Source organism: Gymnoscopelus braueri, assembly GCF_963280865.1.
Source record: "Gymnoscopelus braueri genome assembly, chromosome: 18".
In the NCBI taxonomy this organism is placed as follows: Eukaryota; Metazoa; Chordata; class Actinopteri; order Myctophiformes; family Myctophidae; genus Gymnoscopelus; species Gymnoscopelus braueri.
In genome coordinates this window covers 9,831,044-9,903,132 of record NC_137618.1, presented here as the reverse complement: position 1 = coordinate 9,903,132, position 72,089 = coordinate 9,831,044, and the positions used below count along the sequence as shown (strand labels likewise).

The 72,089-nt window shown below is 40.8% G+C and overlaps 2 protein-coding genes across 5 annotated transcripts in view; both read right to left on the bottom strand.

The window, feature by feature from the left end:
- lrch1 (leucine-rich repeats and calponin homology (CH) domain containing 1) overlaps positions 1-17,208 on the bottom strand; it is a gene marked incomplete at its 3' end in the record, with an annotated part of 120,665 nt that extends 103,457 nt beyond the window's left edge. The window contains exon 1 of the mRNA XM_080456964.1: positions 16,737-17,208. Within this exon, the coding sequence (XP_080313090.1) occupies positions 16,737-16,998 (262 nt within the window). The 5' untranslated portion in view covers positions 16,999-17,208. The remainder of the gene's footprint in view (positions 1-16,736) is intronic.
- A 13,970-nt stretch (positions 17,209-31,178) lies between these two features.
- LOC308073709 (NACHT, LRR and PYD domains-containing protein 3-like) lies at positions 31,179-52,968 on the bottom strand. 4 transcript variants are annotated; one of them, XM_080412780.1, is made up of 15 exons: positions 52,891-52,968; positions 50,149-50,192; positions 48,556-48,644; positions 46,408-46,570; positions 45,640-45,753; positions 44,636-44,749; positions 43,832-43,945; positions 40,527-40,747; positions 38,516-40,298; positions 36,114-36,287; positions 35,683-35,856; positions 34,501-34,674; positions 34,268-34,420; positions 33,224-33,270; positions 31,179-32,815 (listed from the first exon to the last, which is right to left on the bottom strand). In XM_080412780.1, the coding sequence occupies exons 4-15, from the start codon at positions 46,560-46,562 to the stop codon at positions 32,274-32,276; spliced, it is 3,765 nt and encodes a 1,254-aa protein (XP_080268906.1). In that variant the 5' UTR covers positions 46,563-46,570; positions 48,556-48,644; positions 50,149-50,192; positions 52,891-52,968; the 3' UTR covers positions 31,179-32,273. The 4 variants fall into 4 exon arrangements, with proteins under 4 accessions (XP_080268906.1, XP_080268907.1, XP_080268908.1 ...); XM_080412781.1 differs by having other exon boundaries at positions 38,516-40,295; XM_080412782.1 differs by lacking the exons at positions 43,832-43,945; positions 44,636-44,749.
- Between the last annotated feature and the right edge of the window lie 19,121 nt (positions 52,969-72,089).

Below are 72,089 nucleotides of genomic sequence, written 5' to 3'. Positions count from 1 at the left end.
GTTCGATTTATAACTAGTTGCCTTGTTTTTTTTGTGCGTGCATGCGCGTGCGTGCGCCTACATGCATCTGTGCACGTCACGTGTGTGTGTGTGCTGATGAGGAGAGGGAGGAGAGTGTCCTTTGGTTTCCCCGGCAGGAAATGACCGTGGCTGCTGACCTCGCACACAATGAGGCGAGGAGCGGCAGTTTCCTGCCTCTGTCTTTAAACCAGTGGACCAGCCCCTCTCCCAGAATGCAGTGCTTTCAACACAGCACGGTATATGTTACTATGTGTACCCAGCTGGAAGAATGCTACTTCACTCTAATCTGTGTACCCACTCAGTGGCTTGATTCTGGGACGGCTGTCTGCACAGAAGGTTGTTCTTCAGAAACATTATTTTAAATCAAACACCAGATTATTTTTGCAAACAGTTATTAAAATCAACCAACGCACATAATTATTACACCAGGAATGCCAGCTGTGGCCATTTAACACTTCCTGCTCCAAGAACTAATCTCCTCAAACACACAGTTATTTATAGATGTTCATTCTGGAACTTGTTACCATCTCACATTCATCTCACACAAAATAAATTATCATTCAAGATAGCTTTAAAGATACACGTGTTGCAGCAGACCACGTGACCGTAATCTTAATCTTATGCTGTATTGAATTTTTGTATAATGTATTTGTAATTATGTAATCTTTCATGTTTTGAAATGTGTATGCATCTTATATGGACCCCAGGAAGACTAGCTGTCACCCCGCTGTCGATCCATTCAATAAACAATAAACAGAAAATGTTGAAGCAAACAGTCCACGTCATAAGCACATTTCTGAAAAGGTTAAACTATTATAAACTTTTAAAAGCACTCTGCCCAGCACCTTCTAAAAGCATGCAGCCATTATGCGGTCGCCTTTTGTTCATTTCTCATAGGGTTTAATTTGAATAGTTTTATATCACACGGTCACAACCTCTGTTAGTGCCAGTCATGTGTGAGGTTTGCTGTCAGGACTGGTATGTGGACTTCAGGTCTGCTTTACAATTACAATAATATATGAAATACTGTATGTATGATTGAATTTGCCATTAAGGAATCAGACAGTTAAAAGCCTCGGTAATCGTTAAGGAACTGGAATTGTTAAAATCCTAAAAAGGATCCCAACCCATATTTAGATCATATTTTTCAATTCAGTGTAAATTTAGTTGGCAAGAACACTATATCATAATTAGTGTTCATTTAACTCTGAGGGTGTACAAATGGTTCCATTTGTACATGCATGACTGTACATAATATTATACTACTGTTATTATCTAGCTGTTATTATCTATTCTAGGGCCATCTAAAAGCACAACATGCATCATGATGCGACATATTGTGAGCTTATAGATCGGCTATTGTCAATATCTTGTATTTAAAAAAAATAATCAATGTAAATGTTGCACCTGTCCCCTATTCTATTCTATTGCAGTGTGCACAGATATATTCCTTGAAGCTTAAACCAACCCTCATCATGGAAGGTGATTTCAGACTCTCTGGGGTCATAACTAGTTCTTGTCTGACATATTAAGTGGTCAGATGGGTGGGCCACGAACGCTGACCTGAGGTGATTCTTAATTTTTTTTCTAATTCCAAATTTATTTTTGAAAACAAACAACAACAAAAATGCTACTTTTTTCAAAAATAGCCAAAGAAATATAAAGTGACACAGATGCGTTCCAGGTCTTAATGGGTTAAGATTTTCAATTGGGCTATGATGATCCAGAAAAGGTCTGTTCTATTCTATTCTGTTCTGTCCCCTTACTGCTCTTAGCTGTCTAGGGTCTCTACTCTCTAAAGTAATTGACAGCTGGTCAGAAGGAGACCATTAACTGGTGCATTAACTATTCATTAGACCCTGAGCTTCAGTCCTCGTCTATCCTTCACTACCACCATGCTTCTCTCAGCATTAACGTCAACATAATGCTGATGCCTGAGGATGAGGGTTACTAGGTTATATGGCTGGGCAATACGCCTTCAAATCAGTATCTCCGTTATTTCAAACGTTTGCCTTAATTGTAGTGGTGCACGATAAGTATCGGCCCGATAATTATCGGTCCGATATCAGGAATTATGACGTCATCCCGATAGACCCGATAAAATTATTTATCCCGATAATTTACCCCGATAATATATAATATTTGTCAGCTGTGATATGCATGGACTCTCTCGGTTAGACACCGTTGTGTGGAGAAGTATAACTCTCGGTTAGACACCGTTGTACTGGAGAAGTATAACTCGGTTAGACACCGTTGTGTGGAGACTCTCTCACACAGCAGCAGCAGCACAGCCCCTCCCCTCCCCACATACACACAGCGACGCTACACACACAGAGAGAGAGAGGAGAGCTGGTTGAGACCTGGTCTCAAACGTGTTACGTCTTGGATAGACCACTGTCTGGAATAATAACTGATCATCATACATACAGGTCTACTACTAACCTTTGATGCTGTTGTCATCTTAAATTGACCAGCTAAAGTAACATTTTAGACTAAGTGTTCTCCAACTTGCTTGGAGATCAGAGTGGTGTGGTGGATGCGTTTAAGGCATGTTGCCAATCAGCTGTGTAACATTAGCAGGTTAACGATGGCTCGTTGAGGCTGTGCATTTGACCCTGATTTGACCACACAAAAGCACTAATTAATGGCAGCTGTAAGTAACCGGTTGTCTGTCGTCTGTGTCTTGTGTATGTTTAATAGCCAATTGAATGTTTTCTGTACCCTAGAGCAGTGGTTCTCAAACTTTTTCATGTCAAGGACCCCCAAATTGACACTTATTAGCCTGCGGACCCCCATTTGAAAATATATGCCAGGGACCCCCATAAGAGAAGATTTTTTACAGCTCTAGCAGTGATTCTCAACCATTTTAATTTAGAGGACCCCCAGTTTGACATGCATTAGGGCTACAGACCCCCATTTAATGGCATTTCTATCACTTGGACCCCAATTTCTATGGTAAAATCTATGTTAATTTAACTCTGAGTGTACAAATGGAACCAAATGGACCGGTCAGAGTTACAGACCCATAAGGGTCCATTTGGTGCCTAATCTATCATTTAGCTGGGGACCCCCTGGAACTCCCTCAAGGACCCCTGGGGGTCCCCAGACCCCACTTTGAGAACCAAAGCCCTAGAGATATCAAGTAATTCCCTCTCCCTTATGCTAAACTTAAAGTGACTTCTAAGGTTACTTCTCCTCAAAAAGACAACTTTATTTTCCTTTCTCAATGACAAGCATATTATTATTGCATTTTGGCTATGTGCAATAACTGCAAGCCAATGTTCATAGGCATTGTCTGTATTTGTCTTCATTATTTCTTGAATTCCTATTTCTTTAGTTGCCAATAATTCAACTGTAAGCTACTGTTTTCAGTCTTTTATTGCTACACAATAAATAGTAAAAAGAAGTTCTACATTCATAAATAATACAAAATAAAATAATAATAATGATTAAAATGTTCTATGATTAAATGTATTCTATTGTTCAAAGCTATGTTAAATCCACCTTTGCCCACTACTAGTATTTCTTACCATAAGGTGTGCTAATACTACAGATTCATATACATTTGAAAACATTTTTTTTAGATTTTTTAATATATGTATATATATTTGTATTATCGGTTATCGGTATCGGTATCGGTCTTGAGAAGCAGGAAGTTATCGATATCGGTATCGGTTTCAAAAAACCAATATCGTGCATCCCTACTTAATTGCGATGAATTCATTATTGTAATTCTTTAAGTAGTGAAAATAGCAAATCTACAAGCTCACAATGCGTCACATTTTTTAACGGCAAAATTGTGCAACAAAGTATAATACAAGGTTAATCAGACAAATCAATTTAGTCGATTGAATTTATTTGTGTCGATTTGTAGATACATAAGATAATGTAGAAAATTCATAAAAATTACCTGTTTCTAAATTATTCGATTAACCTATAAGTTATTGGTACTATATCGATTTTAATATATTTTTGGTTAATTGCCCAGGGTTAATGAATAAATGTAAGGGTAAAAGTGAACATGGATGTAAAGTTTAAGCTAATAATTCAGAATAATGTTATTGTTAAGAGTTAAAGGTGAACAATGAACTATCCAAAAAAAAACATGGCTTTGTTTACATTCATAATTTCATGATGCACAGTGAATGTTGTTGGATCTCAAAAATACATCGAAAGGATGTCTTATATCGTTCTTAAAGCACATTCATTTGATCTATATATCAATGTTAACATCGTCAGTGTGTCTGTGTGTGTGGCCGTGAGCTGTCAATATGATCAGGTGTGGTTGGTAGAGCGGACAGACCCTCCCATCTCCCCCCACCCTTACTAGCTACACACACACACACACACACACACACACACACACACACACACACACACACACACACACACACACACACACACACACACACACACACACACACACACACACACACACACACACACACACACACACACACACACACACACACACACACACACACACACACACACACACACACACACGAAAAGAGGAAGCTGTGGATTCCCAGGAATGTGGTGTGTGTGTGTGTTAATGGAAGTGGCGGGGCAGTGATGCGAGGGAAGTGAAGGTCATAAACTCCGGGAGGTTCATGATGTCACACCCCAACATCACACTGCGACCGTATGCAATACACACCTCTCCAACGGGAAACGCACATCCCATACACACACAACTACACAGTATGCAATTACACACCTCTTCACCTGGAAACGCACATCCAATCGACACAACATGTGTGTGAAGCCATAGCGTTCTTTTTTATTGTCCCAACTGGCATCCGATTTCAGGATATTCAAATATTTCCCATGGTCCACTGCAGTTGTAGCCAGTGTTGCCAGATTCTGTGAGAGAAACAAGCAACCAGGTCTAGGAAAACCAGCCGAAAAGAAGCGACTATGGGCCACATGAGCACTTTAAACATATACATCAGCTATTTGAAAATAGCAGATCTACAAGCTCACAACGCGTCGCGATGCGACGCGTTGTGAGCTTGTAGATCGGCTATTTTCAATTAAAATATTGCAGGGAAATTATAATAAGCAGATCTGGCAACCCTGGTTGCAGCCCACAGGATTAAAGGACGACTTCGCCCATTTTCAACCTATCTTCATACAATTGGTCCTCACTAATGCTCATTATTATATCGTATACTTTTTGTCTACTCGGTCTGTGTCTCAGAGGAGGGCTGTGGACAGTTCAGAAACCTGCCTATTGGCGCCTACCAGTGACATCATCGATGGGGAAATCCAAGCAATAGCAACTGCAGGCTTTCACTTCCTGGAAAGTCAGCATGCTATAATAAAAGCCATTGTTCTCGCATTAATACAAAATTACTTGTTTGAAATGAACAAACCTGCCTACCGATGATGTCACTGGTAGGAGAGTTTCTGAACTGTCCACACAGCCCTCCTCCGAGACACTGACCGAGTCGAAAAACAACTGTGCCAATTATATGAAGATAGGTTGAAAATGGGTGAAGTTGTCCTTTAAGGCAGTGGTTCTCAACCAGTGGTCCTTGAGGGGGTTCCAGGGGGTCCCCAGCCAATTTAATAGTTAGGAACCAAATTGACCCTTATGTGTCTGTAACTCTGAGGGTGTACAAATGGAACCAAATGGACCCTAACGGGTCCATTTGTTTCCATTTGCACACTCTCAGAGTTAAATGAACACTAATGATGATGATACGGTGTAGATTGGGACCCCCAACAAATCAAAATGGTTGAGTCCCTGGCATATCTTTTCAAATGGGGGTCCGTGGGCTAATGTGTGTCAATTTGGGGGTCCTTGGCGCGAAAAAGGTTGAAAACCACTGCTTTAAGGATAATTTATATGCCCTCTGTCCGTCGCATGGTGTTGCTTGCCGACAAGAATTGATCCTAAGATCAAACAATTCTTGTCGGAATTCTTGCCGGAAAGTCATCAGTTATCAGATGGTTTCTCAGGCTCCTAGCCACCAGCCCTGATGCACAAGGAGACCAACCTTCATTGTAGATAAAGGTAGATCTGTGTGCCTTGGAAACTTGGAAAGTGAACAAACAAACAAACAAAGATCCCTGTAAAACCACATTCCTATCGCAGACCAGTCTAAGCTCTCTAACCTCATGGTCAGAGATCAGAGATGTCAGCTGGACGAAAAACAAAAGCAAATAGAGACACTCTTTGCTTTGTAGTCCTCATGGTGGACATGCACATCTTCACAGTGTGTACACATACGTACACTACACACACACACACACACACACACACACACGGCGCACGCACACACTATGGACAGGAATGTTGTGTGTGTGTTTGGGATTTCTAATCTGTATTATGTGTACATGTTTTTATACCCACACCCAGCAGAGGAGCAGGTGCTTTGTAATCACCGGCGTCTGTCTGTCTGTCTGTCTGTCTGTCTGTCTGTCTGTCTCAAACTTGGCAGGTGACTTGGGGCAGCAGGGGTCAGGATCTACACCATTGATTAATTAATTTGGTCAAAAGGTCAAGGTCACAGCGGACGGTCACAGTTTAGCTCTATGCATATGCATGCCTAGCATGTAGTAGCATACGTATCCCAGAGTGCATTTCTACTTCTGCTGATGTGGGCAGAAATAAATGAAGAATTGTGTTTGTGCACGTGTAGTGTGTGTGTGTGTGTGTGTGTGTGTGTGTGTGTGTGTGTGTGTGTGTGTGTGTGTGTGTGTGTGTGTGTGTGTGTGTGTGTGTGTGTGTGTGTGTGTGTGTGTGTGTGTGTGTGTGTGTGTGTGTGTGTGTGTGTGTTGGACCATTTGAAACACTGCCAGTAATGCAGAAATGCCTCTTGTCTGCTGATGAGAACATGGTGGGAGGCCTGCTGCAAGCTGCTACTGTAAGCAAATCGTCTCTCAGTTTCACAAAACTGACACGCATAAACACACACACACACACACACACACACACACACACACACACACACACAAGAGTGATTTTACCTATTTTACTGAAACCGTTCATGAAAGGCAATCGTGCTGATGCAGGCAGCTCAGAATCAGATACAGTGATTTTATCAGACACTGTTAAACCAGATTCATGTGTAGCTGCTGGTGTCACGCGGCAAAAATAGCCGATCTACAAGCTCACAGGACATTTCCCTGCGATGACCCCGAGCGCAACCGTTATCATGACTTCAGCTCGACTTCCTTACAAGCTAGAGGTGCGACAGTTAATCCAACTAGTCAATGTAATCGATTATAAAGCATCATCGATGATTTAATAAAATAATCGGTTCATAATCCATCCCTATTTTGGGCATGTCATTGTAGGCGAAAAGTGTCAAAAGAATTCAAAAAATGTCAAAATATTGCCAGTTGAATCAAGTGACACAAATGGCACGATTGAGGCAAAGTGATTAACTTGTATCTCCTCCATCGTTAACGCACCTTAACCCTTTAAGACCTGAAACCGATTCTACATGTCTATAAATCCCAACAGTATTCTGAAAAAACTTATGTTTCTATATCAGTGGTGCTCAAACTTTTTCATGTCAAGGACCCCCAAAATGATATGTATTTGGCCGCGGACCCTTATCTCAAAATATGTTGTTCCAGGGACCCCCCAGAAGCAAAGATTTTAGTTAAAAATGTTCGCTTTAAAAATATATATATTCCAAGATTTGCACACATTTTCACGATTTTTCAAAAATAGCAGATACAAGCTCATAGCGCGGCACTCGGTGCCGCGCTATGAGCTTGTATATCTGCTATTTTTGAATAGCCAAAGTGTAAAATTATACTTTTTTAGCTCAAATTAAAAATTCCAGGTCTTAATGGGTTAAGATCAGAAGCAGGCTGGCTTGTGATCCTACAAGATCAAATTGAGCGTAAGTGCATACATAAATAAGCTATTAAGAAGACTTTTCAATTTAAGGGAAGGGCAAACAAGAGGCAGGGGAAGATGAAGTGTAGAGGACGGGAGGAGAGCAACAGAGGGTTGGTAACTTTTATGAATTAATCACTTGCGGGTCACGTTTGCGTGGTTATCTTTTGGCCGTTTCTCACACCGATGAGGTTAGGTGAGACAGATACTCACCGCCACTGTTTGCATCCAAATTCATTCCCGGGCTCACTCAGTCAACATTATAGCACCAACAACAGAGACCAGAATACAAGTGGGTATAAGACATATGGCTCTATTTTTGCCGGTGCCATTATCCCTATACTTCTTTGCCATTTTTTACTATTTTTAAAAACATTTTCAAATAGTTCAACTAGCCGATCTACCTCGACATCGACATGTAGATTGGCTATTTGGAATATTTGAAAATGTTTTTAAAAATAGTAAAAAATGGCAAAGACGTTTGCAAGTTTAGGGATAATGGGCACTGGTGAAAATAGGGCCCATAGACCCAATCCCTCCCTGTATTGCTATAAGGAGAGGTCTAGTTATCAGGCTACCACTATGTAGGATGGAAGCATCAAAAGATAGGCCATAGAGACATTCCTTATATTGTCTGCCTGTTAATTTACTTTCAGAAGAAGAAGGTTTTAGTCACTCATACAGGCAGAAGACAAGTAGAGAAATGTTAGTGGCGGTGCATTTTATTTGTGTCGACTCATTATAGAAAGCTCAATCTTGTCACAGTGAAAACTGAACAGCCGGTCTATTTTGGAAAACTTCCATAAAGGAAGAGAACAGACAAGACTATACTGGAAAATAGACTAGATCAGACAAGAATAGAATTGAACAGAAAAAGATGGAGGAAAAAAGGTTCTAGTTTATTTGTAGTATTCATGTCAGGGGCCATGCAAGAAGATTGGGAGGAAGTTTCCTTTATACTCCAATCTTATTATCAGATTGGACTTGGAGAAACCTTTTAAGGCAAAACACACTTAGGTCTCTGTTACGACAAAGAGTGGCATTGATCTCTATCTGTGTGGGAAGAAGGCACAAAAAAACACACACACAGGGACACAGAGAAAACAAACACAGCACAAACAAACGGGCGTGTGACATGCAGAGACATGAGCTCGCCACAGCACTTAAAACACAAAACACATTCAAACTTGTGTGATTGTACACCTTAAAGCATGAATTAAACTTCAATGCGCGGCAGTGTCGTGCGCCGAAAATAGACGACCTAAAAGCTCACGGCGCGTCGCATCGCGCCGCTTTGTGAGCTTATAGATCGGCGGCTATTTCCGTGCCGTGAAGCATTAAAGTGTGGATACATTTAATATGATTTGATGGCCTCGGGGGACGATCACAGACAAGCATTCTTCAGCTATCAGCAGGTCCATCAACACCCGGCGGGGCAGAGCCCTGATGCAACCGACCACCACCATGATGTGTTCACCTGCATCCTCGTCTGATGCCACAGAGTCAACAAACCTTGCACTGAAACCAGACCCAACAAACTGGTTAGGCCTTTCTATTCCCTGTTCTATTCCATTCCCAGAAACCTTGTACTGGGCTTAATGGGCTGTCCACTACTTCCGTGTTTATGTCTTTATTGAGACAGTCAGACAGTAGGGAAGTGGAGAGGCAGAGAGGTTAAAGGAGGCATGAAGGGCTCTGTATTAATAATCGCAAAATGATTGATAATCGTGACACTTGGCAATTAATTAACACATCGTACAACCATCTCCATCAGGCTCACAGAGGATTTAGTCAATTCATTACTATTTGACAAAATGATATGACACAGAGAAGCACTATTAGCAACAAACGGCATTAGAACATATTATAATATAATATCTTCTTTCCCCAAAACAATAATCATCATCATTAATCGTGATTACAATAGTCAGCAAAATAATCTGAAAAGTGAGCACCAGTAAAAATTTCCTCACTTTCTATAACGTTCCATAACGTTTCACAAAGAATAGCAGTACAAGTACACACACACACACACACACACACACACACACACGTTTTCTCACAAAATACAAACATACACACTAGAGCCTGACCAATATAATGACTATTATTTGACTTTTTGGATGAGGTATCGGCAATTATGCAGCCAATGTTTAACCATGCATGCATGTCCCTATTTTGGGCAAAAATGTTGTGGTCAAATAAAATAAAATGACTATTTATTTTCTGCCTCTAAACTAATGCACGCACGCACGCACACGCACACACACACACACACACACACACGTTTCTTCACAAAATACAAACTAGAGCCTGACCAAAATAACGACTATTATTTGACTTTTTGGACGAGGTATCAGCAATTATCAGCAATTATGCAGCCAATGTTTAACCATGCATGTCCCTATTTTGGGCATGTCATTATGGGCAAGAATGTTGTGGTCAAATAAAATAAAATTACACAAAATAATTGCCTCTGAACTAATACGCGTGCGTGCACGCACGCACGCACACACGCTGTGCATGGAAGGACAGTATGAGTAAGCTGGTGGACTGGTAATGTTGCAACAGGAGGATGTGAGGGGGCGAAAAAAACGTTTTCTGTTTCATTACAAGCTGGGACCCGTGTGGGCGATGTGATGATGATGTCATACCAACCACTCTGATGAAGACACGTGAAACCATCAGAATAACAGAGTGTGTGTGTGTGTGTGTGTGTGTGTGTGTGTGTGTGTGTGTGTGTGTGTGTGTGTGTGTGTGTGTGTGTGTGTGTGTCTCTAATACCATTGCCCGTACCTGTCTCATTTTGCAGGCATATGCCTGTGTTTCTTCATGCCTTCATGTGAACACACACAATAGTGATCTGTGCACATGAGGCCCGTCCATCATTGTGATGATGTCACACGGAAAAGGAACACCTCCCCATCAGCTCCTCTAATTTAGAGCGCAACTGATGCCAGATTTGTAGGTCGGACGCTGGTCGCGATGTTGAAAAGAGTCCTAGACCAGTGGTTCTCAAACTTTTATGTCAAGGACACCCAGGTTAACATGTATTTGGTCGCGGACCCCCATCTGAAAATATTTTGGGCCAGTGGCCCTTATACAGGATTTGTGTTTTCAAATCCAAGTTTTTCACAATTTGTTTTTTAAATTGCAGATCTACAAGCTCGTTTTCAAATATCCGATGTATATGGGATTAAACTGGTTAAAGTGATTTTGATGCTGTATAAACAATTTTCCATGTGGAACACCCTCACAAGGACCCCTGGCTGAGGGTCCACGGAACCCACTTTGAGAACCACTGTCCTAGACCACAGATTGCTGATGTTTTGTCAAGAAATCGAAAATCTTTAAATCAGTTTGAAAAAAACCTAGATTTGCTTAAAGGTTCTATTTGAGCACATTCAACTTAACCCATTAAGACCTGGAACGAATCTGTGTCACTTTTTGATTTGAGCTAAAAAGCATCATTTTACACTTTGGCTATTCAAAAATAGCAGATCTGCAAGCTCATAGCGCGGCACCGAGTGCCGCGCTACAAGCTTGTAGATCTGCTATTTTCTTTTTATCGTGAAAATGTGTGCAAATCTTTGAATATATATTGTTTAAAGCGAACATTTTTAACTCTATTCTTTGCTTCTTGGGGTCCCTGGAACTAAACATTTTGAGATGGGGGGTCGGCGGTCAAATACATGTCACTTTGGGGGTCCTTGACATGAAAAAGTTTGAGCACCACTGATATAGAAACATATGTTTTTTCAGAAAACTGTTGGGATTAAGGGATTTAGAAGACATTTGTAGAATCGGCTTCAGGTCTTAAGCAAACAAATAAATGAAAATAAACACTAATAACTTCATTTTACTGTGGAGCCAACATGCTAGTAGCCTACTGCTACAGGCAATATAAGCCTCAGTGTGAATCGGCTTTGACAAATGAGGAGCAAACTGATCACACGAGAGATTATGCTAAAAGCTAAAATATTGTTTTTTGGTAAGCATCTGTCATCCATACAGCCTCAGAATGTTATTGGGACTATGCCCAGATGTGGTGTGGTGGTGGTTGGGAGCAGCTATTTCTGGAGCCAAATAGCCTATGAACCCGTAGTGTACTGGGCTGAGCTGGGCTGGGCTGGGCTGGGCAACGGGAAAAAAAAGAAGAAATCCCACCAGAGCCTTGTCTACTCCAAGTCTACAGGACTTCAATGGTTGAGTGACTTTATCGTGATATCCTGATAGATTAGCTACTATATGCGCATAATATATGGGTATCATATTGTAAATGAATCAAATGAAGTCAATGAATCACTCAGGCCAGTTCCTGATGTCTAACAAGGACCAAAAACAAAGCCATGGGACATCGGACCGTCCACCCTCCTTTTAAAATACATTGTTTTCTTGGTGTTTTGATATAGCCTAATGCACCTCTTGCCAACATGTAAAAAAAAAGATTACATGGTTCTCTAACCTTTTCAAGACCCCCAAATAAATGTGTATTTGGCCGGGGACCCCCATCTGAAAAGATGTTGTGCCAAGGACCCCCCATACAAGATTTATGGTGATAAAAAATGTCCTAACCCTAACCCCCTGCATTAGACCATGGACCACCACGACTTTGAGAGTTTGGTTCCATTTGCACACTCTCAGAGTTACAGCCACATAAGGGTCCATTTGGATCCTAACTATCCATTATTTATCTGGGGACTCCCTGGAACCCCTCAAGGACCCTTGGGGGACCCCGGACCCCACTTCGAGAAGCACCAGCCTACATGACAAGACATTCACAAAACAGAGGGAGCTAGTTTGACCAAGGCCAGGCGTGTTGTATTAATTTGATTATACTGTCTCAAAATCAGCTGTGCCTTTCCTCCAGAACACAAGACACACTTGCCAAGCATGAGGTTCGTAAGTGGAAATGTGTTTCACCATTGGCGCTGTGAGACTCCACATAAAACAGCGACCATGGAGCGCTAAAAACAGCATACATGGGCTAACAGAGGTCTCACATGTGAGTGACAGACAGAGTGTCATCTTGGTTTTGCTGTGGTTATTGTCTACTGTGGTTATTATAGTTGTATTATTACCTTCTATTTGGTCTAAGGCCAGATGTTTTTGAAAGCCCATATTGTGTTCTTCTACCTCACCTCCATAGATCATCTTTCATCGTTCCGATGTTTGTATACTTCTCGCCGTTTATTCTTTACGCTGTGGTTCTGCAGGAGTCTATAAGAGGGTCAGTCTATGCACGTGTGTGTGACTGTGTGTGCGTCCAGAGTCAATCTCACAAACTGCTGGACTGGACCAATCAGCACCAAATTTCTCATGCTACCGTTTCATTTTTTTTTTACGTTTTGTTCTTGGATTTGATTGTGAATCACATTGCCCCAATGTCTAAGCATTGTGTGAAAGAACAAGACTAAAACCCAAGGATGTATCTGATTATTTAATTCAGTCCCATTCTGCACACGCCACGCTCTGTGACTAATGGCTTGTTGATGAATGATCAATGCTGTGCTACAGGCACCATCTATCATGATGGAATGACAGAGAGGCAAAGCATGATCTCTGTGCATGTGCGTGTGCGTGTGTGTGTGTGTGTGTGTGTGTGTGTGTGTGTGTGTCCTAATATGACGCTGTTGTAAGTTATTCATGAGGATCAGCATATTAAAGACGGGTTGCAGACAGACGTCTGCTGCGGCGTGTGCTCTCAGTCAACCTACAATCACACACACTCCACAACAACATACCTCATTATCATAGAGACCTAATGCTGTGCTGAAGCCCTACTTAACATGGCTGTAATGTCCACACTATGATGTCATTATGGCTGCAACTATCAATCATTTTATTAAAGATTATTTCGAAGATCAATAATATTTTATTAAAATTGATTAGCGATTATTCTTCCTAGTCGATTAAATCAATTTGTTTGATTAACTGTTGCACTAGATGTCAAGAAGCCCTACATGGCGTTGGCATGTCCATGGTATAAATGGTAAATTTTGCATTTATATAGCGTCTTTATCCAAAGAGCTTTGTGCATTACATTCCCCCATTAACACACCCATTCATCAACACACCAACAGCGAAGGAAACCATGCATCGAGCAGTTGAGTGGTTCAATGTCTTGCTCTAGGACACTTCGACAGTAACCCAGGAGGAGCCGGGAATCGAACCGGGAACCTTCCGTTTCCCCAAGCGGCCACTCATACTGTATGTACAATGCCTCCTGAGCCACTGGAGTGATGTTGAAGCCCTACTTAACATGGCATTGGAATGTCCATTGTGTGATGTCATATGAGACTCACATCACAGCGGATGACAGTTGTTGACGTTGCGATGGTAGCGTGCCAAACAGCATGTGGTTGCGCTTTTCTGAGTGACAGTTTGCCTTACTGTATATTAGCCTACATTATGACACAAGCTTTATAGTCAAAACAGCATACTTTAGCCTGTTGTTAAGAAATGAAAATTAAAAAGGGTGGAAGTGAGTAATTTTCTTCTAATGCCTGATATATACTTGGTTGTATGAATCGGAAAATAAAGGGGCTTCCAACCAATTCTTCTAGACTAGAGTCCAGAGACTCATTTACATGAAAGCTGATGAATCTATCATGGTTAAAATTGACATTGAAGTTACAATGGGTTTGTATAGGAAGGGGGCGTGTCTGATAAAATAAATCAAATATCTAAATACTGAATCAAGCAACGTAAAAACTGTCTGGGGTGTTCACAAAAGCCTGAGTTAGACTATTAAATTACCCAATTTTCTTTTTTAAAGTGAAATATCCCTATAATCTAACTTCTCTTAAGTCTGGTCCCTGGCACAATATCTTTTCAAATGGGGGTCTGCGGCCAAATATTATCATGGGGGTCCTTGACATGAAAATATTTCAGAACCACTGATCAAAGGGGCTTCCAAACCAACTCAATATTTACATGAAAGCAAAACCATCTATGTATCAATCCCCCCCCCTGCCCCTCCCCCTCCCCCCCCGAACGTTGGTTGGCCTGGTTGGTAGCTATAGCTATACAGCTGCACATGGATCCAGGCAGGGAAGTAGTGGGGAATTCCATAACGGGCCAAATCAGGCGCAGCTGGCACTACATCCTCTTTCTGTAGTATTCCTCTTTCCTTTATAATAAACAACACATACTGTACACCCAGAGGACGTTATTAAGGCCCCCATATTTCACTCTGTACTGGCATATAAAATATGCTACATATGTCTTCGAAATAGCTCCTCCCGCAATGACAGAATAGAGTCCAGTAGTTATATTATATCAATAATAAAATAATAACAATAATAATAATAATAATAATAAACCCAAACTCATATGGTCTAGTCCACTTTAAGGCAAAAATTCCAATCCCAGAACTTCAATATTATCCTATGTTAAAATTGCCTCGAGGGTCAACCGATGGTGTTTGGGTGGGTGGACGTCACAAACGTAACATGCAGACCTGCGAGGCGCACTGTTGCTCCGATCCGCACCAAACTTGACAACAACACTGGTCAGGGGTCTGCCATCAGAATAGCCACACCAGGTGCCACATTGCTCCGCCCCCCCCCCCCTGTTCCTATTAGCTGGGGTTTAAACAGCCATAACTCCAGTTCCCAGCATGCTAAACGCCCCCAAACTTGGTAGGTGCTCTTATACGACAAAGATATAGAAACCTAAGTGTAGATACCTCATTGGCCGCTGCAGTTAATTGGAGCGACCTGTATCGCGGCCGCCATATTTGGGAAGACACGCTTCCTGACTACTGGCCAATCACAGCGTGCCAATCACAGAATCTAGTTGTATAAAAATGTCAAATATGGCGGCCGCGATACAGACGCCCCAGAGTCGGAGGAGGCTATGTTAGTCTATGTTATACGACCCATAGGGACTGGCTGTAATTGCTTAAGCCCTGCCCCCTCTGTGTTCCTATTGGCTGGGCTTTAAACAGCCATAACTCCAGTTCCCAGCATGCTAATGAGTGCTCTTTGACGGCCAATAGGGACAGGCTGTAATTTGCTGATGCCCCGCCCCCCTCTGTATCCCTATTGGCTGGGTTTTAAACAGCCAATAGGAACACAGTGTGTGAAGTTCCCAGCATGCTACAGGCTCCAAACTTGGTGGGTGGTCCCACAGACTTCCAATTAATTAATCAAAAATTACAACTTCCGGCAGCAGTGTTATAGCAATGTTTAACACTTTAAAATGGCCATACTTTGGTGACCATTGCTCTTATCAGCGCAACAACATATAGGACTAGGTTTGAAGAAAATCTAGTGAATGAGATAACCTTTTAAACAGCGACTCTCTCACTAGGTCAGTGCCAGGCAGGGCCGGATACAGCAATTTTTAATTGGGGGGGCAATAGGAAATAGTGAGGATATAGTGAGAAAGCATTATTTTACACCTTGGCTATACAAAAATAGCAGATATACAAGCTCATAGCGCGGCACCGAGTGCCGCGCTACGAGCTTGTAGATCTACTATTTTTGAAATGTTTTGAAAATATATGCAAATCCTTGAATATATATTGTTTTAAAGCAAACAAATTCAAATCTTTGGGGGGCAGTCAGGGCATTTGGGGGGGCATTGCCCCCCCTTGCCTATGCCTAGATCCGGCCCTGGTGCCAGGGGGGTCAGTGCCAGGGGGGTGTCCCTGTCCCAGCAGAGAAGTTACCCGGCTGTACCAGCAAACCAAAGCCACGCAGACACACAGCTGGCCCAGGCAGGCAGGGTCTGGAATGGAATGAATGATGGAGGCAGGTCTCCACTCACACACACACACACACACACACACACACACACACACACACTGAGGGAGGGAGGTCACTCAGTAAATAAGGGCTCTGTTTACCTGCGTCCACCGTGTCGGACAGGTCGTGGCTGGCCGCCGTCCGGGGGAATTCTTTGAGTTTCCTGGCGCTCAGGTTGAGCTGGCCGCTGGCGGCCGCCTCCTCCAGAGCCCGCTCCAAGCCGCGGTTGGTGGGAGGCAGGTTATTGTTGTTGTTGCCCATTATTCCACCGCCGGCGGTACTTTGAAGCGAGGAGGGAGACGACGAAGAAGAACCGAGCTGGGACGTGCGTGACGAGGAGGACTCGGGTCCTAACGTCGCCATGTTCTCTCTCTCCTCTCCTCCTCACTGCTGCTTTAATAAAGCTTTTGCTTTCTGTTTATAAAAAAAATGTAACAGTAAACGCTCTCCGTGTGTCGGTGGTGTTATATCCAGCAGCGGTGCGTGAAGTAGCTACGACAGAGAGAGAGAGAGAGAGAGAGAGAGATACAGAGATAGAGGGGGAGAGAGAGAGAGCCGTTACAGCGCGGTGTGATTTCCTTCCAGACTGCCGTGTGTCTCCTCTCCACTGCGGCTGCGCTCTGTACTGTACGACACTGAGCCAAAGCAACTGCTGCTGAATTAGTCTCTGACGCCATCTGCTGGATGAAGTTCGGAACGGCAGTCTTTATGTGTGAAGTGGTGACTGTGACTTTGGCAATGTAAACGTATGTTTTCTCATGCCAATAAAGCCCTTTGAATTGAATTGAATTGAATTGACTGTCAGAGAGGTCACAGTACGTCTGGGGGAGGAGGGCACACACAGTGATGGAAAAAGTACTCAAACAATAGGCAAACAATATTTAAAATCCAGTGGTGGTGTGTGAGATGGCACACCTGGCCTGAGTTAAACTATAATTGGGACTCAGACCTGTTGTGAATCGAGAACACAGGAGCTCCGCATTACATTTCTTATCTTGATTGATTGATTTTGTCACTAAAAGTGACCTGGGGGCTCCCTGACCTAGCGGTCCAGGCGCATACCAGATAGGCTGGTTATCCAGCCTGGCAGCATGTCGCGGGTTTGACTCCCGATCCCGACGACTTTCAACGGTGAAAACCTTTTTCAAAAAGGCTTTACTTTTTTTAGCAAATAGATCCTTCTGAACAGATCTGTTTTTGATATTTTCCTGATAAAAATAAAAATGGACCACGGACATAGACAAGTCTTGCCACAGACTAATTTGTCCGTGTACGGACATGTTGATGACCCCTGGTCACCCCCCAACTTTCTCCCCATTTCCTGTCAGCCTACTTTCCTATCAATAAAAAACTACAGGTGACCTTTAGGGTCTTTTCTGTTGTTGCAACCCAGACTCTGGAACAATCTCCCATCACACATTAAAGTCCAGTCCCACCATTGAAATGTTTAAATCCAACCTAAAAACTCACCTCTTCTCTATTTCTCTTAGCTCAGTCTGAGGGCAACTAACTCATTGTCTGTTTTGACCACTGAATGACATTAATGTTTGTGTTTTGATTATTGTATTGCTTTCACCTATGATGTTATTTTGAATGGAAAGCGCTTTGGGTCAACTGCTGTTGTTTTTAATACATGCAAATAAAGGTGACTGGACTTGACTTCACAGGATAAATCAGTCATCTCCACAAACATTCAGGAGAGCAGATCCAAACATTTAATATTTAACTTGTGTACAGGAAGTGTTATGTCCACATAACAGTTGTAAGAATGCCATTGAATGTGTTGTGAATTAACGCAGCGACAGTGAAAGGGAGAGAAAGATAATTACTTTCCCTGTTACAATTGTTAGAGGTAAGGGGAGGAGAGGAGAGGAGATTGTTTGGGGAGAGGAGGGTAGGGGGGGAGAGGAGGAGACGATATGAGACAAGAGGAGATTGTCTGTAATGACATTTACACAGCTGAAACACTACAGTGTCTTCTTCTCCTCCATGTGGGGCCGTCTGGGTAGTGGTGACTTCATCACGTAGGAGGCAGGAGTGCAGCCCCTCTACAGCTCTTTTTTGACCCCTGAAAACCCAACGCAAAGAGAAACAAACACCTTTTAGTTCACTCTAACGTCGTGTCTCAGATGTCAGAATTTAAAATCCTTGTATTTCACATTGTTAAAATAGATACAGTACTCACAGAAGCCATCTCTCCGCTGTGGGCAAACCTGTGGATGGCGTAAGCACACAGGAGAACAGGAATCACTACAGACCTTCAAAACATCTATATTCACAGTACTTCACTGTGTTGCCAGTTTGTGTAACTTACAGGAGAACAGATGGAGGCTGTCGGGTCACACAGGCCGATTTGGAAGACCTGAACTACTTCTGCCGGGAACAGGTCTGCTCTCCACAGGATAGAGAAACGAGCTCGGCGGGAAGAGCCGTTCTCCAGCATTGTCACCTCAGGGAAGGCAGGACACCTGGAGAAAAGAAGGCCCAACCTCACTATTTCATCCTTCAGTCTTTCACTCTTACTTAACACTGTGTGATGGCATAAAGTCCACCTACCACACAGACATACTTTTCGGTCAAATTGACCTGCGATTTCATTGACCACTGTCTCTGAGACAAAATGATTTCGGTCAATGAAATCACAGGCTCCACACATTCTCTGTCAGCGACGGGCCAGACCTGAAAAGACTGCTGGACTGAACATGAAACCTTCCTTTGGGAACATAGATGTTTGGGAAGCACATACATATAGGGCACACAATTGACAGGTGCGTTGCGATTGGTGTGGGGTAATTAATCACACCACCTGCCAATTGTGCAGCCCATACATTTGTGCTTCCCAAAGGAAGTCTTGATATGTTCAGTCCTGCACTCATTCCGGGCCCCACGCCCGGAGAGAATGTTGTCCGTGTGAAGCTCAAGCTCAAGCTTGTGGAAAAGTAGAGATATTTTACTAAACTAAATTTCTGCCTGAACTTTCAAATGGAAAGGAAAATAATTTGACTTGAAATGTAGCGGAGTTAAAGTTATGTGCTAGCAACAAAAAAAAAAAAAAAAAAAAACTCTCGCCCCAAAACACGCTCGGCCCCATTTTTTCCGCGGACCGCTCGCCCCCAGCGGTGATTGTGTTTTGGGGCGAGCGTTTTGGTATATTCAAATGTACTTAGTTTACTGTCATCTCTTTCAATTATTGTGGACAGACTGGACACACACAACACAAGCCATCTGCTCTGCAGACATATAGACCTACTTGTCTCGAATGAAGTAGAAAAGTGCGTCCGTGGGGTCGTAGGAGCCGTAGAGGTGAGCTGCCCAGCAGTCGATCAGCACGAGCACGGACCCAGCTGGAATCACTTCCTCTGCATTCAATTGGAGTTGGACGTACAAGACAGAGCCATATGGGACCGCCATTGATGGGTCAATAGGTTCAGTGAAGCCAGGGTCTCGGAAGTAGGTCACCTTGGTACGTGGTGGATGTGTAATGTAGACTTCATTCCCAAAAATATACAAGATATATTTGGAAAATGAATTAGTAATATGATAATGATGATAATAATAATAATAATAATAATTATCATTATTATTATTATTATTATTATTATTATTATGGCACTTGACTACATTTTACCAAAATGTGTAATTACTGTATTTATTGAAATAGGCTACTGCATCACACAGCAACACAACAGACAGTGTGGTGTCTCCATTATGTTTCGATAGCGTGACTTGCCCACAGGGTGGAGCTGTGGGCCAGCCAATAACACAAGACACCATGTATAAGCTGTTGTTCACCAAATGCAATGTTTCTTTTCACATAATATGCTGTATTCTTTGTACAGTAAGGTAGTCATGCTGTTCAGAACTCTGTACTGAACAGATATGTGGTATCATGAAAAATATTAGAGAAAAGTAAGGTTGTCTAATATGAACTATGCCAGCATTTAAAGTTTGATGCAAGTCTTATGGTCACTGAATAAACAAACAGATGTTCATATGAGGACATGAGAGACAGTTTACCTGTGCTGCTGTTAGGATCAACAGTTGGTATGAACGCCATGAAGAGAACAGCTGAAACAAGTACCATGGGCTGCATCCTCACTAACCTGTTGAAAATGTAAAAGTATAAAAAATAAAGTGTTTAGTCTGACTGCAGCATTGTAACACAGAAACACACAGAACCCAACATCACAGGTTCATTGCAAATGTAACAGATTGCACTTTCAAGATGTTATAGCACACAAATGACCACTTCAAACTTTTAAGGCCAGAAAATACTCTTACCTGGCTTGCAATCTTCAAGTTGGGGTTCTTTCCTCTGCTTAAAACGTTAAGGCCAGATACTGCAGGATTTCCGCAATTTGTGAGATTTTATAAGACTGTGTTTCAGTGACGAATGGGAGGTGTGGTGAGAGTGTGAGAGCATGTGAGAGGGTTAACGTCATCTCCTACACCTTGCAAGCATGTAGTGTAGCCTTTTACCGGGCAGGGCTGGCACAGGAATTTCACCATCAAGGCCATATCGCCACCGTGGGCCGCGTTTGGCCTCATGCCCTTCAAAAACGGATCTGTACTGATGAACTTTGTCACAGGGACACATTAAGACTCAAGCAGGCCCCTCGTTCCAGGAGTCTTCAACGTTTTTCAGGCCAAGGACCCCTTTGCTGAGAGAGAGATGAAGCAGGGACCCCCCCCCCCCCCACTCACCACATATTGCATAACATTGTGTTGCAGATTAAGATTAAACTTTTTCATAGATTTCATAGATGGCTTCATAGACTTAATTTGACAGCACTATCATCAGTGTTGTGTAAATTCTCTAAATCCGTGTTGATTTAAGTCTGCGAGTGTGTACACATTGGTTCCATTTGTACACTCTTTGAGAGTTACAGACCTGGTACGTACGGGTCCATTTGGTTCCTAACCATCAATCAACCCCCTCAAGGATCCTTGGGGGGTCCCCGGACGAACAAGTGCCTTAAAAGAACAGCTAGAACATAGAAGAAGGTGAAAAGTGCAGTGTTGTGGTTTCACCCTGTGACTCTTTCTAGACAGATGGCATACACAAACTGCCCCCCCCCCCCTCATACCTGAATGTTGCAAATAGAAGACATTTAGTTTAGCAAAAGGAGACATACTCCCTAATTTCAAATAGAGATAACCATTGTTCATTGTCCGTGAACTGGTTCAAGGTCTCTCCCTGCTCAAACCATGACTCAGCAATTTTTTGCACACTGTATGTGAACTGCCAAACACAAGTACAGCACATCGAGGATAACTTTATGTAAATTGTGATTTACGTTGTTTGGATACGTAGTGTATATATATAGCTTACTCGTTATGTACTAAAAAGCCAATAGTGTCCATTGTAGCTTTCCTGATGAGGTCGTGCTGAAAGAAGACACGGTTTCAGATGTTAGTTTTCAGTGACATAATCTTTATTGAGCTTCAGAGATGCAGTGTTGTCTTTAGTCTAAAATCACACTTTTACCTGCGTCATCTGAACATGTCCGCTCTGTCAGATGGATATTTATCATGTTGTATTCAATTCCTTTCGTTTTTTTCCTCCTACATACAAAGGTCAGAAAAGGATTGTATCAATGACATGGACAATATCTGACTCTGGCGTCATCTCACACACTGGTCCAATACGTTCACCAGGGAGGGCCTGTATGTCAGAGCCTTGTTACAAGACCAGTGGTTCTCAAAGAGGGGTCCAGGGACCTTGAGGGGGTTCCAAATGGACCCTTGCAGGTCTGTAACTCTGAGAGTGTACAAATGGAACCAAATGGACCCGTAAGGGTCCATTTGGTTCCATTTGTACTCTCACAGAGTCCTTGAAATAAATAAAAAACAGTTTGAGAACGACTGGATAAGACAGATGAGACAGTGCTCTGTCTGACAAAGGACACGGCTATCTGCTCAATATATGACTCTCTCAAATAAAACGGTTCAGAAAACAAGATTTTAAAAGGTCCTCTCTCCAGATTTCCTTTAAAAAGCATTAATATAGATGTATAACACAACTCACTCTCTCTCTCTCTCTCTCTCTCTCTCTCTCTCTCTCTCTCTCTCTCTCTCCAATTAAATGACAGTTTCTTTACAAAACACCAGACCATACATTCTACGGGACTGTTGAAATGTGTAGCTGGATGGAGATCCGTTGTGATTGCTATGACTAGAGGCTAAACTCCTAAAATCCTCTCTTTCTCTTTGGAGACAAATAAGAGGACCCTAGAGAGAACAGGAAATTTACATAGTGCAGCTTTAACTGAGGTTCAAATGGAGAGACAATAGCTAGATCCTAACATTCAAATGAAATATGTGACCATGTGGACTTCACATAATGTACATTGAGGATGCACAATATGTGGGCTAAATTCCACTAGGTTTAACTCTGTTCATAAACAAACAGCTGACACTGACGCGAAGTCCACAAGATGGTCACACATTTCGTCAGGTCACCAATTTTACCGTAACACCTCCACGCTGGAGGACAGAGGCAGAAATGCGAGTGTTGGAATTTTGGCTATAACGTGACGAGCATTAAAAAGTGACCAACTTATACATATCCTTTTGATCAATAAACTCCATCCATTCTAACGGCATCATTTGGAGTCTCAGGGAATGGAAATTGCCACCCCCTCGTGTTTACATTTAACCTCAAATTCAATTATGTTCCCCCAACTATATATATTTCCCCCAACTCAAGGCTGAGTGCATCTCAATCCATGTGACACATGTTATAGATACCATATGCTTTTTCTTTTTACTAGCCACTTTCAACCTGGCATCCCAATTTTGGACAGAATAGGCAAATAATTATAATCAAACAGCCCCCCCCCCCCCCCCCCCCCAATAGTTCAATAGTGGATCAATACAACACAATGCGACACACTGTGATCTTGAGATAGAATAGGTGGCTTAGGTGGTAAATGATTGTTGCCATCCCCTATTTTATTTTTCTTCTGAAAAGACGCCTCTGCATTCTAACACTCTACCAGCACTGATAAGAATAACCTTTAATAAAAGTCAGCACTCAGCAGGTTAAAACGGTGAGCTCTGTAGAATTGTACGAACAACATGCGTGTCTAAACTGTATGTTCAGCGACATGGTGGCAGCAGTATCCAGGTCTGTTGTGACTATACAGTAAAGCAGTGGTTCTCAACCTTTTTTAGGCCAAGACCCCCCAAAAGAATCATATTTGAACTGGGACCCCCCCCCCCCCAACTTGGAACTGTAGGAGTTGAGGCATTACATTTAGTTTGACTCGGTTCCACAGATAGATAATGTGAAAATAGCAGATCTACAAGCCTACTGGGGAGCCTTGCGTTGCGAGGCGTTGTGAGCTTGTAGATCGGATTTTTTCACAAATTTTGCCTCTTTCTTATATTCTTCGTCAATTTGGCAAATGTTTGACCAGTTCTTATTAGTTTGTTGATTACTTTTGATGCTGTATAATCTTGGTCTACTTGGTCTACAAGCTTGCAGATCTGCAATTTTTTTTGAAAAAGTTACTCTCATCAAAGTATATTTTTTTGCATGTTTACTAAGTACAAATCTCTGAGTAAGAGGAGGGGCTTGTTCCCATGGTTACCACTGTTCCTCCATACCACTATAATGCAGATGGTGTGTAGATAGATTGTGACAGTATATTATGGTTCATATATTTAAAGGGATAGTTCACCACTTTCCGATCTCACAGTAGACTGTATGGCATTATTCACACTATACATTCTTAGAGCGGGTCTAGCCCTAATAGTCCCATGATGAGTTAGCCACTCCATCACCCTTTTAACCCTCCTAGAGTCTTAAGGCCACCCGAAGACCCTAGGGAGGTCAAATCTGTGGTTCCCTAACCTTTTATCCTTGGAGGCCCCCCTCACACACACACACACACACACACACACACACACACACACACACACACACACACACACACACACACACACACACACACACACACACACACACACACACACACACACAAACACACACACACACACACACACACACACACACACACACACACACACACACACACACACACACACACACGTGCACGCACGCACACACAAATACACAATATACTTCTTATTCGACGCACAACGGAAATAGCTGATCTACATCATGTTGTGAGCTTGTAGATCAGCTATTTTCTGTATTTTTTTTTCTTTTTTTTTTTAATGACAATTTCCCCCTCCCCAAACCTAAATGTATTAGTTAATGAGTCCATGTGGACATTAATGGCAGGCCAGGCCTGGCTTCTAGAATGAGTCCATGTTTAGCCCAGGCAGGCCAGGCCTGGCTTCTAGAATGAGTCCATGTTTATCCCAGGCAGGCCAGGCCTGGCTTCTAGAATGAGTCCATGTTTAGCCCAGGCAAGCTTAAGTAAAAGTATCAATACTGCAATGTAGAAATGCTCCATTACAAGTAAAAGTTCGGAATTAAATGTTTTACTTGAGTAAAAGTATTGGCATAAGAATGCACTTAAAGTACCAAAAGTAAAAGTACTCATTATGCAGAATGTCCCATTTCACAAGTTTTCACAAAGAAATCTTTTGAAATAGCAGATCTACAAGCTCACAATGCGTCACATCGAGACACATTGTGAGCTACATCTTCTATTTTCAAATGGCCAAACTATATATAGGGCTGAAGTGGTTAGTGTATGTTTTGTAATAATAATCAAAATCTTCAAAGTAACTAGTAACTCAAGGTTTCAAATAATTGTAGTGGAGTAAAAGTACAATATTTGGGTGTCGACACAGGTGGAGCAGGGATTAACACGGTTCATTGGTGGAAGATCTACTCAGACCACTGGTGGATGTAGAAGATATAATCTGTTAGAAGTAAAAAAAATAATGTATTCAACATTTTACTAGTGTAAAAGTACACACATATTGAACTTTGACTTGTAAGCTACTGTACAACACTGAACCACAGCCCCCAAAGCAATGCTTATAAATGAGTCTCTGTCGCCATCTGCTGGATAAAGCAGTGTTTCTCAACCTTTTTTTAATTTCAAGGACCCAGTGTGATTTGCATTAGACCACACAGACCTCCATTTGATACAATTTATTCATCTCTGGGACCCCAATGCCCTATAAAAATCCTCAGTATTGTACAAATGGAACAAATGGACGGGTCCATTCCCCATTTGTCCAACTCCTCCCGTACGGCTCAGGGCCAAACCAATGCTGCTAAATGAGTTTCTGCCCCCATCTGCTGGATAGAGTCTGGAATAGCAGTCAAACAAATATGCTCAATCAATTCATGAAGAGACTTTAACTAAAGTACAAATTTGACGGAGCAACTGTCACTTATAGTTATTTGACCAGAAGTACTAGGGTTGAGTACTTTGTCCATCACTGATGAGATGACACGTCCAACCCAGATTTGTCTCAGAAGGGGTTAAATCCGTTCTCCTGCTATGCCACAAAAAAATGTGGAACGCCCTACCAACAGTCGTGAAGGAGTGTAAATCCTTACTCACCTTCAAAACCGCTCTTACAGATGACTGCAATTCAAAACTGGCCCCTGTAAAAGTCAAAGCCTATCCAATCAATCAATTCAATCAATCAATTAAACAGATTAAGATGATGATAACAAACGCTCAAATTCCTTGGGCCACTTATTCAAACTTTTAATAATGTACTGTATCTGCATTTTCTTCCAGTATGGTGTTGTTAACATATCATATACATCAACTACCAAAAATCAAAATGGATGAAAAATAGCTATCCCTATCCACACAGTGATAGCATTTTATTTCATTATTATTGTGTTTTTGCATTTTTGCATATTTGTATTGTTTTCAACCCTTATGGTGAACTCTATTACATTACACTGTATGCGGACAAAATTGACCCTAAATCCGAGTAATTGGTGTCATTGAGTACTTTTTTGTTATTGATAAATTGAACATAAATTTTCCCCCGAATAGACAGGGCCGGCCCTGCACGTGCTTGTACTTTTGACCTACAAGTAGTACTCCCCCTGATGTAATGAAAATACATTTAAGGTCTGTTCACACTTAGACTAGTAGAATGATTAATAGAGCACGCCTGCTTGCTCAGAGGAGAAATGTTGACCTTCATTCAGTACTACTTGTCAACCAGTAGTGGTGAGACCAGACCACAGTATTTACAATACATAGCAAGGAGACCTAATACCACCATCCCAATTGTGTAAGTTATATTTAGTTTACTTTCTTTAATAACATTTGAGTCAGACAATTCTTGGATTGAATTTAGAATATATTTTTATTAAGCATAATTGAGCATAAATATATGAAGCATAGTTTGACAGCAGAGAGGCAGCAACAGCAGCACAGCCAGGAGAGAAGCCAGAATGAACAGGTAGCCGCCCTGATCAGGAGAAGAGTGCATGTGACTGGTCACCTGATCAGGTTGGCGTGCTGCCCCACACAAACTGCGCATCATAGCCTACTCTATAGAGATTGTAATTTGTACATTGAATACTAGTACTCCAATACTAGTAATCCAGTGCTTTAACTCAAGTACAAATTTGACTGAGCAACTGTCACTTGTAGTTATTTGACCAGGGGTACTAGGGTTGAGTAGCCTACTTTGTCCACCCCTGATGACAGATAGAACAGATTAAGATGATAAGAACCAAAACGCTCAAATTCCTTGGGCCATATAATACTATATTATAGATATAGTACTATATCTGTATTTTCTTTCAGTATGGTGTTGTTAGCATATCATATACATCTTCTGTGTGTGTGTGTGTGTGTGTGTGTGTGTGTGTGTGTGTGTGTGTGTGTGTGTGTGTGTGTGTGTGTGTGTGTGTGTGTGTGTGTGTGTGTGTGTGTGTGTGTGTGTGTGTGTGTGTGTGTGTGTACAACTGTGTCTGCCTCCATGCATGTTCATGTCCTGTGAGCTATCATGTGAGTGTAAGCGAAACAAGACCCAGCAGCAGGTACAGTATGCTGGCAGAATTTGTTGTTGAAGTTTACACAGCAGTTTGCAGCATTGACATATTCGGCCACTTAGTCCATGAGCCAGAGCCCCAAAATTGAGCAAAAATTATCGAAAGAGTGGGCAAAACCAAACCTATATTAAATTGTTCATAGGGTCAATACGAGTAAATAAATATATGATAACCTTTCCACAGGAGCAGCTTTTTCATGGTTATCACACATTTTGTTATTTTCCCCATACGTACATGACAGGTGAAAAAATGACAAAATTTAAAAAATAGTTATCATAATGAAACTTCCTGAGTTGATTACTTACATGAAGACAATGATTTATCGTATTACAAGTTTTCTGAAATTGTATATTTAAATATGCAAATTAGGCATAGGAAAATATGCCCAAATTTGCATAACTTTCCAGAATCAACATTGGACAAAGCCAGAGTCAACATACTTATTTCATTTTGTTAAGATGTTGGATTCAAAGGTTTTTAACGAGGGAATATTCAATATCTGCTCAATTTTGGGGCTCTGGCTCATGGACTAAATGCCTAATTTGCATATTTAAATATACAATTTCAGAAAACTTGTAATACGATAAATCATTGTCTTCATGTAAGTAATCAACTCAGGAAGTTTCATTATGATAACTCTTTTTTAAATTTTGTCATTTTTTCACCTGTCATGTACGTATGGGGAAAATAACAAAATGTGTGATAACCATGAAAAAGCTGCTCCTGTGGAGAGGTTATCATATATTTATTTACTCGTATTGACCCTATGAACAATTTAATATAGGTTTGGTTTTGCCCACTCTTTCGATAATTTTTGCTCAATTTTGGGGCTCTGGCTCATGGACTAACTGTAGTGTAGTGGTTAGACTACAGGGCTTGCAACCAGCAGATTCCTAGCTCAAAACCAACAAGCACATTTTCCAAGTTTGTACGTGCATTACCACAAGCAGAACCTTTTTTTTTTTTTTACATTTTCCCACGTTTTAACTGGCTCTTGTAACCTAGTCTTTCACTGAAAAACGCATAATAGAACTGATTAAGTGTTAATCACAGTGGAGCAGAGGTTAAGATACAAGCCTTAAACACAGAGGGTTCTGAGTTCAAAACCAGCAAGGAATTCTTTCCAACTTTTACGTGGCTCTTTTACCTTTATCTAATCTTTTAATGAAGAACATGCAAGTGAACAGAGTAGGTATGACTTACAGCGGTGCAGTGGTACAGGGCTAACAACCAAAAGGTTGCCAGTTCAAATCCAACAAAGACTTTTTTCAAACTTTTACCTGACTCCTGCACCTTTATCTTAACTTTGAGTAAAGTTTACGCAAGAGAACAAACCAAGTGAGAGCTCTGATGGTGCAGTGGTGAAGATACAGGGCTTGCAACCAGAAGCCTGTTGGTTCAAATCCAACTTTTACCTGACTCTTGCACCGTTATCTAATCTTTCAGTGACCGAGGTTCTTACATGATCTGTTCTCTTGTGCGGGCAAGAGAACAGACCATGTAAGAACCACGGTGGAGCAGTGGTGAAGATACAGGACCATCAAACAGAAGGTTCTTAGTTCGAATTTGGTGTCATTTACCAGATTATTGAATATAAACATCTCTGTTTTCACCTGTTTCTCTCGCTTACTTCCTGCTTTCTTTAGTCCCACCCCCTGTCAGAACCTGCTATGTTGACTAGAGTTGATTGACACCTGGATAACCAATGACATTGCTTCCATGAGCTTGGTATAAATGTAACATATCTGACCAAGTAGCTGGATGTCTGCTGCCCCCTAGTGGACCTGGTGCTTTAGACAACTGGTTAGTGCAGCTGCCAGTGAAATGACAAACCTGGTTTCAAATCTCCTTCTGGACACTTTGTCTTTGACGTTTGGTGCTTTCAAGGTTAAGAGATCAAGTATCACTCTTACTACATTTTAACTACATAAATATGAATACAATAACATATAATAATTTGTCGAATCACAAGCAGCTTGTCGACAACATCATTTAAATGTAATTTTCTCTTATGGGGGTTCCTGGCACAAATATTTTCAGATGGGGGTTCGTGGCCAAATACATATAATAACAATAATAATAATAATAATAATATAGTCCACACTCCTTTGCAGTATTTGTCACTGCATATTTGCATATACAGTGAAATGAGGTATCTGCATTTAACCATCCTCAGTAACAGAGCAGTGGGCGCTATGGGGGCAGTTAGGGGTTATGTGCATTGTCTTGGCCTGGCCTGGCATCGAACCTGGCCTCTAAACACTCAGCTATGGCTGAGTACCCCAAAATGATTAATTTGGGGGTCCTTGACATGAAACAGTATGAGAACCACTGGCCTAATGCTTCCTCAGAGGGTGGCTCATATCTTAATCCTCATTTCCTCACGGTCACATGATGTGTGTGACCTTGTCGGTGACCCCAGTGACCTTTTGTTTTATGTGGTGTTCAATAAGAGTCTTTGGTTCCTTTGATGGGTTTTATTGATACTCCGGAACACAGGGTTCATTCATTTTGATCTGGCTGGTGTTGGCTACAACCATAACAATACTACTGGTCTTGCTACGCATGCGCACATACGGCCCTGTACCAAGTACGGTGGCTGACAGGTAACATAATGCGTATGAACAATGCATATAGTTCTACAACCTTGACCTTGGGCTGACCGTCACAGCAAAGTCGCGCTATGAGCTTGTAGATCTGCTATTTTTTTTTTATCGTGGAAAATGTGTGCAAATCTTTGAATATATGTATTTTTAAAGCGAAATTTTTTTAACTCAAATCTTTGTTTCTGGGGGATTCTACAAAATGTCTTCTAAATCCTAACAGTTTTTTGAAAAATAAAATGTTGCTATAATATCAGTGGTTCTCAAACCTTTTCATGTCAAAGACCTCCCAAAATGATATGTATTTGTCCACGGACTCCCATCTGAAAATATTTAGTTCCAGGGACCCCCAGAAGCAAAGATTTGTGTTTAAAAAGGTATATATATTTAAAGATTTGCAAAAAAATAATAGCATGTCAAGGACCTCCCAAAATGATATGTATTTTGTCCACGGACCCCCATCTGAAAATGTTTAGTTCCAGGGACCCCCAGAAGCAAAGATTTGAGCTAAAATATATGTATATATTCAAAGATTTGCACACACAAAATAGCAGATCTACAAGCTCATAGCGTGGCACTCGGTGCTGTGCAATGAGCTTGTAGATCTGCTATTTTTGAATAGCTCAAAGCCATCTCAAAATGACACGGATACGTTCCTGGTCTTAATGGCTTAACGCAGCGGTTCCCAAAGCTTTCAGCTCCACACCCAAAAGAGAAATGTGTTGTCTACCTGGAACCCAAACTAGTGAAAATAGTAGATATACAAGCTCACAGTGTGTAATGTGTGTAAATAAAGTATATCTGCAGTGTAAACATCATGGTCATTAGAAGCAAACAGATAAAGATGTGAACAGTCAGAAAGGAGGAGAGGAGGAGAATCGTAGATGTAAAAGGACTTTATTGTAGCAAAAGTTCAAACATCAAACATGTTTCAACTGACTGGTTTTCATCAGACCTTTTATGACAGAGTTTAAAAGAGGCAGATGTCTCTTGTATTTTTGAAGCGTTCTCTTTTGTATGTTAGCCTTCAGTAAGTGCTGAGATCAGGCCTTTAAATGTCCATTGCCATTGACAATGCATTGGGCGCTTAAAGATCTCAAGCATGCATGTCCACAGTAAGGTGGAATGTTTTGAATTGTGAATCAAGTTTATAGGTTAAAGTATGAAGGAACAGCGAGGTGCCAACGTTTTCAGATGTACATTTTAAAAGTTAAATATCTCAAAAACTACAAAACATTTCAAAGTAAAAAAGTTCAAGCATTTGTGTCCACAGTAAGATGAATTATAAAAAGTGTGAATGGAGTGTCTAGGTGAAAGTGTTTTTTGAGGTGCCAAAACTTTTAAAGGAGTATATTTCTAAAACTATGAAACATTTCAAAGATTATTTTTCAGGCAGACATGTTCACAGTAAGATGAACATTTTAATGTTTGAATGGGGTTTCTAGGTGTAAGTATGTAGGACCAGTAGCCTGCCAAAGTTTGTACTTTTTCTAATCTAATATTATTTCCCCCCCACTTTGAAATTGCACTATGAATAAAGTTTGGGGTCGGCAAAAAAGGTTCCCCCATAAAATGGGATTGTGGTATAAAATGTTGAGAACCTCAGACTATACCGTAAATGTAGGCCTACAGATGTATGTCTAACTAACTTAAAATGTGTAGGGCCTACTACCACATAGCCTACTCAGTAGACTTAAGGGCATGGTAGTACCTGTTGCAATGTTTTCTTCCATGCCAAAAGATTTATACGTGTAAAAAGAAAAATAAGTGGGCGTGGCAACATTTTCCATTCTCCTGCAAATTTTATTCATTTATCACATGTCAAAAATGTTCTATTATTTTCATGTGCGTGTTTATGTGTGCATTCGCTGCATCACGTGTAATTGTTATGCATAGTCATTGTGTGTTGTGTGATTACGCATGCTGCAACAGTCAGAGGCAGAGCATGCCATTGGACCATTATAAGTTCATGGGGAAACTACATGACGCGTCATGCTACACAGTTGTCAAAACATGCGTGAGTAATGCTTTCAGTCAATAGCTGCACATTAATTTGCGTGCGTGCGTGTTTGTTCAACTTACTCTATCTGACACAAAGACACTGAGGAGTCAGGCCACAACCAGAACCCAGGGTAGAGAGGCTCAGTGAATGTGGAATGGAAGGTGTGCAGGTGTGTCAGTGTATCAGAGGACACTCTGTAGAAGGACAGAGTCCGAGCAGGACAGTCCAAATACACTGCTACTCTATTGGAGTCAGAGTGACGAACAGGGAGGATAGTTCTCTGCTTATTGTGGATAACAGAGTATCTGCTACCATCGAAACCACCACAATCCAGACTCCAGGACTTGTCATGGAATCCAAGCCTACAGTCATCACCCTCACCTCCCCTGTTAATTCCCCTGTATGCCATTGCTATAGAAACCCACCCACTCCACTCTACCTCCCAATAACAGCATCCAGTCAGACCCTCCCTACACAAAACCTGAGGACGCCCCACAAATCTGTCTGGATGATCAGGATACGACTGAAGCTCGCTCGTCCGTGTCACCTTTCTGTTGTTTTCAGACAGAGAGAGAGATGTGTGTGTTGTGTTTGGGTCCAGTGTGAGAGGACAGACATCTGATGGAGAGAACAAGAAACTATATTTCACTGTATCACAAAGTACTGAGTACATGACATTTTAACTTTTGTCATATATTAATGCCATTATGTCCATTATGTTAATATTAATTAAGTGCTGGGTGCACAGTGCTTAATAGCCACCCCTCATATCACTGTAGTGCAGCACTGAATGTCTCAGTTCAACACCTGCCTGTGCTATCTATTTATACATGCAGGCATAGTGTCACACGTTACTCAAAAGTGCAGCAACTTTTAAGTCACTCTTGTCAAACTTTGGACCTGCAGCTATATGTGACTAAATAAAATGTTAACTAGGCAGGCATGAATGCACTTGAGGTACAGTGCACATGAATTCTGATACGTTCCACCACACGCACGCATACAAACAGCATTGTTGATACTCACATGTTTTAAGGGCTTGAGGTTGAACTGAGTGTTCTTCATGATCCAAACTGTAGTAAGGAAGCACACATGTATCCTATGTCAAAATTGTCTAGTGGGTCAACCGACCGACGGTGGGCGGACGGTGGGTGGGTGGGTGGGTGGACGTCACGTCACAAACGTAACATGCAGACCTGCGAGGCACACTGTTGCTCCAATCCGCACCAAACTTCTCACCAACACTGGTCAGGGGTCTGCCATTAGAATAGCCACACCAGGACCACAGGGCACCATTGCTCCCCCCCCCCCCCCTTTGTTCCTATTGACTGGGCTTCAAACAGCCATAACTCCAGTTCCCAGCATGCTAAACGCCCCAAACTTGGTAGGTGCTCTTAGACGGGCCAATAGGGACAGGCTGGTTCGATCCCCGACCGGGTCATACCAAAGACTCCAAAAATGGAGTCCAGTGCCTCCCTGCTTGGCACTCAGCATCAGGGGTTGGATTAGGGGTAGGTCCCTGCGACATACTAGCGTCATGTCCAAGGGGTATACTTGTACATTAAGCTGCCTCACACTAAGGAAACAGGAGATGCCAAGTTTGGTGCAGATCAGAGCAATGGTTGCGCCTTGCAGGTCCACAAGTTACGTTTGTGACAAAAAATAAATAAATAGTATCTTTAAATATAAATTCCTTGAGTCCAAACCTGTATAAAAGAGATTTCTACTATAAATAAATAAATAGTCACATAAATGAATACATTTCAATATTTAATTGTATATGTAGCGCATTTATTTATTTATTTCAGCATTTCTTGCTTTATAAATTCATTTATTTATTTATGTATTTATTTTTAGATATGGCAGCTTCGGTATTCCATACTTTCCTGCCTTTTTTACACCAGGAAGTGAGACCCAAATAAGTACTAATTTGAAATGTTATGGGTGAAATACTTAACAGTATTCAGAAATGCTATCATCTGTTTCACCACTTACTGGTTTGAATCCCTGCTACAACTATATCTCCCACATACCGCGGAACATTTCAGCATGAAATAAGTTCATACTCACTTGAGAGTCTTTAGGCCAGCTGACAGCAGCAGTCCCGAGTTTCCTAGGCGATTGAAGCTGAGGTCCACCTCTCTTAGAGGTGGACCTCTCTTAGAGTGCAGAGCTGAGCCCAGAAAAGTGCAGCCTTCCTCTGATATCAGACAGTGAGACAACCTGCAGATGAACAAACACTTCAACAAACTGCTGCTGATGCTCAAGTATCTGATATCCACAAAAAGAGAAGACACATTCACCTTAGAATCTTTAGCCGACAATGTGGACTCCCCACTCCAACCGAGAGAAACTTGACTCCTTCATTCTGCAGCTCATTGCAACTCAAATCCAGTTCTCTCAGCCTGGAGTACTTGGAACTGAGAACTGATGATAATACCTGACAGCATTTCTCTGTGAGGTTGGTTTGTCTCAACCTGAAAATAATAAAACACACACACACACACACACACACACACACACACACACACACACACACACACACACACACACACACACACACACACACACACACACACACACACACACACACACAGCTGGATAAAGCCAATAACATACATATCTCTGCTGTCGGGCAGAAACCAGCTAACTCCAAAATATTCCTTTTTCTGAAAATGACAAAACAAAACAAAAAGTGGACCTCCAAGCTCACGATGAGGTTGGAGGGAAAAAGTGTGTGGAGCCTGGAGTCAGCAAAACCAGTTAACTCCACTACCCTTTGGTGGAGTTAGCTGGTTTAGCAGAAAGTTTGAGGATCCAATGGAGTTAGCTGGTTTTGTCAGAAGCACTTTTTAATACTTTTCATTGGTTCAACATTTTTTTAACCAACACACAGACGTAAAGGGTGTTTCAACACATTGACTACCAAAACCTTGTTTTTCATCTCCATGCCAGCGTTTTTTTTTACCATATATTGACGATCCACGGAGACCCACAGGAAACCGCGGTGTGTACACAGATGTACACAAATGTACACAAAAGGTGTCTGTGGGGTGGGGGAGGGTCTCCTCTATCCACCGGAATAAAAAATGTGTAACCGCGTTCAGCCATTGTGTTGCTACCGGCCGTTGAATAAGGCTTGTTTTCACCCCCCCAAAAAAAGAAATCCGAGTGTTTTCCTATAACTGATAACATGGGAGTGGACGGATGAGTAATTTTTTGGGATAACGTCACATCCATCTATGCCTGCTCTCAAGAGTCAAGGGATCATTCCTAAGTTGTGCTAGAGCTCCCCTTTTAAAACGTCCTTTGGCAGACAATGTGGTAATAGTACTGATTTATGGAAGAAAAAAATAAAGAGCTGAAAAATGTAGTTAGCTGGCTTCTGCCAGACAGCTGTATATTATACAGAAATTAAAGTTGAAGTTAAACACAGACATAAGAAAAACATTGCATTTGCAACATAATGTGTGAACTGATCTAACCTGAGGGTTTTCAGTCTGCTTTGTGGACTCTCCAGTCCTCCAGAGAGCACCTTCATGCCTGAATTGTGTATGTTATTGTAACTCAGGTCCAGTTCTCTCAGAGTAGATGAGATGGACCTGAGCACTGAGGCCAGATCTTCACAGCAGTTCTCTGTGAGTCCACAGTGACACAACCTGTATTGTTATCAACACATATTAATACAATGTCTTATTTACTGGATGATAAAATATTTTGTTTTCTCCAAGATGTCACAGGACAATATATAGACTACTAGATCCCCTTTCTCTTAGTTACTCATGACAATATGAATGTATCTACCTGTGTTGATTATTATTTATGTAATGTTAAATCGTAGCATTCTTACGTAGAGGTCATTCTTATTGTCTGGCGTATTGATGAGAAAGAAAGAAAAAAAAACATGACTACTGACCTCAGGATCTCCAGTCTACAATGTGAACTCTTCAGTCCAACCGAGAGCAGGTTTACTCCTAAATCCTGCAGGCTGATGTAAAACAGGTCCAATTCTCTCAGATGGGAGGGATTAGAGCTGAGCGCTGAGACCAGAACCTCATGGTGTGTCTCATTGAGGCCACATTGAACAAGTCTATAATTACAGGGAATATTTGTGAATATAACAAAATAGCTATACAGCATTGGGCTACCTAAAAACTGCACTATTATTATTGATATATCGTTGTGCTACCGTTCGCGATAAATAATCTATACTCTGTCGGCAAATGGCGATATTTTATTACAACGTGCTTAAGGGTTGGACGATACGTGTAGCTCACGATACGATATTTGGCCCTCAACAACGATAATATCACAATACACGATATCTGCCATACGCGATGTGTCAAGACTTTTCATCAACAATATATCATGATATTTGTAACTGAAAATATGTGCATGCATAGTGCCTCCTCCTAACTGTAAGACACTGATTGCAACCTGTACATAAGAAAGGATAATAATCCCTCTCTAAAATTTCTTGTGCAAGTTGAATTTTCAGGGGAAAAAATGCTTTCTGTACAGTAAGTAGCGGTTTGTTTTATGTCAACCTGGCAGGGCTTAGCAAGGTGACGCTCTATGATAACCACTGGGACAGCTGGCCAATGAGAGAAGAGATGGAATGGTAATGGCTGGAAAACAGCCGATCTACAAGCTCACAACGTATCACGATGCGACACGCTGTGAGTCATTTACCTAAGGACCCTCTGGGTAGCCCTCAAGGATTCCACTTTGAGAACCACTGGGACAAATGAACCCCCATTAGGAACATCCACTGTCAGAGTCACCAATCATTTATATGAGCTGGGGCCCCCTGGGAAGACCTCAAGGACCCATAGGGGTCCCTGGACCGTACTTTTCTGTTCCCTCCCATTGAAAGTCAAAGGGTTTTTTGGCGTTGTTTCTTGCGTATAACGTCGCTGTGGTAACGCGCAACGGCAAGAAATGTAATCACACACTTGTCCTGGTAGAGCCGCACATTTGATTTATATAATGCGGGGATTGTGTCAACCGTGCGGGCACCATTACGAAACAAATTTTGCGGGAAGAATAATGGCGGATTACAATAAGTGTATTGCCATTGGCATGGCAGGCACACTTAATAATAAAGTGTTCTCTGGTTTACATACTTGCATACATCTTAACCACTGAAATGAGCCCAGGATTTCATTTCATTGTATTCTTAAAGGGATTGTTGGCAACATTAAGCCTAAATTTGAAAAATACCTCTATATATATATTTTGCATTTTTTCCCCTCTATCAGCCACTATATAATGATGCTGGGGTGTTTTCCTGCATTGAAAAACACTCCTCTTTCTGAAATCCGTATTTTCCCTACTATTTAGGTTACACATCCGGGTATCCGGTCCGTAAATTAACGCACGCATGTGCGCATCCGTGCGCGTCCGTGTCCGTGTGAACTTTTTACTTTCGGTTTTAAAATGCTCTCAAACTTCGTTTTTGAGGCACATAATTTACTTTTCAGATAGCGTTTGGATAGAATTTAGTTGTTTAACTTCATATAGTCAATTTGTCATGAAAGAGCCTATTTAAAAATAAAAATTCAGAGAACCGGCAGGGGCGGGCAGTTCCGCGAATTGTATCCGAATAAAGTAACCTATATTCGGCATGGCCCGTTTAGAAGTCAACTTAACTCTATGGAAGTCCTCCGTGCGTCACCCCCTGGTGGTCGGGGAAACGAACTGCTGGATTTTTTTTCTTTGTTTATCTCTGAATCGCCTACAATCCCTTTAACAAAGCAATAAGAACTAAAATGGGACTAAGTTTACATACTGTAGAACACATTGGTGATACTTGCTAAGCACTGCCAGGTTTACATAAAACAAGTTGCTACTCACTGTTAAAAGAGCATTGTTTTCCCCCTGTAAATTTAATTTGCACAAGATATTATAGAAAAGGGATTATTTTGTATCCTTCGTTGTGGACAGGTTGCAGTCAGCATTTTACTGTTAGGAGGAGGCACTATGGATGCACCTTTTTGCACATTGTACTAGGCCAGTTCGTCATGCACACAAATCTAATACGATTTTGGGATAAACACATAATTCCAGATTTGTACCTTTTATGGGTATTCTTTTTTTTGGTCTTTTTCAATATATATAGATATCGTGATATATCGTTGATTAAATTTCTTGCAATTTATAGAGTATCGCAGATATCGCGCATCGTGATATCGTTATCGTGAGATGTCGTTATCGTTATACATATACATATTTAACAAATAAGGCCAACTAGTCAACATTAGTTTAAAATGACAGGAGCTTTAGTTTTCTCCATGTTAATATTCCATGACTACTAACCGAGCTTTTCTGCAGTTCCTCACAACTGGGATCAGTCTGGCTCTCCCCCAAGCAGATGTGTTGTATTTGTCAAGGTCAAACTCCTCCAGAACGTCCTCTGATATCAGCAGCATGTAGGCCAGAGCGGAACACTGGGTCTCAGAGAGTTCCTTTTCTGATCTGTTTTCTGACTTCAGGTACTGTTGGATCTCCTGATATACTGAGTCGTCCTTCATCTCCATCAAACAGTGGAAGACATTGATACATCGGTCAGGAGCGGGAGCAACAACATACATGTTCATCTCCCTCAGGTTGTTGATTGCTCTCTGGATGCTGTCTGGACTGTTTACTGTCTGACTCAGCAGGCCTCCTAACAGACTCTGGTTGGACTCCAGTGAGAGACCATGAAGGAAGCGGACAAAGAGGTCCAGGTGGCCATTTTTACTCTTCAGGGCTTTAAGCATGGCTTTGTTCAGAAAATCATCCAGGGACATCATCTGAACCTGACTAGCAGAATCTTCCAGGAATGACTTCAGTACCTCCATGTTCCTCTCAGTGAAACAGTGTAAGAGATAAACTGCAGCCAGAAACTCCTGAATGCTCAGATGAACAAAGCAGTAGACTGATTTCTGGAATAGCACACTCTCTCTTTTGAAGATCTCTGTGCACACTCCTGAGTACAGTGCAACCTCTTTGACATCAAGACCACACTCTTCCAGGTCTTCTTGGTAGAACATAAGGCTACCTTTCTCAAGATGTTCAAACGCCAGCCTACCCAGCTTAAGAACCTCCCTCTCAGTCTCCATGAGCTTCTGTTGATTCACCTCATGTGTCTCATACTTCTGCTCCTTTATCTTTATCTGAACCAACAGGAAGAGCCTGTACATCTCAGTCAGGGTCTTGGGCAGCTGTCCTGTCTCGTCTGTCCTCAACATGTCCTGCAGAACGGTAGCAGTGATCCGACAGAAGACAGGGATGTGACACATGATGTGGAGGCTCCTCGATGTCTTCATGTGTTCGATGATTCTGCTGGCCAGCATTTCATCACTGAATCTCTTCCTAAAGTACTCCTCCTTCTGGGGGTCTGTGAACCCTCGTACCTCTGTCACCATGTCAACACAGGCAAGAGGGATCTGATTGGCTGCTGCAGGTCTGGTAGTTATCCAGAGAAGAGCAGAGGGGAGCAGATTCCCCTTGATGAGGTTTGTCAACAGTACGTCCACTGATGATGTCACCGTGACATCAGAAACAATGTCATTGTTGTGGAAATGCAGTGGAAGCCTACTTTCATCAAGACCATCAAAGATAAACCCAACTTTCCAGACAGCGAGTTGCTCTGCTGTGACCTTCTTTAATGTTGGGTGGAAAACATGGATCAGTGTGAGAAGACTGTACTGCTCATCTCTGGTCAGATTTAGCTCCCGGAATGAAAAGGGAACCAGGAGAATTACATCTTGATTTTTCAAACCCTTTGCCCAGTCTAGAGTGAACTTACGCACCGAGAATGTTTTTCCAATGCCAGCGATGCCCTTGGTCAGAACTCTTCTGACGGGTGTCTCTCTGCCAGGGAGGGGTTTAAAGATGTCAGAACAGTTGATTGGTGTGTCAGGGAGGGTCTTCATCTTTGAAACTGTCTCAAGCTGCCACACCTCATGCTGGTTATTAACCCCTTCACTCTCTCCCACTGTGATGTAGAGCTCAGTGTAGATGCTGGTGAGGGAGGTTCCAGTATCTTCTGTGATGTTGTCAAGACTGTTCACGCTGATCTTATAATCCTTCAAATCCTCCTGCAGACTGACATCTGCTATGATAATATAATTAATATATTTTAAACATTTAGGTTCATGCATAACTCTATATCTTTCCAGCTGTGTGTGCACATGTTTTAATTAAATGCCCTCCAGTGAGTTGATCAATGTTTAATTTGGCCATTGATATTGATAACACATTGTGGACATTGTCTGACAATGTCTTCTGCCATTTAAGCATTTGCGTTTTTAACGTGAAATGTAAAAATTGAGTCAAGTCTTACTTGGTCTGATTTGACTGGGTATCTTCAGTCCAGGTGTGGTCTCTCCACACTTAGGACAGCCATAGTGTCCTGTTGGCGCAGACTGGTCCCAGTATGAGGTGATGCACTGTCTGCAGAACCCGTGTCCACAGCTGGTAGAGACCGGATCTGTCAGAACCTCCTTACACACTGAACACATGGACGCCTGCTCAGTCACAACCCAACTACTCCTCTTCCTCTCTCTGTGGAGATGAATATAATTTATTACGACTACATAATAGACTTAAATAATAGGATTAAATGATAAAGCCATTATATAATCTGTGATGGCATGCCCGTTAACATCATTTTATATCATGTTCAAAGATATTCTTCCAGTTATGTCAGATCATGCCCCAAAAAGCCCTTCGTATGTTTTCTTGTAAACACACGTTTACACCTGTAGGCTACTACAACTTCACTGGAGATGCTGATCCAGGTATGCCATAAATCAAGGGTTCCCAAACGTTTCCAGCCACGACCCCTCCCCCCCCCATTAGATTTAGGGCGGATTCATTATGAACCCGGGTGTGCACCCCAGTCCACTTGGCAGATGTTGTGATAGTGTGAACGGTGTGTAATGTTCCCTGGAACGGATCACCGTACCATACCCGGGACCGCCTGGGGAGGTAATCTCGGGTCCAATTCATGCATACTCGAGTACGGAACGCTGCAATGTGAACCCATCGGTACCAACAGAAGGAAGTGGACTTCTAATCATATATCAGTTATATATTTTTATAATGACACATTATTTTACCTGGGTTTTATCTTCTCATAGTTCTACTTGAATGTTGACAAGAAATAATAATCCCGTTTGAGTAGCGTGAGCTGTGAAAAAACATAAACAAAAAACACATGTGTAGCGAACGCTGCCGCTAGGATGAATCTACCAAGGATTAGTCCTTGACGTCACTGCTAAGATACCAAGGATGCGTCAGTGACGTCACTGTCATATGATAATTACAGATGAGATGACGTTACATTTTGAGGTTTCAAAGACCAGCGCACACACTGCTTTGGTTGTGTATTGTTGTTTGGTTATTATTATAACTCAAGACAACGCCAGGAAAACAGTCAAACTTAATTTTTCACTCTAAACTCTGACAAGTGAGTCTTCTTCTGTGAATGACATTCTCTATGTCCCAAAGCCCCATAGTCCACAGTGCCCCCATGAGGCACATAGCCTAAGTACCATTACTGTTGGATGAAGTGTAACGCGGGTACGGAAGAATCTTGGCCAATGTGAATGCTGGCCAGCTGGGAGAGGGCAATTGTACTCGAAACGGTTCGAATCAATCAGACCCAGTCTGAATCCACCCTTAGTTTCACTGGGCATTACATTTAGTCTCACTCGGCTCCACAGATAAATATTGTGAAAATAGCCAAACTTGCGAGGCGTTGTGAGCTTGTAGATCAGCTATTATCATAGTATTTGCCTCTTTCTTACGTAATGTTTGGCCAATTTGGTATTAAAAAGGTCTTAAAAGTCCTCATTGTTACATCCCATTATAGTAATAGAACTTACAAAAAACTTGAAAGACTTCAAGCACAACTAAAGACAACACACCATACAGTGACTGCACAAAAAGGCTATCCCTTAACTAAGGGCCCTGGCAGCTCTAGGCTGTAAAGGCTTTGCCTGCCCAAGTAATACTACTAACTGTCTCTTGCAGCCTCCTTTAAATAGGGAGTGGATCCTACCACAAGCACAGAAACAATTAACCTCCAAATTAGCTTATCTACAAGCTTACAACTATCTGATGAATAAATATCCTACCACATAAATGGATGTTGTACTTTAAACTAAACACCATTTTGGGTTTGAATTTACTTCAAAAGACATACTTTGCTCATTAACATTGTCAAACACCCCTCCTCCTCTACAGTACTTGACACGTTCCACCCCTTCTTAAACAAAATGGACTGGCCTTGCTCTATTTCGGCAGTTCTCAGTCAGATTCAAAAGGTGCCAGTACTGCAGAGGAAAAACCAGGTGACAAACAAACATTTCAGCTTGGTTCCAAATTCCAGCTCGTGTTTAAATAAACATAACGTTTGAACCCCTGAAGTCAGTGTGTTATTCCTAAATTGAACAAATACAGGCCACAATCATGTCATGCTACAAAGAGTCACTTACACATCCCCTTCCAAGCCGGCTACGTACAATTAGCTATGGCCGCAGCTGGGTGCCCCTTGACACACTTAATTAACCCTTTATTAATGATGATCTTATTACGGACTGATACATTAATTATTATATTAATTCTTACAGTACGTCGCATTAAGTATAAGAGAGAGGCCAGTGCCGACTAGCAATCAGATCATATATCACCGTTATGAGTGATTGGAGCATGAAATCATTTTGTCATGTTATAGTGTTGTGTATACTGTAGTACAGCTACAAGCAAAACAGCCTGGCATAAAATAAAATAATAGCAATGCAGTGAAATAATAATCTATAGATATCCCATAGTGCAGGGGTCTTCAACAGCGGGTCCGGGACCCCCATGGGTCCTCAGAGTTAATGCAGGGGGGGCACCAAATATTTGTGTGATAGGAGTCAAAGTTTGTTTAATTAACTACTTGAACCCTAGCATTCCTATTCTGAGGGGAAAATTTGTAAAAAATAGCAGATCTACGAGCTCACAACACCTCACGCGGTGAGCTTGTTTATTGGCTATTTTCGGCAAAGAGGTTTGGTGGGGAGGGACAAAAGAGCAGACTGAAGCAGAGTGAAAGGTCAACTTTACTTAGTGTTGACGGTTATATTAAACACATTAACACGAATCCAACATGGCAGTGCTGTCAAACAAGTCTATGAAACCATCTATGAAATGATGAAAAGTTTAATCTGCAACACAATTTGATACGATATGTGTTGGGGGGTCCCTGCTTCATCTCTCTCTTAGCTGAGGGGTCCTTGGCCTGAAAAGCATTGAAGACCCCTGCCATAGTGTGTTGCAAAGATATATATACAGTATATTCCATAGTTTGTGGATGGATGGATGGATAGTAGATAGATAGATAGGACATGAACACATAAGCAGCCCGTCTGTATAGTGCAGCTTCACCACTAAACACCACATTGTGGTTTGTACGACTTCATTCACAAACTGCACACATATTAACTTACAATCTATAGCTAAAGATTGGACAGGGAGGACACACTGCTATTAGACTCTATGTCTTGATCTTAGTCATTTTACACATTTAACTTAGCAGGAGATCACTATTTGTGTTATAGTGTTGTGTATATTGTATGTTTTGTAGGAGGATTCACATACTTTGTGTCTGGTGGTTCAGGTTCATTACTGAAGAGAGGAGGAAGATGTCTAGAGCTGTCACTCTTCATAGACACACAACTGGGTGTTGGAGACTCTGCTCTCTGGCGAAGAAGTCTGAAATTATAAAAATTTGTATACAATTATTCTCAGAATGAAAGTCGGATTGTTCGAGATTCTTCATTGTTACGTCCCATTAGTCAAGTATAAGAGATAGGGGTCACACTTTACTTGAGCATGCAAATTCATTTGCATAATTAACCCTTAATTAATGATGATTTAATGATTAACTCGTACATCAATTAATCATAAATGTATTACGTACTCATCATTGATTCCTGGTCCTCACCATTAACTAATGGTGAATTTAACCAAGTGTAAATGCATTATTAGTTAAAGGGTATTTCACTTTAAAACACTTCTGGGGTCATTTTAACTACTCAGGCTTTTGCGAGCACCCCAGACAGTTAATTAAGTTGCTCGATTCAATATTAAGATATTTGATATTTGTTTTATCAGACACCCCCGTTCCTAAAACCCATTGTAACTTCAAACTACATTTTAACCATGTTAGATTCACTGAAAACACACGTCCGTGATTCTGGTGACTGATCGTGTCCTCCTAATGCACGAGGGGTGTTGTGGCTTTTTATTTAGCTTTTTTCACTGTTATTAGACACTGAGTTGTTTCTTTGCTTAGTTTTTTTTTAGTTTTTGGGGGAATTTGCACATGTAACTTATGATGATATCAGTCTGCCATGTTATCATCTGTCGTGTTATGTATAAAGTATAGGAGGATTCACATACTTTGTGTCTGGAGGTCCAGGTTCATCAGTGAAGAAAGGAGAGATAACTCTAGACTGGTCACTCTTAATTGACACACAGCTTGGTGTAGGAGACTCTGGTCTGTGGTAAAGACTTCTGGAATCATACACGTTTCCCAATTATCATGTGAATGAAAAGTGGGTTTGTTCAAGATGCTATATTATTACATCCCGTTATACGTGTATAATAAAATACAATTATTGGGTTTGAGTTTCTCTACAGTACAGTTACAAGCAAAACAGTAACAAACAAAAAAAGAATTGGAACAGTAAAATATAGTAATGATAACACTGCAGTGCAATAATAATCTATAGATATCCCATAGTGCAGGGGTCTTCAACAGCGGGTCCGGGGCCCCTAGGGGGTCCTCAGAGTTAATGCAGGGGGGCCACCAAATCTTTGTGTGATAGGAGTACATTTTTTTTAATAAACTAACTACTTGAACCCTAGCATTCCTATTCTGAGGGGAAAGTTTGCTAAAAATAACAGATCTACAAGCTCACAACACCTCGCGCTGCAACGCGTTGTGAGCTTGTTCATCAGCTATTTTCGGCAAAGAAGTTTGGTGGGGAGAGAAAAAAGAGCAGACTGAGGCAGAGTGAAAGGTCATCTTTACTTAGTGTTGACGGTTTGAAACCATCTATGAAATCTCTGGACGGACGGACGGACAGACAGACAGACAGACGGACGGACAAATGGATGGATATTTCATAGTTTGTTCCATAGATAGGACATGCACACATAAGCAGCCTGTCTGTATAATGCAGCTTCACCAATAAACACCACATTGTGGTTTGTACAACTTCTTTCACAAACTGCACACATATTAACTTACAATCTATAGCTAAAGATTGGACAGGGAGGACACACTGCTATTAGACTCTGTGTCTTGATCTTAGTAATTTTACACATTTAACTTAGCAGGAGATCACTTTTTGTGTTATAGTGTTGTGTATATTGTATGTTTTGTAGGAGGATTCACATACTTTGTGTCTGGAGGTTCAGGTTCATTACTGAAGAGAGGAGGAAGATGTCTAGAGCTGTCACTCTTCATAGAAACACAACTGGGTGTTGGAGACTCTGCTCTCTGGCGAAGAAGTCTGAAATTATAAAAATTTGTATACAATTATTGTGCGAAAGAAAGTCGGATTGTTCAGGATTCTTCATTGTTACGTCCCATTAGTCAAGTATAAGAGATAGGGGTCACACTTTACTTGAGCATGCAAATTCATTTGCAGAATTAACCCTTAATTAATGATGATTTATTGATGAACTCGTACATCAATTCATCATAAATGTATTACGTACTCATCATTGATTCCTGGTCCTCACCATTAACTAATGGTGAATTTAACCAAGTGTAATTGCATTATTAGTTAAAGGGTATTTCACTTTAAAACACTTCTGGGGTCATTTTAACTACTCAGGCTTTTGTGAGCACCCCAGACAGTTATTAAGATATTTGATATTTGATATTTGATTTATCAGACACGCCCCATTCCTACTAATCCATTGTAACTTCAAACTACATTTTAACCATGTTAGATTCACTGAAAACACACGTCCGTGCTTCTGGTGACTGATCGTGTCCTCCTAATGCACGAGGGGTTGTGGCTTTTTAATTCGCTTTTTTCACTGTTATTAGACACTGTGTTGTTTCTTTGCTTTTTTGGGGGGGAATTTGCACATGTAACTTATGATGATATCAGTCTGTCATATTAGTGTTGTGTATATTGATAGGAGCATATACATACTTTGAGTCTGGCGGTCCAGGTTTGTCACTGAAGTTAGGAGGTTCACATTTAGACCCATCACTCTTCATAGACACACAGCTGGGTGTTGGAGACTCTCGTCCATGGATTTGCTGTTTGTCAGTTTCCTCCTCCTCCCTCTCCACAGGCAGACTCATCTTTTGGTCTTTATTAAACATGTCAACGTTACAGTCAATAAATTAGATCAGAAAACAGATCATGCTGGATGCAGTTGCACACAAACATAAATTTCTACATAAGATTTCACCCACTTTTTACACCAGTAGAAGTTGAAATTTCAGGGGGAAAAGATTTACGGTGTGCAAAAAGTGACTTAATAAATGTATGGTTGCAAAACGATGTGACTGTTGCAGTGTTTATTTAAAAAAAAATACATTTTGATTTGGGTGATGACATACAAATATTAACTTTAAATCTGGTATGAGGCAATATCACCATCATTATCCTGATGCTACGCTATATGTAGATGCAATACCTCTATTCAACCACTAGGTGTCCTACCAAACCACACAATGTCTCAATAGAAGTGCAGGGAGTCCATACAACCATCCTGTTGTGTAAGTTCTAATATTTAGTTAAAATATAACTAGTTAACTATTGCTTATACTATAACTAAAACAACAGTGGTGCCTGGATTATTGTATTAAAATATTCTACCATGGTTAAAATAATGTTTTATTCACTAAACAAAAAAGGCGAAAACGGAATTTGGAAGCAGGGCGCTACCAACATCGAAACGCGCCGGTGAAACGTCTTCCCCCCCCCCCCCCCCCCGTTGACAAAACGGCGCCGGGGGGCACCGAACCGGGTCCAAGCACCGGGCACCACGGAGGGTTAATCCGCCCCTGCCTCTAAGTCACGTGATTTACAGTAAACAGAGCAGAGCTCACCGGGAAGAATGTGTGTGTGTGTGTGTGTGTGTGTGTGTGTGTGTGTGTGTGTGTGTGTGTGTGTGTGTGTGTGTGTGTGTGTGTGTGTCAGATGACACATGGTTAGCACTTGTGGAGTGACAGGCAACTTATGCCACCTGTCAACATTAGATAACTCAGATTATTTTAGAATGCTCTTATTTTCGGCTGTCTTTGCCTTTTTTGTTTTTGCTACATCATAACCACCGCAACAAGAGAGGAAGGGGAAGAGTGGGGAAGGGGTAAGAAGCAGAAAGCCGAATTGAGAATTGTTTTGGCGTGTGAACAAACTAATTGGTTTTAGTATAGGGGAGAGTGGGGTCCAACGACGCACCCTTTTCTATTTCCCTCCCTGCACAGAGATTACTTAATTTCATGTAACCATACTTTTTTGTGAACAAGAGACACTTGTCCTCTCCCATTACCCGCAGTCCGTTTTAATTTTAGTGAAACGAGTCGAACGCAATCGGTAAGTAAAGTGACGTTGCGCTACTCTCCGCACACGGCCGCCAGTCGGGACGAACGGTGCATACACGGGGGTCGGACGGCGCGGTCGGATGAAATGTCCTATAACAAGTACAAACGTTACATTTCTGGCATCTAACTCTCATTGATGCTTCAGTAGAACCCTACGAGCAAATGACCATGCTGATAGTCAAATAAATGTATCATGTTAATGTCCCCTCTGTCTGTTTCCTCAACTTTGTGTTTTACACATGCACCGTTCGTCCCTCCCTGTCCGTAATGCATCGAGTGGCTTAATGCGCCGTTCGTCCCTCCCTGCCCTCCCCGGATGTTTTGCTAGCTAGCACAAAAGCTAATGAATATTTTTCAATGGAACCTTCACTGAGAGTTAGCCCACAGATTAGCCTAACAGACAAAATCCATTTACAATCGGCACCAAATAAACACAGCAGTACAAATGGAAAACACTCAAATAGGGTATTTTTTACTACAGTGTGGAAATACACAAAAGTGGCTTCAACTCTGCCAATTTTGATCAGAACTGGGAAAAAAATTGTGTCTGATGTTTTCGACCGAAGACGAAGAGTGTGACGTCGCCGGATGTGACGAATTTTAAGTGTAGTATGAAAAAAGGTCCGTGTTGCAACCGTCCCTGCGCGTCGTTCGTCCCGGTTCTACCCTAACCCACTAAGACTTTATAGCCAAAAGTATAAAATGACACAGATACTTTCCTGGTTTTAATGGGATAAACACTTACCTTACATTAACTTGTATGCTGTGGTTCTTCTGTTTGTTGTTTCATGTCAAAATGTAGGCCTAGTCCATACCGTTCAGTTCACTGTTGTCCTGTCATGTTCAAATGGAGACTGTTCAGTTCACTGTTGTGTCATCATATAAAAGGTCCACTGTGTATCTACATGAATGTCTCTTACGCTGTGTTATAGGTCCACCCCCCCCCCTCTATGTAGCTGACATTCCTTGAGGCGCTAAGAGCAGAGTAATAAAATAATAATACAAAATAAACATCACACAGCTGCAGTTGATTCAGAACGCTGCTGCTTGAGTCTTTACTAATACCAAGACAATGTAGCATATCAGTCCAGTTCTTAAATCTCAGATAAGATCCCTGTCTGTCAAGAAGTGGTTTCAAAATGCTACTCAGGTTAGTGATGTGTCGTTCATGATCGATTCGTTCAAAAGAACTAGTTCATTTGCCGTGAACGTGAACGAGCTCGTTCACTTTCTGAAACTGTTACGTTCACGTGCGACATAAAAAAAACGCTCCCGCGATGGTGTTTTACACACATTATAAAACATACATTAACCACTTTAGCTCTATTTTATACATAGGCTATTTGAAAATAGCAGATCTACAAGCTCGTTGTGAGCTTGTAGATCGGCTATTTTCAAATATGTTAGTACTTTTACTTTTGGTACTTTAAGTGTATATATAGTATATTTTGATGCCAATACTTTTGTACTTTTACTCGAGTAAATTTTGAACACTAGAAAATAGCGTCACTGAACGAGAACGTGAACGAATCATTTGAACGAATCATTGCCGTGAACGAAATCGTTTGTTCACTGAAATGAACCTTTTTTCCCACCACTAACTCAGGTCATCTGGGAAATTAAGGTCTGCTTTCTGTCCCTAGAATCTGAACTAAATGTAGAGAAGCAGCATTCAGTTATTTTGCACATCTGGGACAAACTCCCATAAAACTGCAGGTCTGCTGACTCTCAGTTCTTTTCAATGAAAGTTGAATACTTTTCTCTGTTTGCAGCTGCTATTTACTGAGGTTTTTATTTTGTGTCTTGTGCTGCACTGAATTGGGTGCCATGTCATTATTACGACATTCCATTATTCCGACATCCCGTTGATCCGACTGGCCCCATTATAACTAACCCTATCCCTAACCTCACACTAACCTAATGGCAGTGGTGGAAAAAGTACTCAAATTCTTTACTTAAGTAAAAGTACCAATACTGCCATATAGAAATACAAGTAAAAGTCCAGAATTAAAAATGTACTTGAGTAAAAGTACAAAAATATTGTAGAGTAAATGTACTTAGTTACTTTCCACCACTGCCTAATGGTTGGAATAATGGGATGTCGGAATTATGAGCGGACCCCCTGAATTGTATTGTCATACAGTATGTAAACATTTTATTTTGGCTTATTCCTATTTAATTCCTCAATAATTATTTTTTAATTGCATTCAAACATCATTTCATAATGTGTTTCTTTTGTCTTAATGCTCTTCATGTTTTGGGATATAGCGTTTTGAATTGTCTTGTTGAAATAGCGATATAAAATAATTATTATAGTATATAAATAAACTTGCCTTACCTTGCCTTACATCAAGGGTGTCAAAACTGGCTGTGAAGTCCAATCTGGCCGGTGGGATCATTTGGTATGGGGAAAAAGAGTAAAGGCAAGTGTTATGCAGTGGTGGAAAAAGTACTGCCATTTCTTTACAAAAGAAAAAAGTATCAATTCCACAATGTAGAAATACTTACAAGTAAAAGTCCGTTACTCAAAATTTACTTGAGTAAAAGTACAAAAGTATTGGCATCAAAATAGACTTAAAGTACCAAAAGTAAAAGTACTCATTATGCAGAATGTCCCGTTTCACAAGTTATCATGTGTATAACATTTATAAAAATCTTTTGGAAATAGCCAAAGTTGAGTGGGAGCAAGAGAGAGCACAGACAATCTCCCGGCCTTAAAGGGGATGAAGGCTGAAGCAGTTTGGCCCCCTCTGGGCCAGAGGGAAAGAGAGATTAGGACAGTCAACAGCTGGTACTGTAGCTGTAAAAAGCTCCACCCTCACTTGTGACAATCCACAAGAGTCAGCAGAGTCTAGAGAATAATACAGTCCTTTAATACGATATCGAAGCAGTAACAGAAACCTCTGTTATATTTGCCCACCCTCACTTGTGACAATCACAAGAGCCAGCAGAGCCTAGAGAATAATACAGTCCTTTAATACGATATCTAAGCAGTAACAGAAACCTCTGTTATAGGTTTGATGTCAGGCTAATCTCTTTGACATATTGGCAAAGGGTAACGAATGTGCAATTGTGACTCATGTCTCCCGCAGGAAGGAAGGGAGGACAGTCAGGGGGAGTGAGAAGAGGGGAAGAATAGGGGAGGAGGGGGAAAGATATATATGAGAGCGAGGGGGAGAAGGGGCAGACAGTATTGTGACGGAGTTGTTTGCTGTATCGCTGAAGCTTGCCATCTTGCTGTAATAAACCTTTTCTATTATACTCATACTTCAAGTTTGAGAGTGCCTTCATTCTACCAATCTTCTATCTATCTCCTGGATTACCAGTAGGACCTCTTTATCATCCACAGTTTAAATAGGGCTGGAGTGGTTAATGTATGTTTTGTAATAATAATCCAAATCTACAGAGTAACTAGTAACTAAAGTTTTCAAATATTTGTAGTGGAGTAAAAAGTACAATGTTTGCCTGTGAGATGTAGTGAAGTAAAAGTAGGAAAATATTGGAAAATAGGATATACTCCAGTAAAGTAAAAACACCTCAGAATTGTACTTGAGTAAATGTAATTAGTTACTTTACACCACTGGTGTTATTAACATTAACATATTCACATCCAGTTATTATCTGTGTATGGCAGGTGCTCTCTCGCAAAGTTGCTGTTGTGTGAACGCTGAAAATGTCTCATGCCACGCATCATGGGTCATCAACATGTCCGTACACAGACAAGTGTGGTCTATGTCCGTGGGCCATTTACATTTTTAGCAGGAAAAGTAAAGCTTGTTGAAAAAGGTTTTCCCCGTTGAAAGTGTTTCAAAGTGTCCAAAAATAACATTATATAACTATAACAACACTCCACAATCATAATCCGTGGAAACCCTATATCCATAGCTTGCCTTGCATCACAACTATGCCAGGTCTAAGACTTTCTCATCAAGATAGAAGATGTCTCATCAAGATGGACACCGAAGGGGCGCCCGCTGGGCTGGCGGTCCAGGCGCATACCACATGGGCTCTGATGCCTGACGCCATGTTGCGGGGTTCGTGTCCCTTTCCCACGACCTTAGCTGCGTATCACTCCCTATCTCTCTCTCTCCCCCTGTTTCCTGTCATTCTCTACTGTACTATCAATAAAGGCAAAAGGGCAAAAAGGCAAAAAAAAAGATAGTCACCGTAAAGGAAACAAATGGTTTGGTGAGGTAGAACTGGTAGAACTTGATCTCCTCCTGACCTCAAGTAACACTGTCCTCTAAAAAGCCAGCAGTGGTGGAAAAACTCAATTGTTTCACTTAAGTAAAAGTGTTATAAGTAAAAGTACGGAATTCAAAATTTACTTGAGTAAAAGTACAAAAGTATTGGTATCAAAATGTAGAAAGTACTCATTATGCAGAATGAAGTTTTCAAATTTATGAATTGTATAAAAATCTTTTGTAAATATCAGATCTTTAAGCTCACAATGCGACGCATTGTGAGCTTGTAGATCGGTTATTTTCAAATAGCCAAAATGTTCTGTATATAGGGTTGAAGTGGTTAATGTATGTTTTGTGATAATAATCAAAATCTACAAAGTAACTAGTAACTAAAGTTTTCAAATAATTGTAGTGGACTAAAAGTACAATATTTGCCTCCTAGTTGTAGTGGAGTAGAAGTAAAAGTACTGAAAACTGTAAATACTCTAGTAAAGTAAAAATACCTCAAAATTGTGTGTGAGTAAATGTAGGCTACATAGTTACTTTACACCGCTGCAAGCCAGCAATCTCTATAATAACCATATGACACGCACCCACCACTCACCTCTGCACCTAAATGGCCCTTTGCTCATGTAAAGTGTGATGGAATGTACTGATAAGGCCTAACTCCTAATATGCCATAGTGTCTACACTATGGCACATTAGGAGCTAATTTAGTATTTCTGGTCAAATGATTGATCACTTATTTTATATGTCTGTGGCAAAAATAAAATATTAATGAAACTGTCCATCACAAGCTGGCATGGTGATGACCCCTGCATGCATGCGATGCGCCCATAAAAGACCATACTTCCTCCCCTTCTTTCAATAAATATTGAAAGAAGGTATAAACCTACCTCGAGGGTTCCACCTTCGTCATCTCACCCTGTGTGGCAGCGCTGCACTGAAGACTACAAGGAAGAATCTGCAACCTTGTAGGAGATTTTAACAGTCAGTTAAGTCATAAAATATGTATCTATTATCACCAGCAATCTAAGAATGTTACCCATCAACTTCTGTATGTAGTTACCACATGCCAAAAGTATGTGGCTGCTGTGCTTATCTTGGTTGAGAGAGAGCGTACACGACATGCGCGCACGCCGCACACACACACATGCCAAAACCCCTCCCACCACACGAGCCTGACTTTTAATATTCCAATCCCCTCAGACAGAGAGAGAGAGAGAGAGAGAGAGAGAGAGAGAGAGAGAAAATGAATTGATGAGTATAAAGAAAAGTGTTCCTTCATCTTTAATGTTAGATTTAATCAAATACTTACGGTGATGCATTTTCCTCTCTCATTATCCACTGTTAAGTCCTCTTTCTATTGCTCTAAGATCCAGTCCTCTGCCTCCCCAACTCACAATGTTTTTCTACACCTTCATCCCTCCTTAAACCCCTGTACAAATCTAGTGTTATTGTCAGGGACCCATATGCAGCAACTCAACTTCAAAGTTGAAAAAAGGAGGACAATACAGGATCCGGGGGAATACACGGAAACCCGGAATAACATACAGCAATACAGCAATACAACAATGATCCAGCACAGAGAGCAGTCACAGGCAGTCTTAATTAGTCTCTGAGTCTCGTTAGCCAACTATAGGCACGGCTGACACCCACAGGTGAGTCCACTCTAGGGGATCAGAGTCCAAAGAGGAGAGGGGAGGGGCTGGGGAGCTCATAGGAAGACACACTGGGCAAAGTCACCCCAGGGCAAGGGCACATTACACGGGGCAGAGGCAGATTGTGACAGTTATAAAGCAACAACACAGCTTAAGTTAATAAAGGTTGAACACTGACATGATAGGGTAAGTTAGTGAGACTGGATGATTGTGTTTGTAATGCTATTACAGTATAAACAAATGTGAGACTTATATGGCTAATATGCTAATATGGCTAATAGGCTAATATGTAATGCTCTTAAAGGGTTATTTCACTTTAAAACACTTCTAGGGTCATTGTAATGTCTACTCTGGCTTTTGTGTTTCACCCCAGACAGTTTTTAAGTTGCTTGATGCAATATAGATATTTGATATTTATTTCATCAGACGCCCCCTTCATCTATAAACCCATTGTAACTCCATTTGAACCATTTTAGACTCAATTCAAACACCGGTTCTTGGTTCTGGTGACTGATATTGTCCAGGTGCCCTGTTTTTCAATTACTTTTTTCATTTATTTTATATACATTTTGAAAATAATAATTTTTGATTTATGGTTTGATTTATGATTTATGGTTAAAATGGAGTTTGAAGTTACAATGGGTTTGTATAGGAAGGGGATGTGTCTGATAAAATGATATATATATCAAATATCAAAATACTGAATAAAGCAACGCAAAAACTGGCACCTGCACACAAAGTAGACGTTAAAATCACCCCAAAAGTGTTTCAAAGTTATGTTATAATCTAACAATAAACATGCTTACAATGCTATTATTAAGATATATATAGCATTATTAACACATAAGGTTAATAAGCATAATATAATGACGTAATAAGTTCCTTATTAACTAATAATAATGAATTGCATTTTTATAGCGCTTTTCCAAGTGCTCAAAGCGCTTTACAATGGTTCATTCATTCATGCGGGGGGGGGACATTGGGAGGTGGAGCGGCGAACAGTCGACGCCAGCGTCCCCACTTTTCCCACATTCACACACCGATGGTGACAAGCGAGCTTGTTAACTATTAATTAATGCTTATTGTGGCCTAATAATATAACAATGTGTTTACAATGCTATTATTAACACTTATACACGCGTCCATGGCAGTAAAAGAGTTAACAATAAGTGTATTAACAATGTTATTATAAACTTTATATAGCTTTATTAACAAATAATAAGGTTGATAAGCATATTATAAGGCCGTAGAAGTAACTTATTAACTGTTAATTAATGCTTGTTAATAGGATGTTCGTTTGAAGTGCTACTGGGCAGCTCCCAGGATCGTACGTGTCTGTGCGAATGTGAAGCAGAGAGTTAATGAAAAAGAGCACTCATGCTCAGCATACCTACCATGGGTAAATAAAGGTAAAAAATATAATATTATAGGCATAAGCCTGAGACTCCAACATGTCAGACATGTACAAAGACTACATCAGGTAAAGGAATATGTATTATTTGTTACCGAGTTACGTGGCACCTGAGCAAGTTAAAAATTGTCATGAACAGTTATTCAGTTGTCCATTACCCCATGGCAAACCTTTCACAAAACTGTCGTGGTGTTATAACTTATGATAGATGTTATATTAATCTGATCTGAAATCATGTAACTTCTTGTGATAGGCCACACCCCCTTTAAGACCAACCAGTGAGACAATTAAAAAGGTTCTTCCTTCCCCATGTCAAACATTAAACATCACAGTTGTCTCGTGTTATACTCATTTATTTTTGCATTATGCAACTGGTTATGATAGACCATGTCCCGTTTTGCTTAATTTGGGTGGACATTAGTCAGTTGTCTTCTGGCCCCATGACAAAGTTGTGTGGTGTGGTGTTAAGTGACCATACATACCCAATGTGATGCCCCGTTTTGGTTAATCAGGGAAATCAGGGAAAGTTGATCAGTTATTTCCTGCCTCATTTTGTCAAACTTTTGTGGAGTTATGTGAATTTGTTTCGAAGTCATTCAGCTTTTTGTGACAACAATTTAATTCGTTCTTCCTTAGCCTATGACAAACTTTTCTACAAAGTGGTGATATTTTTTGTTAAAATAAGTTAATAAGTTAACTCGGGCACTATATTCTGATAGTTATCATTGGTATAGAGAGTTTGTTCAGTAACTCCCCGTCTCTCCAGCTCGTTAGTAAACAGAAAATTCATTTTCATGCCGAGATTAGATAGCATTAGATAGCAATGTCATCCAATCAGAGAACTCAAAACAAAGAGAACTCATACAGGATACGTACAGGATAAACATTGAGCAGTTAAAAATGGAATTGGAAAACTATGAAATTGAAGCTTATAAACCTGAACATCTATGTTCTGTTTATTAAAGAGCTGAAGAGACGGGGAGACCTCTGTTACTGAACAAACACTAGTCTATAGCTGTGATTACTGTCATAAAATAGAGCTTTTACCTTTAACAAAAAACATTTTGTTTTAGCAAAAAAATAACTTAGAGCACCTTGTATAAACCTGTCCATAAATCTTTGAGGTATCAAAAATGTACCCTTTTGTGACATGACATGACACGTCTACTGCCACACTTCTTTTGACAAACACTGTACGTCTGGATTTTAAACAGTTCTTCGCATCACGTTGTGAGTGTAGGGCTAGCCTATAAAAGATACATTCTCAGGTCATTATAGCCAACCCTGGTTTTCTATACTTTAGCTAACTAGCCAAAGTTCTGATTGCATGCAGACTAATTGTCTCCGCCAGGCCGAAAGGCATGGCGAGAGAGTATGTTTTCGCCCCTGTCCGTCCGTCCGTGTGTCCTGTCTGTGTGTTACCAGCTAATCTCTGGCACCGTTGGCCCGGTCGCTCCGAAACTGTGCACACACACTCCCTGGATGCCAATTCAGAACCTCTGCCCCAATTTCTTCACATGGGCCTGTTATAGCGCCACCAGGAGGCCGATTTGTGCAAAACCCTCCTACTCCTACAGATTTTATCCAAACGTCATGCAAATCGGTACACAGTATCTCTATAGTCATGTGATCAACACAAATCTGTCCGATTTCCCATATTCCATCCTCATTGCCTATGGTTGGCTTCCAAAGTTTGCAGGATTGGTCCGTTTTGAACAAAAAGCCTCAAACTATGCACGCAGCTTGCGATTTCCGTGAATTCTCACACGCACATTCCCATTAGGCCGAGGAAGAAATAACACCCTTTTCACATTGGCCTGTTTTAGCGCCACCAGCAGGTCAAATTTAGCAAAACACATTTTTGGAACAAAATGCCTCAAATCATGAATGCAGTGTCCGATTGCCGTGAAAGACCTAAGAATAAATGGCACCCTTTTCACATTGGCCTATTATAGCGCCACCAGGAGGCCAGAATAACGTACCTGACCTGGCGGAGACCTGTGCTCCGAGGAGCACTTTTTCTAGTTTACTGTTGTTTTCTGTACTTTTTTTGTACTTGTATGTTCAAACAGACCTGGCAATAAAAAACATTCTTATTCTGAAGTACTGACTGATACTCAGCTCCTCAGCAAAGACAAAACTATGCCAGTTGCATGACCAAAACAATCAAACTGATACTGATAATTTTGGTTATGACTTTAAAAGTCAATGCGTTATCTACAGGTACACAGGTACATCCAATAAGCATGGTGATCAAGGAAATTCAGCTGCTGAACTCTGCCTAGAAACAAATGATAGGCTTAGGCTATATAAGAGCCATTGCTGAATTTGCTGAATTTGCTAAAATTGATATTAGAGGCTTGAGCACATAGTGTCCCCGTCAAGCCTTTGGTGGAAAAGGTTGTATACAGACAGACAGCCTACGTTGGATTTATTTGTTTTAAACTGATCAGCGCTTGAAAAGATGAAAAGTCTAATTCTGCTAATTCCACTCTGTTGCCTTGTCACATCTCAAGGTAAGGTCATGCTTCAACTCTTTTTAAAGTAAAACATCATTCTGGTGTGTCATTAAATGACACATTGTGAACATTTCTAGACCAACCAAGTTATTGGTACACACACACACACACACACACACACACACACACACACACACACACACACACACACACACACACACACACACACACACACACACACACACACACACACACACACACACACACACACACTTTATTGTCTGCAACTGTGAGTTCCAGCCAGTATGTGTAAGAGCAAATTCACAATAAATGTCCCACTGAGCCATAGTCGGCTATTAGACCTCCGTCTAACACAGGGTTATAATTGGTCTAACAGTGAACGTTTTTTAGACGTTGATTAGCTGTTTTTTAAGCGTCTATATATAGACGTCTATATTATAGACGTCATTTCAACGGCTATAATATAGACAGTCTATAAATAGACGCTTAAAAAACAGCTAATCAACGTCTAGTCTAAGCCTAAACTTTCACTGTTTGACCAATTATAACCCGGTTTTAGCCTAGCCCCTAGACGTATTTTAGACGTCTAATAGCCCGAAAAATACTCAGTGGGGTAATAGTGAAAATAGCAGATACATAAGCTCAACAACGCGTAAAGGAGTAGTTCACCTAAAAAATTACTTATTTTCTATCAATTACACACCCCATGAAGCCTTGAATTCATGGAGATTGTTTTGTTTTTGTCGCATTCCTGAGCCAATAATTTGATGTCTGGTGGAGTCTCCGGTGTATATTTTGGGTCTCGAGCTGAAAGGTTCGAGAACCCCGACTTTAGACTACTTCTCGTTATTATTATATCTTCATCTAAAATACATTTTCAGATAATGATTTGTCTGAAATGTGAGGAAAACAGACTATTCCAAAAGCGTTCACATTTCCAAGCATGACTGAATTATATACGTATACTCATATTGGTTGAACTATACTTTTGAGATTTGCTTACTTTTTTGCTATCAATATTTTTAAAAAATTGTCGCATTCCTAAGCCAATAATTGGTGACTAATCGATAAGAAAAAAGTCAGTTTGGGGGTGAACTATCCCTTTAACAATTATTGGCCGCGTTTCCCAAAGAGATTCGTAGAGATGCTGCGTTGAGCATCTGCGCAGGTTCTACGACGGGTCTTACGTGTGTCCACACAATCTGCGCAGTACCATAGCAGCCACGTAGATTTCAGCTCATGCGAAGCCTACGCAGCTTGCGTAAGAGCCTGGGACCCGGTGAAACCTACGCTCTACCCTCATTAGTAGCAGCTGGTTGTGCCCAACGTGCAATCGCTTCCCACGTCCACGGCGTTACGTGTCTGCTAAAACTACATTTGGGAGACAGAATGGCGTATCCTACTCTCCTCCTACTTCTGCGAGAGGCGTAGCCCTGCAGTGCTGGCCTACGAAGCAGTTTGTTACTAGCGCCCTGGTAGTAACACCCATCGTAGCGAAATAGATCTATGAAAAGACCGACCGACCGACCACACACACACACACACACACACACACACACACACACACACACACACACACACACACACACACACACACACACACACACACACACACACACACACACACAACGCGGGCAGCTGCGCTGCTTCTAGCCCTGATTCAGAGCGTTAGTGGGTACAGCCACACATGTCCTTAAAGCGTCCGTCAAGTTTCCGTACGGACGCCGGAAGTCCCATCCACTCCCATGTTAAGTTTAAAACCGGAAGTACCGTTCCGTTTTTTTTTTAACATGGGAGTGGATGGGACCTCCGGCGTCCGTACGGCAACTTGACGGACGCTTTACGGACATGTGTGGCTGTAGTTCACTAATGCTCTGAACCAGGGCTTCGTCCTCTATATGCATGAACCCGAAGTTTACAAATTGTACTCTCACGGATGATCCGATCGTCTGATAAAAATATTAAGCATATGCCAAGTTAACTAAAGGTATATAAATGATGCTGAGCTAAACATGTTTACTTAATTTCGAAGTTTTATAGTTAAACGTTATGATGAAAGTCCCCAGTTCCTCTCACAAAGTGACAGCTGTTGCGCTCGCCATGTTTATGAATGGTTAAAACATCTTTTGAAACTAGCAGATCTACAAGCTCACAACACTTCACAAGCTTGTAGATCTGCTATTTTCAAAAGATTTTAATACATATTAATTTTGGGAAATGGGACATTCTGCATTCCTTTTGGTATTTTAAGTATATTTAATTTACTTGCATAATGGGGACACTTTAGTGTTTTATTTACCTTGCAGATGTCAACTCACCACTGTAATTTCATTCATAAATATATTATTCAAAAGTTGTATTTGGAGTGGACTGCTTCAGGACATCTGACAGTTGCCTCTGGTATTTTTATGATCCATTTCACTTTCGCAAAGGGTGTTTAAACTGCTGTGTAGCGTAGGACAGCCCTACGTAGTTTACGTAGGCTTTACGTAGACTTCGTCCAGGAGGTCTTTACGTCTATGCTGTCTCACGAATGTAGTTTTAGCACACACGTAACGAGAACCTACGACAATGGTGCCTCCTGAAGCCAGTTTAGCTGGCACGTTGGGCACACACAGCTGCTACTAACGAAGATAGGGCGTGGCGGGGTTGCTACTGCGCAGGTGCGTGGAGGCTCTCACGCAGCTTCTAGGCTACGCAGGAGCTCAAATTCGTTTGGGAAACCTGGCCATTGTTGGTCCCATATACCCACATATTGTGGGGTTCTGGCTATACAGTTTAAATCTTGTAGTTGCATGAAATTGGTTTGAGATGTTTGATTCTTGTTTGTAAATGATTTAACCATATCCTAAATTGCTATGATTTAATTGATGTAACTAAATAATCTGAAATTGTTATTTATTTTTACACACTCCCTGAACTACTTGACACTTCATCCTCTGAAGTCCCATACCTTCTAATAGTAATTGAGGATGACACGATACTTGATGAGTACTGGATGAGCGGCGTCGGGGCCTTAATGAGACCCAATCGGTTCTTCGAAAAATACCTGAACTCTGGTAAGCAGCCCTTTAACCAAACTGGAGCGATGATTATGTTTCTCTTCGTAGTGCTCAGAGCAGAGTGGGTTGATTACGGCACACAGGTTATATAGGTCCATGCAGGTACATGGAACCACTTGCATTAAGTAGGTCAGGAGGAGTGTACCACACAACACAACTGTTTGTTTTGTTTTATTTATTTGCACAATAAAAACAGTACAAAGGTACTTCATGCTGTTTCGTAAAAGAAAGAAAACACACACACACACACACACACACACACACACACACACACACACACACACACACACACACACACACACACACACACACACACACACACACACACACACGTGTGTTTGTGCAAGGTTCAATGTTTACACTTACACACAATACAAGTTTGGCAACATTGCAGGCAGGAAGATTAGATCTTTTTTAGAGCTTCCTCAACAGTGTGCTTGCCTTTATGCAGGCAAGGTGTGTTTGTGTGCTTGTCATCAGTCCCAGCCAGGCAGTGGTGGACAGTAATGGAGTAAATGTACTTGAGTACTGTACTTAAGTACATATTCTCTGGATATGTACTTTACTTGAGTATTAGATTTTTTAAATACTTATTACTCTTACTGTACTTGAATACATTTCCAAGAAAAATATTTTACTTTTACTCGAGTACATTTCTAGGAAGCTGGAAAGTACTTTTAGGTTGGCAGTTTCTTTTTTCTTCCCTAAAATGCAATTGGCCACAATTTTGCTCTCACATTAGCCGTGTTTCTGGCTTCCCCCTTCGCTCGCTTCTTTATTGAGACATTTATATTGTGTCAAAGGTCATGTCTCACACAGGATCTGACATGAATTTTTACCAGATGTGTTAGTATAGGAAATCAAAGGTTGTATATAGACCAAGCAAGTCGACTTGTCTCTGTGCCATCTTGTTTTGACAGGGTGAAGTTCGCCGCTGTGCATGTCGGCGTCATCTTGTTTTGGTGAAGTTAACGGTTGTGCGTGTGGGTACATATGAAAATGAAGACAACAGCTTCTTCTTTGTGACCACAAAGAGGAAGGCTGTAAAGTACTGAGTACTTTTAGGTTGGCTGTTTCTTTTTTTCTTCCCTAAAATGCAATTGGTCACACTTTTGCTCTCACACTAGTCGTGTTTCTGGCTTCCCCCTCCGCTCGCCTCTTTGTTACATCTTGTATGGGTGTATAGGAATAAAAGTATTTAGCTCTGGTTCCTCAGTCATTTCTATGTTTGTATAGGTGTTTCTGCAGGCTTTGTATAACGTAGTGGTTTTACAAGCAAGCACATCAGTGCTTGCATTGCAGGTGGTTTCAGAGAGTTACTTCTCTGAAACAAGAGTTACAAGGTCCTATAAATTCATTGTGAAAACGTTACAGCAATTCATTGATATAAAAATTAAGAAATTTACTTTTACTTTACTTTAAGCACTGTAAAATATAATGACATGAGATCTACTTAAAGAGGCACTATGTAACCTTTTTCAATGAATAAAATTTAATGTTGTCCAATCTGTATGGTAGAGTATGTTAATACAATATAACTTATACAATTGGGGCGGTTATATTTTGTCTCCCTGCTCTTCTATTGAGACATTTAGATTGTGTCAAAGGTCATGTCTCACACAGGTGAGATGTATTATAGGAAATCAAAGGTTGTATCAGGAGACCAAGCAAGTCATCTTGTCTCTGTGCCATCTTGTTTTGACAGGGTGAAGTTCGCCGCTGTGCATGTCGGCGTCATCTTGTTTTGGTGAAGTTAACGGTTGTGCGTGTGGGTACATATGAAAATGAAGACAACAGCTTCCTCTTTGTGACCACATCCTCTTTACTTATGAGCTGGTAAAAAATATGTGTAATTACTGTAATCAAAACGCCCTTCATGACAGTTACTCTATGCATTTATTATTATTATTATACATTTTTTTAGAACAGACCGTCTCAGTTTAAAGTTAGCTCCATGTCCTAATCTTTGAAGCTGAATATTATTGTATCTCGACAAAAATGTCACTGTTGATGGCCCTGGATCTGAGAATTTGTACCAAATAGATTTTCTTTATCAGATTATCACCAAAGTACATTAAGAACTGGAATATAATTAATGTGATCTGAGTGCAGCTTTGTCAGCAATGTGTCACTCATGTGTGACATCTGTTATTTCCTCATGAGAAATAATAATCTTTTGAGGCACTGGGGTTCACGCTGGTCCCGAGGAAGACTAAGCTGACCTCGCTTTTGTGGTGACGGCCCCAGAGCTGTGGAACAATCTCCCCCCACATCAGATCTGCCAAGTCCATCGAGATTTTTAAGTCCTTACTAAAAACTCACCTTTTCTCTCTGGCTTTTAACAACATCCACTCCTAAAAAATCCTATTTTAACTCCTATCAAACGTTTCCTACCTTCTGTGTACATAGGTGTAAATACAATCTCGCTCTGTGTCTGTGTCTCCTATATGCATACATGTTATGTATTTTATGCTGTTATGTGTTTTTGTTCTTTGATTTGATTGCTTTGCTTTTACCAGCACTTTAGTCAACTAAGGTTGTGTGAAAATGTGCTCTATAAATAAAGTTTTATTGATTGATTGATTGATTGATTGATTGATTGATAAGCTAGTGACTCCCATCGTGATTACTGACATCTACTATGCAGATGACATTGCCTGAGTCTCGGACACAGCAGAGAATGCAGGGGAACTACTACTGGCAGTAGAAATGGAGTGCAGATCTGCCTCAAGCTCTATGCCAAGAAAACCAAAGTATGGGTATTTAACACAGAGGACATCATTGCCACTGCCGACGGGACAGTGCTTGAGGTAGTCGAGGACTTCAAAGGACTTTTACTTTTACTTGTACTTTAAGTATTTTTAAAAGCATGTACTTTTGAATACTTAAGTATATTTAAAAGCAATTCCTTTTTTACTCTTACTTGAGTAACCTTTTGACTGAGCTACTTTTACTTGTAGCGGAGTAAATTTGACCAGGAGTATATGTACTCTTACTCAAGTACTGGGGTTGAGTACTTTGTCCACCTCTGCAGCCAGGATAGAAACTCTGTGTTCAGCAAAACAAGCTCAGGTTTCACACTAAGACAGTTGTATTGTGACCTAATTTTTTCTTTTCTTTTTACAAATCTTTTTTATTGAGTTTTAAAGTATTTTTCTGAAAAGGACTCAAGTTTCAAACAAAGACATTTGTACTGGCCTAAAAAGTGTCTTTTTTTTCTAAGACTATTGTGGCCAATTTTTTCTATATATTTTTTTTCAAATCTTGTTATTGAGTTTTTAAAGTATTTTTCTGGGAAGGTGAATCCAACTCCTCTGTTCATTGCACTGACAAGTTTATATATTTGTAGGCCACATTGAACATGTGTGTGTGCTGTTTTTTAGTTCAAGGTTTCTTTATTATGACGTCAAAGCAAAACAAGTTGTATGTTTCCAAAAATAAATTGGTGAAACTGAGGCACTGTCTCTTTCCTTTTTTTTCATCTTCTCCATTCATTGCACTTTAAGTTTATATATGTGTAGGCCAAAGACATTTTGTAATGTTCAAGGTTTCTTTATTACATCTTGTGTACATGAGAGTAAATATTTTGATGATGCTGAACCTGGAGTTTCTGTTTCTGTTTTAAATCCCGCCTTAAAACACACATTTGTAGATTAGCTTTTAATGACAACTCCTCCTTCTAATCTATTATGTTGATATGTCTTTTGTTGTTTCTACATGTGTACTTTGCCTAATGTGTAAAGCACTTTGTTGTTATTATTACTATTATTATTATTGTTATTATTATTATTATTATTATTATTATTATTATTATTATTATATTAATCCTTTATTGAAGGTCTTAACCATTTGTAGATGCTCATAATGTCAATGTCATCTCCTGTGAAGCATCTATTGTATGAATGTTTTTCTTTTTCTTTTCATGAAGGTGGATTTGATGATCTAGATGGTGAGTATCAACCCTTCTTGTATTGTGTGATGTTTGGACAAAATCTGTAAGAGTAATGTAAAAACTAAATGTTTTACAAAAATTGACCTCCTGGTAGCGCTATAACAGGCCGATATGAAAGATTTGGGGCAGAGGTTCTGCTCTAGCCTCCAGGGAGGCGTGTCCCAAATCACGCTCCAGGGAGTGTGTGCGCGCAACGGTGCCAGAGATTAGCTGCTCACAGACACACACACACACATACGCACGCACGCACGCACGCACGCACGCACGCACGCACGCACGCACACACACGCACACACACGCACACACGCACGCGTGCGGATGGACGGACACGGGCGAAAACATAGTGTAATTATTCATAATATAGACTAGTTTATATATATATATATATATATATATATATATATATATATATATATACACACACACACACACACACACACACACACACACACACACACACACACATACCGTATATCTAGGTGTGCCCTGGGATCTTTTGGCTATGCCAGGTGTGCCTTGGCACCAAAAAGGTTGACAAACACTGAGGTAGGGTAAGTGATATTTTTTGGTAATTATAATTTTTTTGTTAAAAAGGTTAAAGTACTATATTCTGATAGTAATCATTGCTACAGAACGTTTGTTCGGTCACAGGGGTCTCTCCAGCTCTTTAGTAAACAGAATATAGTACATTTTCAGGTAGGTGACAACATTTAAGCCAATCAGGAGAGAGCACTGAAAATGCATTTTCTGTTTAATAAAGAGCTGGAGAGACATGGAGACTACTTTTACTGAACAAACACTCTATATCAATGAGTACTATCACAATATAGAGCTATTTAACACTTATTTTAACCAAAGTAAATCACTTACCGTACCTTTAAGTACAGATTCTGAGGATCAGTACTTTACTTGAGTATTATTAATACTTATTACTCTTACTCGAGTACATTTCCAAGACAAATATTTTACTTTTACTCAAGTACATTTCTAGGAAGGCTCTAAAGTACTGAGTACTTTTAGGTGAACCTAACAACACATTCCACGCCAGAGTTTAATATCATAATGTACTCACCAGTGCCAGCGATTTATTGTTGTTTTTTTGTTTTTTTCACCTCGCCACAGACGACCTTAAGATCGCACGTTCAACTGTTTGTAGACACACAGGGTAGCTGTGTGAGTGGCCCAGAGAAGAAATTATCAATCGGCGATCGTCCATTTTGCAGTAGTCGCAGTTTCTATTAAACAGCGTTCAGCGCGGAGAAAAACAACACTGGAGATAATGGCGGATTAGCGGAAGCTTTAGAGCGGCGGCGGATGGGAACGAAAATCTTCGATTGACAATAATTTCCGTTTCCGGTGTGCTACAATGAAATGTGTCACTGCGAGGGAGGCCTACAATGAAATGTGTCACTGCGAGAAAAAAAAAAGACCACTTCACGTAGAACTACGCGACTGGCACGCTGCGCAATTATTTAGGTTCGCGTAGAACTACGCAATTGGCACGCAATGTATTAACGGAAACCACAACTCTTGACTCACCACCAACGGTGCCGGAGATGAGCGCTCGCACAGATGGACGGACACGGGCAAAAACATCGGGTCGGGTGGCGCAGTGGTAAAGTCCCTGCCCACTGTCGAGTGTCTACACAAACACAATTGGCCCGTGTTCGTGGGAGGGAAGCTGGCAATTAATTGGCATAACGACTAAATTGGGGAGAAAAAAGGGTAAACAAATAATTGACTGCTCTAAAGTAAAAGAAAAAAAGAAAGAAAACATAGTCTAGTCCATAATATAGACTAGTTTATACATTGTATAAACACAGATTATCTTCAACCTGCCTGTTCTTTTGTATGTACAGTACTGTGCATGTATTCAAGACTGAACATGATTTAATGTCAAATGTATTGTCCAGCTAACGTGTTGATATAGAGTTATATTATAACAGCTTAAATCTCTTTATGTGGTTAAAGATGACTCCAGTGGAGAGAGGATTAAATTATCCAAGCTGCTTGGTAAGTATGAGAGGGGACAACACATTAGTTAATTTAGCTGACTACTTAGTGCATGCTCTCATTATAATTAAGTTGTAAAGCTCTATCAAAAGCCTCACAATCTGCCTCAAGATCACATAACCTGGTATGAGCATGAGATTTGCTCAAAAGAGATATATTAGATTATTCACTTCTAATAAAGACTTTAATTGTATTCTGCACGATTCTGGAATCTATCACTGAACCATTATTGAACTGCAAAAATGGTTGTAGAGCCACCTGAAATTGAGCTACGTATATGTAAAGAAGCATCCTTCAAAAGAGATATGTTAAATGTAGTGCTGGCCCTAGCAGGACTTATGTTTATGCAATCAGACACCACAACAACATTATGGTCAAATATGTTTATATCTGTGTTTTGTGTGTTATCCATCTACAGAAGGCCGTGAGCTACCACAGAGGAGGTGGAGTATCCCTCGAACAAGTTAGTAATCAATATTTCTTTCAAACTAGAAGTATCGTCAAGTAAATTCATCCAATGCCAGATTATAGTCCTCTATTTTGTTCTATTCTAAATAGGTCCACAGTTTGTGATGTTGCAGAGGGTAGAGAGAACACAGATGTGGAGTTTGTGTGAATTTTGGCTACAGACACTTGCCTTCATATTTCAACACCAATGTCAAATTATGCTATAATGCTTTTCAAAACATACAACTTACAACACACAATGTGGGGCTCAGTTCGGGCTTGGTCCGAGAATCATCATAACCTTTAGGGGTTAGAAAGGTTGAATGCCTATAGGGCCTGAATGTCTATAGGGCCAGGGCCAGGCTAGGGCCTAAATCTTGTCCCTGAGCCCTGTACAGGCCTCCACTTCATGGTGAACTATCCATTATTTTACTCTTTCCAACATATTGTGATCTTGTAGTCAGTAAACGTAATTTTCTAAATATAATTAAAAGCATACATTTTTTCCATAATTTAGTTTCTAATATATGGCTAAATGTGTTGCAGAGCGTGGACTGACAGCAGATGAAGAGCACAAACTGCGGAAGATTCACAGCAATGATTGGCGCCCTCCATCTAGTGAGTCTATACATGCCGTTTCAAAACACTATACAAGTTCATTATTCTGAAAGCATTGTTAAATGACATAATCTCATATCTGCAATCTATTTATGTTTATGTGTTTTTTCAATATTAGGCTAACCTCTGTTTTCTCCAACTTTAGTGGAAGGAGGTTTGTGACGTGCAGGACCTTTACCTAGACCTTTATGTCATACATTGTAGGATCATTGGTTTAACTAAGTCAGTGGTTCTCAAACATTTTCATGTCAAAGACCCCCAAATTTATATTTATTAGGCCGTGGACCTCCATCTGAAAAGATTGGGGCCAGGGACCCCCATAAGAGAATCCACTCTATTGTGATCTGTACGTTACCTGTGGTTTGCGCTGATGTCAAAACTATGCTTAACGTTGCTACTAGCTTTCATGTTCTACATCAGGCAGGATGATTGTATAGGGTGGTTACTGGATACACTCTATATACTTTGATTAATAATTGATTATGTCTTTATTGTGATGTTCCTCTTCTGCTCCTACTGTACTTCTCATGCCTTGTATCTGTAACTTTTACTGCTGCGCTGTCTCTGGCGCCTGAATTTCCCCCACGGGAAAGTGGAGCTTACTATGAAACCGTGCTCGGGTTGTGTGTGTGTCTGTCTGTCTGTCTGTGTGCAGCCGCGCCCCCATGTGACTCACGCTCTCATTGGCTGCTGACAGATCTCAGAGTGGAGCTTACTATGAAACCAACCCGATCGCCCCCCAAACACAGTGAAATAGCACGGATTGACAAACGGCAATTCCGTGCATAGATGACTAGGAACTCCGAAACTCCGTGCATAGGAGAACCATATCCCCCCCCATTAACCTCAATACGAGGCGGAGTGCAGTCACGTGACTTTCTCTCTACGCTCTCCCCATCACGGTGAAATAACACGGATTACAAGTCCGTAAATACACAATATTTTCCAGCTGCGTTCGCTTCCCACGTTCGCGCGTCTTACTTGTCTAACTATCTTAGTAGTTAGATTAGATTAAGTACAGAATTAATTCTGGAGAGACAAAGCTAAGATGTGAATACTAGTCATTCTTATACATTCTCATTGGACTTTCTAGCTAGTGAAATGAACCAGTTCCAACCTGGCAACCCTATCTTGTGCATGTCATAGGCAAACATAATAAAAAAAGCTAAAATAACAGATATAGGCTAAAGTATAAGCTCACAACGAGTCGCGATGTGACGCATGTAGATTGTAGATCTTCAAAGCTTTATAATCTTCCTATATTTACTTACTCTTTACTTTCACGCTTACATTTTATAATGGTTGAAGAAATGGAGGGCGATGATCCAGGACTCCTGATCTCACTATATATGATTTTTCTGTTGTACTTGGCCAATTAACTAATTATGTTTTTTTCATTGTTGTGTTATGTGTCAGTGGAAGACTTGGACAATGAACAGCAGGAAATGTACGAAGACATTAAAAGTGAGATGCTGATACAGATGCTGGACCTGGAGTCTCAAATTGAAAACATACAAGCACTCTCACATCGCAACCCCTTCGTATTGCATACTTTTATCTCACTATATATGATTTTTCTGTTGTACTTGGCCAATTAACAAATTATGATTTTTACATTGTTGTGTTATGTGTCCGTGGAAGACTGCAGGAAAATGCAGCAGGAAATGCACAAAGAAATGAAAAGTGAGATGCTGGACCTGGAGTCCCAAAAATTGAAAACATACAAGCAGAAGGTTAGAGAAGATAGAACATAATGAGGGAGTTGTTTGTTTTAGCTGCTGTACAGAACCTGAGTGGGGATCCTAACAATCAATAAACTATAAAGATATAGTTTAAAAATAAATCCCCACCACATATATAACAAAGACAATGGTAAACAATATAGTTATTATTATAGTGCTTGTTGTGAACAGCCCTTATCTAAATAGATAATGATGGCAATAGTTAATGTTTCAGGTATCTGCTACTACTGTTGTACAAAGTTCTTTATACACTTGTACAGTAGCTATAGCTAAAAAAAAAAAAAGAATAATAACTGTAAAGGAAATAAAACTAGTAATACAGCCATATTATATTTAATGTGTCAAGTTCATTGTTCTTCTGTTAAAATAATGTTTTCTGGTCACAATGCAGGCTGAGAGACAGCGGTTGATGGAACAACGGAATGGGACATGCTCCGGAGATACAAATGACCAGGTGATGAATTGGACTGAACTGTATATAATGCAATTTAGTAGAGTGTATAGACAGTAAGTGTAAGTATCTAGCTAAATAGGATCCTCCCCCTAAATCAAAAATCCTAAAATAATGGTATGTGTTCACAATGCAGGCGACACAGAGAGACCAGGAGAGGGGCAGACCATAGACATATAAAGTTAGACGCCTCGTCTGGCTCTGAAGCGTCTGTATGGCGGGCGCGCTTCCGCTTCCGGGGGGGCAGCTGGAAATTTCCGCGTGCGTCACAGAAGGGGCGTTCAGTAGGCCAATCAGAGGCAGGTGGGGGCGGGACAACTAGATTCTGACAAGTCCTGGAAAAGACGCGCTGTGATTGGCCAGTAGTCAACACGCTGTGATTGGCCAGTGCCTGTACCCCCGGAAATATGGCGGCCACCATAAGAAACAGGTCGCTCCAACGAACTGCAGAGGCCAATGAGGTATCTAGGTTTCTATATCTATGGGGCAGACATGGCCTGACAGAGAGATGATCTGGATACAGATGATGAGGTGTGGACTATTAACCCTACCTACTCCCCTCCCCCTCTCGTCTTATTTACATTAGCCAATTATCCCCCCCCCCCCTTTTTTTTTTTTGTTGTTTCACCAATTCCCGAATTCCCCACACATTTCTGGGCAAATGAAGTAAAAGAAAACAACAACAAAATAATAAGACCGATTTTTGTTTGCATCAACAATCTGTTCTTATTAGAGTATGAGCAAAATGTGGTAGGAGCGAGGGATAACGCATGGTGAGCAGGTCTTCATTGATTTAATACTTTATTGGGGGTGGGGCTTGTTTCCATTGTGGTCCATTGTACTAAATTCATTATCATGACAGTAAGACAATACATTCCATATCAACACTAATAACTAATAATATCTACAAAAAAAAGAAAGTAAAGACACTCGTTTTCACAGCCCACAAATTGTTTGTCCAACGGAAAAACAATTAAGGAACATACAAAATACATGAATATCATAATGATCAAATTTAGATTATTATGTTATAGAGTAATTGTAATGATTGCATTATAATATTTGTATGTTAAAGAAGTACTATTGGTCCATTGATCACAATTAAGACTATAAACCCCATGGATGATGTTGCATTTGTTCAGCTTCTTTTAATTTCAGTTACTGTGAGTCCCTCTACTTCAAATTGAACCTTAGATTATTTTAAGTTTATTGTCACATCATAAATTTAGACCGAGTGTTACGACGACAGACCCTGATTATATAGGAGTCTAGGGCACAGGGTGTAACAAAACACGGTGGTAAGGTGCAAAGAAAATTAATTTATTAACATGAAGTGATTTTTAACAGAGGAAGGCAGGGCAGTGCCAATTACCAAACCTCTAACCTAACTCAGGGGTTTAAAACTAACCTAAATAACACAAAATAAGAGAATAACCAAAGCAAATCTAACCTAACTTACTACACTAACTAAACTTAAACAAAATACATCATTGGCACATATACTCTCTTACTTAATGTGTTTATAGACAATATAGTTAACCTTGTATGCAATATGTAGCCTCCCCAAGCTTACCTTGCCTATACGTCATAAAGGTCAAACATGGGTCTGACAGAAAGAGACAGCATGCCCAAGTGTAGACATGCCTAGATGCAAAAGACAAGCTATAGTACTAAAGAACAACAGCCCAGTTATATAGAGGATGAGACAAGTCGTGATTGGTCCACAGTAACTTAAAAGTCCCCACCAAGCGACCACTGGTAGCTGGAAGGTGCTCTGTGATTGGCCCACCATGCTGGAAAGCCACGGACCAATCGGATGGATAGAGAGAGCTGGATGCCATCAGCCAATCATTTGTAGGGACTGGCACACTAATTATGCATAGCACAGGACGTTACACACAACAGATACCATGGGATGTAGCACAAGTATAAAAGAGAAATTGATTGTGCAAGCCTGAAAGTACAAATAAACCTGGAACAATTTTGAGAATTGCATGTGTGGTATTGCCGAATGATCTGCTGGGAAAAAATGTGTTAGAGGCCTTAATAATTTTTCACAGTGTCAGGGTGTGAAATACAGTCATTGGTAGAACAGCATACTGTATGTGTCAAATACGGGTACACATGTAACAAATGGGTGCACTTAGAGCTCATCTCACCTGCATTTCTTCGCTAAATTTCTAGGTGCTGAACTTCAGGGACATCTTACGCCACCACCGTGCCAATCACTCAAGGTCAGGGGAGACGACACCATCCTC

Coding starts and splice junctions, on each gene's coding strand:
- LOC308073709 (XM_080412780.1), bottom strand. CDS start 46,562: ATGAGTCTGCCTGTGGAGAGGGAGGAGGAGGAAACTGACAAACAGCAA. Junction 44,750..45,639: donor CCTGAACCTCCAGACACAAA/GTATGTGAATCC, acceptor GTATGATTCCAG/AAGTCTTTACCACAGACCAG. Junction 34,675..35,682: donor AGCAGACTGAAAACCCTCAG/GTTAGATCAGTT, acceptor TATTATTTTCAG/GTTGAGACAAACCAACCTCA.